Genomic DNA, 72,089 nt, shown 5'->3' with positions numbered 1-72,089 from the left:
GCATATTAGGCTGAGGTTAGTCAAAACTCTAATTTCCTGAAATAATCTCCACTCCAAACATTATTCAAAATGCTTATCATATTGACCGGAAGATGCATCTACTGTTGTACAATTTCCAAAACTTTCTTCTTAATCTTTGTATAGAATTAAAATAGAAAAATTTGTAGCAATGGGTGTGATGATTGGAACGATGCCATTATAAGCCCTTCTGTTTACACACCAGCTAAAGTATCTCTGAAGAGATTTGACTAAATGACAGGATATTTCTCAACTGACTACTGTCATTTTATACAAATTTCTAATTCTCTGGCACAATGTAAGCTTGGCTTAGTGGTAGCATTCACAATTCTGAGTTAGAAAGCTGTGGGTTCAAGCCTGACTTCAGGACTCGAGCATATAATCTAGACTGACACATCCGTGCAGTCCTTAGGGAGTACTACATTGTCAGAGGAGCAGTCTTTTGCATGAGATGTTAAACCGAGGCCCCATCTGCCTTTTCAGATGGATGTTAAAGATCCTATGGCAGTATTCTTAAAAAAAAAAGCAGGATCTTCTCCCACTGTCCTGGCCAACATTCATCCCTCAACATTACTAAAAACTTATGTGTTTGACGGACCTTGTTTTTTGAAATCTGGCTGCTGTGTTTGCCTACAAAACAACAGTTATTTCACTTCAGAACTAATTCATTGGCTGTGAAGTCCTGACAATGTTAAAGGTGCTATATAAATACAAGTTCTTCCTTTCATTGCAACATTCAGTTTTCATAGAATCATATAAGACAGAAGGAGGCCATTCTTTGAAAGATCCATCCAATTAGTCCCACTCCCCTACTCTTTCCCCATAGCCCTGCAAATTTCTCCTTTTCAAGTATATATCCGATTCCATTTTTAAAGTTACTGTTGAAGCTGTTTCCTGTTGAAGCTGAACCACCCTTTCAGGTAGTGCATTCCGAATTGTAATAACTCGTTGCATTTAAAAAAAATCTCCTCATTTCCCCTCTGGATTTTTTGCCAATTATCCACAGATTAGTGTGTCCTCTGGTTACTGTCCCTAATGCCAGCGGAAACAGTTTCTCCCCAGCTACTCTGTCAAAACCCCTCATAATTTTCAACACCTCTATTAAATCTCCCATTAACCTTTCCTGCTCTAAGGAGAACAATCGCAGCTTCTCTAGTCTCTCCACATAACTGAAATCCCTCATTCCTGGTCTCATTCTGGTATATCTCCTCCACACCCTCTCCAAGCCCTCGCCATACTTCCTAAAATGTGGTGCCCAGAACACTCTTGCTGAGGCCTAACCAGTGATTTATGATGGTTAACCATAACTTCCTTGCTTTTGTACTCTATGCCTCTATTTATAAAGCCAAGGATCCAATATGCCTTTTTTAAAGAGCCGTTTAAGAGTGTAACATTTGAAAGTTACAGAAGACATGTCAATCCTATGATAGCCTATGGGTTGGCTGATTGCAGAAAAAGTGATTGCTGCCAACCTCAAATCTAAAATGCTTTGAGTATTCATTTTTTTTATACACTGGGTTGTGTATTTGTATGCATATTCTTTCATTGGCAATATTCTTTGTAACAGTATTAAGCGCTGTTAAATCTGGCCTGACAATGGACCTCAGAATCAGGCTTAGAAATCACCTCTTTGTATTACATTATATTTCCATTTCTAACACTCCTCGTATCCTTTGACAGAAAGATTGTCATTTACTGGTGCCACGTAACACACACCTTGAGGATAGTTCCTTTTATACTGTTTTCTCGAGGAGATTGACTCACCTGAATCCAAATTGTTCTAACTCAGCCAAAGTTTATATCTAAACAAACATCCAATTTGTATTGTTTTGGCTTCCCCCTTTGGATTCAGTGCATATCTCTATTGAATGGCCCCAACTCTTTCCTCAGTTGCGTTATGACTTGCTGACAGCCCAATTTCCCTCATAAAAACATCGGAACAGGAGGAGGCCATTCAGCCCCTCGAGCCTGTTCCACCATTCAATTAGATCATGGCTGATCTGTATCTTAACTCCATCTACCTGCCTTGGTTCCATAACCCTTAATACCCTCAAGCAAAGATTTGTCATCTCAGGATAGATTTCTTTTTTTTCAAATGTTGCATTTATTTCTGTAAACATTTAGGCTATCATGACCTAATGTAATAGATTAGAATGGATGTGTATCAATGTGCAGCAGCCTTTCCACCGTCTACAAGGCACAAGTCAGGAGTGTGATGGAATACTCTCCACTTGCCTGGATGAGTGCAGCTCCAACAACACTCAAGAAGCTCGACACCATCCAGGACAAAGCAGCCCACTTGATTGGCACCCCATCCACCACCCTAAACATTCACTCCCTTCACCACCGCGCACCGTGGCTGCAGTGTGCACCATCCACAGGATGCACTGCAGCAACTTCTTCGACAGCATCTCCCAAACCCACGACCTCTACCACCTAGAAGGACAAGGGCAGCAGGCACATGGGAACAACACCACCTGCACGTTCCCCTTCAAGTCACACACCTTGGGAATATATCGCCATTCCTTCAACAACGCTGGGAGAAATTCCTGGAACTCCCTACCTAACAGCACTGTGGGAGAACCTTCACCACACGGACTGCAGCGGTTCAAGAAGGCAGCTCACCACCACCTTCTCAAGGGCAATTAGGGACGGGCAATAAATGCTGGCCTTGCCAGCAATGCCCACATCCCATGAACGAACAAAAAAAAAATGCAAGGTTTGACAGTGCAGTATTCCCTCAGTACTGCACTGTCAGCATAGATTATATGGTCAAGTCTCTGGTGTGGGGCTTGAACCCACAACCTTCTGACTCGGAGGCAAGCGTGCTACCACTGAGCCAAGGCTGACATAAATATTCCTTTTGATTTGTCTGTTAACAAGTTCATTTATGAACCATCAATAACCAATAAGATTTACATCATATATGAAGCATTCTGAGATTCATAAAAGTTTGGCTGAAACATTGTGGAAAATAAAAACATAACCCACTCATCAGTCTTATTACTGTTGGTTTTTTACTTAGCGAGAGCTGTACATGATGTGAAAGATCAGTAACCTTCCTCATACACACAACCCTCCAATATCACCCCATTACCAACAAAGGGTATAAAGTAGGCTATCATAGGATCAACGGACGTTAAATTGGGCCATGTAGCACCTGTTGCTACAACCCTACGCGGCCTCTCGAACATCCAAGATGGCGTCTTGGCTGCGGGCGCACGTTTCCAGCATGACGTGCACCAGACGCCATCTTGGTAGAGGAGTTAGCGCAGGCGCAAATACCGAATGTCGAAAGCATGTAAAGTAAGGAGAAAATGGATACAATCAGTGTGCAACACTGATTTAAAGTGATAGGCACCATTTTGGCACTAAACGCTCAACTCAACGCACAGTCTAAACCACGGCAATCCGAACATGTCAAAGAGTGCCTGGAGGACCCTTACCAGCGCTATTTAAAGGGACTATGCAGGATTTACAGGCTGAGTTATTGCTTCTGGCTGCCGATACATTTGTAACTGTTTTTTGAGGTCTTCTATACTTGAATACTAGGACTAGGGGACATAGCCTAACATTTAGAGCCAGGATGTGCAGGAGTGAAGTTAGAAAACGTTTCTACGCTCAAAGGGTGGGAGAAGTTTGGAACGCTCTTCTGCAAACAGCAGACTCAATTGTGAATTCTAAATCTGAGATTGATAGATTTCTGTGAACCAAGGGTATTAAGGGATTTGGGGCTAAAGTGGGTATATGGAGTTAGGTCACAGATCAACCATGATCTCATTGAATGGCGGAACAGGATTGAGGGGCTAAATGCCACTGCCACCTGCTGTCTCCTGTTATGCGCCACCTTCTCCTGCAAGAAAGTGGGACGTGTGTCTGGGTGATGTGCCTGTCATGTTGAATAGCTGCCAGTGTGTGTGGCCTGTGAGTTGTGCATGGTCAGCTTGCAACAGTGGTAATGTGTAAGGGTGAGTGGAAGCATCTGAATGGAAGAGTTGAGTACTGATGATATGTGGGTGATGGGGGGTGTAGGGTGTGGAACAGTTGATATGGCTAGTGGTGCAGTTGGTAGGAGATGACACTTGACAGTTGACCTTACTCACCTTGACCACTCGTGTCAAAGCATTGAACTTCTTCCTGCACTGCATCCATATTCGTGGTGCTGTGTGCCTGGCATTGACTTTGTCCCCCACTGCCTCCCACTGCTTTTTGGTCATATGTCTGGATGGCCTCTGGCCACCCACCCACCCCCATCCCCCAGCAGATATAGGATGTCCTTCCTTCTGTCCATTTCTTGCACCAAGGCCTCTAATGCATCAGCAGAGAACCTTGGTGCATGCACTCTCGCAGGCCTGGTACCAACTCAGATCGGCAGATTGGTGAGGTCTGGCGTGCAGATTGGAGGATGTGGGATTTAGTAGTGCGCAACCTTTATTCAATGCTTTAACATAACTCATCAGTGTGTAAACATAGGGACAGGACCTGCATCTGTGTTTTACGTGTGCGATGTCTGATCTCTGTTCAGATTCCATGCAGACAGCAGACTATTATTTTTAGCAAATAACAGGTACCGGCTACCATTAAGAGATTTGAAGAGACATCCTCCCTTTAAGAGATTGGGGCTCCCCCTGCTGGTGGAAAGTGTGAATTGCATTGAATCGACGTGCAAGGCCTGGATTTCAACGCAGACTGACGGTGAGTACTGAGGCAGGACGAAGTTCCCCCCCGTCCTGCCTGCGCAGGGGCCATTGGACGTGGATTAATAGCAGATCACACTGCCTACGCTCAATAATAGGCCCTATCCAACTTTTCCCCCAACATGTCTTCAATAATGTGATAAACTTAATGTTCACATGCCTCATCGTAATCATTGATATAAAAATATTTATGTCTTTGGGATCTAGACAGTGTTTAAGACTGTACACTGAGGTAAGCAACAGAATGTTGATTAAAGACTTCTGAAAGAAACACATGATCATTACAACACTGCTGTAAATTAAAATATTGTCTACTGATCTAACAACTTATGATGAAGTATACCACAATTTTACAACAGAATTATGAACAGTCTTCAACAAAGGAATTTTCACAATACGCAAAGCGTCTTCACTGCAGTCAGTTCAAAATAGTACTGGACCAACTCTATAGCTGTACTGCCAGACAGCTGGACTCATAACTCGCAGATCTGAGACTGAATCCCACATTCTCGACTGACATCTATACCTGGGTTCCTGGTGGGTGAGCATTTCAGTAGCAGTCAGGTTGTTTAGAGGAGGGATATGAAGAAAGAAGGAATGAAAAGGGAATCCATTCAAGTGCAGGCCCTTTCTTGACATTATTGATGTTAGATAGTTTCACATTAGATCAATAGTGTGCATGTCTTGTACCATTGCAAACTGATTTTCACGTTGCAGTAATGCAGGATGAAACTGCAGCTGAACTGCTGTCAGTTTATGTTGGGAATGAGACATTGGGAGAGGTAGTTGGGTGCCATCTTTTTAAATTTCAAAATATACTTTATTTCGTAACATTTAAGGATACACACAGTTCAATGTAAATATCACAATTCCAAAGCAATTCAAAACAATACAATACAGATCATCCACAACACAATCCCAATATTACAATTCAAACACAGTACATATTTTATAATACATGGTGAAAAATACAAGGTGGGATGGCCTTACACGGTGGCCTTTCCAACATAGAGCCTTTGCGTAGGCCGTATCCCGCAGCACGTGCTCCTGAACCCTGGTGTGTGCCAGTCAGCAACACTCGGTCGTGGACAGCTCCTTCAGCTGGAAGACCAGCAGGTTTCGGGCAGACCAAAGGAACTCCTTCACCGAGTTGATGGTCTTCCCGCAGCAGTAGATATCTGTCTCGGTGTGCGTCCCGAGGAACAGCCCGTAGAGCTCGGAGTCCTGTGTTACCGAGCTGTTGGGGATGAATCGAGATACCAACGCATCTCTCTCCACACCTTCTGCATGAAGGGGCAGTCCACCAGGAGATGGATGATGGTCTTGACCCCGCTGCAGCCTCGAGGGCATCTCGCGGTGGCGTTGAAATGCCGTGCATGCAGAAAAGACAGCACACTAAGGGCCCTTCTCACCACTATTCAAGCTACACCCTGGTGTATCGCTTATCCGGCGACGATATGTTCTGCCAAATGGCTTTGACCGTCTGGTCAGGGAACTGCCCAATTGGATCCACCCACTACTTTCCCTGCAGGACCCCAGAACATTCCATGCTGACCACTGTCTGATGGCCTTGTGGTCGAAAGGGTTCCTCTTCAGGAACTTCTCCACCTGGGACAGGTGGTGGGATACGGTCCAGCTGGACAGGACCGGGGCATACCGGGGTTCTACAAAATTCTGAGGCAGCCATACACAATGGTGGCCATCAGGATCATGGCGGCATTGAGGATGCCCTTCCTCCTCCCTTTTGTCTGGGGCCTTGTACGTGATGAACCTACATGTGCAGTCCATCTTGGACCTCCAGACAAAGTGGAAGATGGCTCAGGTGACGGCGGAGCGGCGGGGAATGGGCCAGACCTTGGCCACGTAGAGCAACACCATGAGTACCTCACAACTTATCACCAGTTTCCTGTCAGCCATGGAGAGGGAGCGCCCTCTCCCCCCAACATACCAAGCTTCTGGAGATCCACTCCTCCCGATTCTTGGTTCAGGCCTGGGGCCCCCACCAGATCCCCAGCACCTTCAGATAGTTGGTCCTAATGGTGAAGGGGACAAAGGATCAAGTCTCCCACATGCCAAAGGACATGGGCTCGAATTAACTGCGGTTTACTCTGGCTCCTGAGGCCAGCTCAAACTGGTCGCAGATGCCCATCAGTCTGTGGACTGACTGTTGATTGGAACAAAAGGCAGTGACATCATGCATGTACAGGAAGGCCTTAACCTGAGAGGCTCCACTTCCTGGGATCGTTACCCCCCCTTATACCTGCGTCCTTCCTGATGGATGCGGCAAATGGCTCAATACAACACACGAACAAGACCACCAGCGAGAGGACAGCCCTGCCTGACTCCAGATCTGATCGGAAAGCTCTCCAACTCCCACCCGTTGATTAGGACTGTGCTACGGATGTCTGCGCAGAGCAGTCGGATCCAAATGTGGATTCCCTCACCAAACCCATTTTGGAGAGCATATCTATCATGTACATGTGGGATATTCTGTTGAAGGCCTTCTGCTGGTCCAAACTGATGATGCAGGGGTCCAAACTGATGATGCAGGTGTCCACCTCCTGTCCTGCATGTAGGCAATCGTATCCCTCAGTAGTGCAAGGCCAGCAGAGATCTTCCTGCAAGGTACAGCATGGGTCTGATCAGGGTGGATCACCAGCTCCAGGGCAGACTTGAGCCTGTTGGCGATGACCTTAGACAGAATCTTGTAGTCGACATTTAGCGAGGAAATTAGATTTCTTCCCTCTCTCCCTTCCGCTTGTAGATGAGGGTGATGATGCCTTTCCTCATGGACTCTGACATGCTGCCTGCCAGAAGCATATCCCCGTACACTTTCAGCAGGTCTGGGCCTATCCAGTCCCACAGAGCCAAGTGCAACTCAACCGGTAAGCTATCGCTTCCAGGAGTTCTACTCTTCTCAAAGGACCAGACAGCCTTTGTCAGCTCGTTCAAAGTCAGTGGCCTATCCATGCTCTCCCACTTGCTTTCCTTTACTTTTTTCTTATTTCAAAATATAATTATTCATAAAATTTGTAAAGGTACAAACAATGCAATTCAAGTCATGCTTCAAACAATAAAGTACAGGTCATTCAATTTGCAATGGTACATACAGTACAATTCAACGGCCCCAGTACAATCAATACAGTTACACACCATGCATTGTACATACAGTTCATGGTGTACAATACAAGGTGGGTGGCCTTACACGGTGGTCTTTCCCCATAGAGCTTTGTGCAGGTCGCACCTGGCCTCAGTGCGTCCCGCAGCACGTACTCCTGCACCTTGGATTGTGCCAGTCAGCAACCCTCGGTCATGGACAGCTCCTTCAGCTGGAAGACCAGCAGGTTTCGGATGGACCAAAGAGCCTCCTTCAACGAGCTGATGGTCTTCCAGCCACGGGTGATATCTGACTCGGTGTGCATCCCGGGGAACAGTCCGTAGAGCACAGCTTTGTACCATTTGAAGCCAACTTTATTAAGTTTTAAAATTAAGTTTAAAAAGAGCCAGGTGGTCCACTGACCATCTTTAACTTTCTAATGTTTGAGAGGAGATAACAGTTAGAGGTGAGCAACACATCTTTTCAGTTTAAATCTAATCGTGCTGTACTCCGTGTTTTGGTACCTTGTTTAAAAATGCAAACATTAAGCCCAAGATTTTCCCTATAATGCAAGTTGCCAATTTCACTATGTATCAAGTAGTTGGGAAGCACATTCAAATTCCAGTATACAGAATGGTTCATGTAACAGCAGGTGACGAGAAGGTCATACATAGGAGCCTAGTGATTCACTGGAGTGATAGGGAAAATGGCCAAATATTAGTCTTGATAAATGGAAAAAATCAAATTGGGAATTCAGAGTGAAAGGACTAGTTTTCATTTCCAGAGGTACAAACGAAAGACGGTAAGAATTAAACTGAAGAATGGGTGCAGAAGTGCAACCTACGTGATGTGAGTAGCTACTTTGAATCTTTAGAAGTGCCAGAAGATTTGTCTGGAAAAATAACTCACATATAGATCAGAGCAGCAATAAGCCCCAAGCTGTAATGGTACTCAGAGTGTCTCGAAATCTGACTCTAAAACTGAATCCATGCCATTAGCAACATCTGATGCTGCTGTTATAAAGTTTAATGTTAAGGATTCGAGTGACAGACGAGGGCTTCGGCATACTGAAAAAATGGAGGACCATACCATGTAAATGCACTTCATAATGTTAGTAGAAGTTATTTAGGGAGTGCTTTTAAATGTGCAAGAAGACTGATCACTCAGATGAATATAAGCATGATTACTAATTCTGTTAAATCTGATTTATGTTCAGCATTGGGTTGGAATGAAAAAAAAGGAAGCATAAATTGTAGTCTGTGTGAAGGTTTCAAACTGGAAAAGTTGGGGCCAAACATTCATAGTCCTTCCGGCACACACTTACTGTAACTCTGGTGGAAATGTGCTCAAAGGGCAGCAAATTAGACTAGGACCCAGTTAAGCTGGGTCTTTAAGTTGGAGTTTCTTGAAGCTTTTGTAAGGGGCAAAGCCCAACCCAAACATGACCATCAGAGTAGGAGGGGGTGGGTTGGGGACTCCCTATGACAGGAGTTTCCACATCTCCACCCTCAAAGGGACCTGATATCGGCAGTACTATGCCTGGGCCTGATAAGGTCAGGTGCTCCAGGCCACCGAATGGGCAGAAGTGTGGTCCAGCTGGAGGTTCAGGCCAGGGTAGTGGAAAAAGGTTTTCTTTAAAAGAAAATTCTTTTGAATTATTTCAACAATGCCTCCTTACAAAGAGGCCTCAGGAGGCACATTGTAATTTATTCTATGAGGAACTTCAATGTGCTTCCAGCTGCAATCCTTTTGGAACCCGTAATTTGTATCCTTTGGTGGTGCAGAAACCTGCCAGTGGTATTAAATCTAAGAGACCTCCCTCTGACGCTACAAACTGCCCCAAAATCAGTGATAGAGGTCCAGCTTAGGGGCATCCCAACACTTAGAAAGGCATGCGCCCGCCCACAAATTTTTGGACTAATGGTGTTTAAATATGTAAATGAGTTTAGCATTTCTATTTTGGAGAACAAAAGGGTATTTTTTTTGCTTATGCATTCCTGGCTCGGAGCCTTGCCTACCGGAGTGCACATTGGGAAATTGATTGCATAGATAGAGGATTGGCTAACTGACAGAAAACAAAGAGTCGGGATAAAAGGGTCATTTTCAAAATGGCAATCTGTAACTAGTGGGGTGCCGCAGGGCTCAGTGCTGGGGCCTCAACTATTTACAATATATTTCAATGACTTGGATGAAGGAACAGAATGTCTTGTGGCCACATTTGCTGACGATACAAAGATAGGGGGAAAAGCAAGTTGCGATGAGGACACAAAGTGTCTGCAAAGGGATATTGACAGGTTAACTGAATGGCCAAAAATTTGGCAGATGGAATATAATGTGGGAAAATGTGAAGTCGTCCACTTTGGGAGGAAAAATAAAAAAGCAAAATATTATTTGAATGAAGAAATACTACAAAATGCTGCAGTATAGAGGGATCTGGATGTCCTTCTGCATGAAACACAAAAAGTCAACATACAGGTGCAGCAGGTAATCCGGAAGGCAAATGGAATATTGGCCTTTATTTCTAGGGGGATGGAGTATAAAAGCAGGGAAGTCATGCTACAAATGTACAGGGTTATGGTGAGACCACACCTGGAGTACTGCATACAGTTCTGGTGCCCTTATTTAAGGAAGGACATACTTGCATTGGAGGCAGTTCAGAGAAAGTTCACTGGGTTGATTCCGGGTATGGAAGGGTTGTCTTGTGAGGAAAGATTGAACAGGTTGGGTCTATACTCATCAGAGTCTACAAGAATGAGAGGAGATCTTATTGAAACATACAAGATTCTGAGGGGACTCGCTCGGGTAGATACTGAGAGGATGTTACCCCTCATGGGGGAATCTAAAACTAGGGGGCAGAGTCTCAGAATAAGGAGTCACCCGTTTAAGATGGAAATGAGGAGGAATTTCTTCTCCCAGAGGGTCGTGAATCTTTGGAATTCTTTACCCCAAAAAGCGGTGGAGGCTGAGTCATTGAATACATTCAAGGCTGAGTTAGACAAATTTTTGATCAGCAAGAGAGTCAAAGGATATGGGGAAAAGACGGGAAAGTGGAGTTGAGGTAAAAATCAGATCAGCCATGATCTCATTGAATGGCGGAGCAGGCTCGAGGGGCCGAATGGCCTACTCCTACTCCTATGGCCCATGATTGTCCATCCACTAAATTTATTTTATTTCAAAATATACTTTATTTCATAAAATTTAAGGATACACACAGTTCAATGTAAATATCACAATTCCAAAGCAATTCACAACAACACAATACAGATTGGACACAATACGATCCCAATATTACAATTTAAACACAGTACATACCTTATAGTACATGGTGAAAAATGCAAGGTGGGATGGCCTTACACAGTGGCCTTTCCCTATAGAGCCTTTGCGTAGGCCGCATCTCACTTCAGTGGGTCCCGCAGCACGTACTCCTGGACCTTGGAGTGTGCCAGTCAGCCACACTCGGTTGTGGGCAGCTCCTTCAGCTCGAAGACCAGCGGGTTTCAAGCGGACCAAAGGGCCTCCTTCACCGAGTTTATGATCTTAAAGAAGCAGGTGATATCTGTCTAGGTGTGCATCCCGAGGAGCATCCCGAGGAACAGCCCGTAAAGTCAGCGTCCTGTGTTACCAAGCTGTTGGGGATGAATTGGACAGATACAAATGCATCTCTCTCCACACCTTCTGCGCGAAGGGGTAGTCCATCAGTGGACGACGGTCTCATCCCTGCTGCAGCCTGCGGGCTGTCAGCAATTGTGTGGTGTTTAATTCTTACAATAAAAACCCAGCCTCTAGCCTGATAGAACAGTTTGTTAAGTGACAGCTGGCAAGAGCTGGTTCCATTTCTCTCTCTCAAAGATATTATAATTTGTTCAGACTGTTGAACCTTGTACCTTCAGCAGTGAGGGAGTCATGGAAGGAAAGATGAGGCAGATTATTCAATGTCTGTAGCTTTTGATCTGCTGAATAAAAGCCTTTTCTTCCCCCTAACATTCTGTTTATTCAGTAACAGTAACTAGGTCAACTCAATTAAATCACCTCAGTGGGAAATAAAAGTTGTTTCTAACCACACTCGACTTACTTCTGTGGCTTACTGAAAGAAAAAGAATTCATTAAGGAAGGAAAGGTAACAAATGCAGAAATGCACTGCAGAGTATCCATAAGAACTGACCAGATGCATAGTGAAAAGTCAAAGTGCCTAATCCCCCTGTGACATTGAATTATTATGGATTCACATTGTACCCCAGTAATTCTCAAGTGCCTTCTAGAGGCCGGTTACTAAGTGATGTTGATAAATGCCTGGGAGGATGTTGCCTGTCGTTCCACTCATTGGAAAATATGATGAATTATGGGGAGACCTAAAATGGAGGATAGAAAAATAACTCATGAGAAAGTGGGGATGGAATGCTGTTGCCATAATATTGTGATTAAATCACCCCCAAAGATTGTTCCTTATACTACTGAAACAATACAAACACTATGAAATTGCTTTGAGGAACAGAAAATGCCTGAACAGGTTGAGACTTTTCCAAAGTGCCTGCAAGTAATATCTTAGTGCAAGGTGCTAAAAGCAAAATATTTCAGTGACAACACAGAGTGTACTTTCTGCAACTCTCTCTGTATTGCAGTTGCTGTTCAGTACCGGCGCAAAAAGAATGACATAATTTGTACATGTAGCGGTCTGTCAAAATTTGTTAATAAATATAATTACAACAGAAAAAAGCTGCATTGCATTCCATTCATGTTACAGACTGCCCATACCAAACAGATGTGTAAAAAATCCAGTTAGCAGTGCAAACTGATACAAGTTAATGGTGTTCAGGAGATATTCGGATCAGGCCTGTACAGGCTTGTGCTAATGAAGCAATAGAATTGTGAAGTTATGGGATCTTTTGCAAGTTTTCAATTGTAGAACTCAGTAAACCCACACTACTATGTTTTTTTATATATACACAACTACCTCTGTTGTAACAGATACTACTTTGCTTCCCAAGCCTCTACTAAAATAATTCTGATGAAACAAATATTGTTTCTTATTCATATAATTCTCCAGGGTTGACCTGCTCAAGTTGAGGTTGGACTGATCCGCACTTTGCAGCTTTAAATAACTGCAGATGAGGACATATGGTATTTCTATTCGAACCATCAGCATGGTGAATCTGACTCCATTTTAAACTCTGCACACAAAAATAGTTATTGTTTGATCCATGAAATTTGTATTAAAATATGTTGAAGTTTTCTTATTAATCATGATTTGTTAATAATGTTTAATTTCCCAGCTGTACCCCTACCATTTGAGAATTACTATTGGTAATGTTTTCACAGTCACTTCATTTATACCCTATCTTTTCAGACCTGACCCATCTTTGAACTCTCTTGCCTGGATTTTGCACTGTCTAGTAGTGTTATCATCCAATTTTGCAAGTGTTCACCTTGTCATTTTGCACATGGCTGTGCTGGTCTCCACTTCTTGCTAGTGTCAACCCCTGAAGGTCAGCTTGGATCCATTGGTGTCAGTTTTTGCCTTCATGTCAGAACTTCATGGATCCAAATCCAACTATAGGACTTGAGCACGTAACCTAGGCTGGTGCTTCAGTGCAATATTGAGGGGGTGCTGCATTTTTAGGTGGTATTATTTGAATGAGATATTAAACGGAGGTCTCCATCAGCCTGTCACAATGATTCAAATAGGAAATTAAAGATCCAGTGGCATTATTCAAAGAAGAGTATGTTGTTCTCCTGGTGTCCTTGTCAACATTCCTTCCTCAACCAACACCACCAAAAATAGATGAACTAAAATTCATCTCATTGTTGTTTATGGGATCTTGCTGTGTGCAAAATGGCTGCTGTGTTTGCCTTCACAACAAGAATAATTCATTGTCTGGGAAGGCATTTCTGAGAGATGTGTTATATAAATTTAATTCTCTGTTTGGCCTTACCTACACAGCATAACCTTGCCTCATTCATATACTGTATACACATTCAAACTGCTTTGTAACGAATCTATAAAATTTGCCACAAATACTTCATGACATCCTCTTTAATACTAATCAAACTTGTATGAAGTCATGTCGAAGCTCTTTGAAGAGATTTTAAGGCTTTCTGGGTACAGCTGCAGATTGTGAAATTGATAAATGAGGATTACTATTCAGTTCATTCACTCACCGTCCTGCCAGAACCCATCCAACTTCAAACACTGCTTTGGCAAAAATATTTAAGCATAAATATAATGATGGCCCCAGTAGCCTTAATTCTACTGCATCAGTGTTCACACATTGCTGATGCCTTGATATGTGTGAAATCCCTCCTGGAAAATGATGTGTCAAGTCTAACTCATTCGTAGCTAAATGGTGTTGCATGCTTGCTTTAATGGACATGACTGCATAAAGAAAGAATTTTGCACATTTCAAGAAAGCAGGCGTGTGAAGACTGATGTAGGAGAATTATAATTATTGGGGGCCATAGTCGTTGTTTAAAGATGTGAGTTAACTTAATTATTGTTTTTGCTGTAACATCATGTCACCAGTTTTGCTACCACTGCTATCACAGTACTATTTGTATAGAATTGGTTGATACTCATACTAAAGGATAGATTTTCTGGGTCCCTGCCTGCTGCCAGTACATATCAGAACATTGTGGGAAATTATTTTCCAATATGCATTGATGGTGAATGAGAAATTTGAAAACCTACCCTTAAATGTTGACACTGACAGCACAAAAACAATGTGTCATGTGACTTGACAGTGAGTGTTAGTGAGCTGTTCACCAGAGGATGAAACGTGGGTCACTGAATTATGGCATGGAATGGGGACCCTGGATGATTTTTTTTCCATACCTAGCCCAGGGATACAGTGGCCAATTGTAGCCTCCCTATTGTCACTCTCGACAAAATCAGCTAATTCAGGACCAACCAGGGTTTGAACCTGGAACTTCCCTCACCTGTATAACTCAGTACCACACCAGGTGGTAGAGAATGCATCTCTGTGGTGCTTTGGACATGAGTCACTGTTGTTGTGCTCCTTTAATATACAATCCCAGACAACCTAATGAGAAAAAGAGCAGGTGCTGCTCTCATAGTAGTTCATACATTGAATTTGTTGGGAACAACTCAAAGTAGTGGCAGTTCCTACCATTGCCCTTTAGCATAGTTTTCACATTTTGATCCACATTTCATGATTCCAACCAGTTGGTTGTCATGTTTCACAGATACCCAGATTATGGATCACCAAACACAAGATTCAAACCTGAACTCTGAAGAATCTCGACTCTTTTTTCCCTCTCTCTATTCTTCCCTTGCCTCTTTTTCATTGGGCGCTCATTCCTCTGCTGGGATAAAACTCCATGGGTGTCCTCCAGTGACCATATAGATTATCATTGGGCTTGCTATCTACCTGTCTGCTAATGGGCACAGAGTTCCTGCATGGCCTTGGAATAAAAAAGTTTAAATCTCATAAACTAAATGACATGACACATTGATTCTGCACTATAAAATCTCTAACATTGCTTTTTGGTGACTAGCTATCAGAGTAGTTTCTGGTGTTCATTAACTGTTAGCGCCCTGACCTTTAGATAACTTGCTAACATAAGTAACATTAGGAAGCAGCCTCTTATAAAAATGCCTTTGTATTCTTTAACATAAACATCATTTCCTATTGCTGGTGCCTGCAGGAATTCAGTGAAGCAATGTACAACCAGGCTTCCTGCTCTCCAAATAAACAAATAAAAATCCTTCCCTCCAAGTCATATATGTCTATAAAATGATAAAATCTATTCCTATTTGCTTTCATGTCAGTAGATTTGCAAGGGCAATATGAATTACATTCTGCTTATTTACCTTTTCAAAAGGGGAAAAAGTTAATGGTCCCATCACACAAGTATGTAGAATGGTGAGAATCGAAATTTGAATCCTAGCCTTGATTGACTTTCAAACTGGGCACGTTTTGTTCACTCATATTGATATCCTCATGACTAGCAATGGAGTGTCCAGCTCAGAGGGAAATGAATTTGGCTCAAGGGCCAATCTTGATATGCAAAATAAGAATGAGTGCCAAATTCATATGCTATCAAAACTGGTCGAACTTGGGTCAAAATCAAGATACTTAGAAAAGCTCAAATTGGGCCCAATTTAGACCACTTTCAATTAAGATATATAAAATTACATAGAAATTACAAGTTAGAAACATGCCTTTCAACGTAACCAGTTCATGTTGGTGTTTATCCTCCACATGAGCAATAGTCCGAGTCCCTTGTGCGGATCCTGTTCTCGTATCCTTTTATCCTTCTTTCCTTCAGTCACTTGTTTATCCCTCTTTCCTTCAGCCACTTTAATGTTGACATGGTCTCTGCTTCAGTCACAACCCTCTGTGTAAAAAGGTTTCTCCTGTCCTCTGTCCAAAATCTCTTACATTTCATTTTATATTCTCCACTCTTCATAAATTTCAGCTCATCTGAAATTCTACCCCCATAACCTATCCCGCACCAAGTCCCATTCACCTATCACCCCTGTCTTCACTGACCTATATTGGCTCCCGGGCCCCCAACACTTCCAATTTAAAAATCTCATCCTGGTACCTAAATTGCTTCATAGCCTCACCTTTCCCTATTTCTGTAACTAGCTTCAGCCGTACAAGCCCCCCATCCCCACCAACTCTCAATTCCTCTGACTCTGGCCTCTTTAGTATCTCTCCCTCCCTTCACCATCTATTGTTGGCCATGCCTTGAGCTGCCTAGGCTCTTAGTCGGGAAGCAACCCATTGTTATATTATATGAGTTTCCATTGAATAAATGTTGCACACTGACAAAGCAGGAAAAAACCATTACTTAAATTCCAACAAAATACATTTTTAAAAATAGAAATATGAATAAAAAAACAGTCTTTACACTGCTGTAACTCTGAAACTCATACTGAAGTCACAAAGGATGAGTGCTGAATATGAAGCAAAAGTCCAATGATAAAGATGGGACAGCAATTGACTATGTGGGGGAGTAAATTTTTTTAATCCAATTTGGCTCATTCATTTTATGGACATGCACCTTTTAAAAATATTCTGACTGGTACGATACCATTTTTTAAAAGTCATGCCAAAATTTTGTTTGTGCTTTCTACGATAACATCAAGAAGGTATCATAACATTCAATGAAATATTTTTTTTCTCCCTCTGTTCTTTCACTAGGCACCTGTCTGAGTTCTCTGGTTGTCTAGTTGGAGGAATATGTCCATTTTCTCTTGAGGCATGTGTCTGAATTCCCTGGCAATGTGAGGGAAGTGTGTTTGACTTTGTTGGTGGTCTTGCGGAAATGTGCCTCAGCCCATGATTAGTTTTATTTTTGACATGACATTGAGGTTTGGAATTATTTTTTTACAATGGATAGTTGCCTGATATGAGAAAATACCAATATAAAGAAAGACTTGAAAAATTGGGGCCATTCATTAGAACAGAGGAGAGTAAGGGGTGATTTGATACAGATGTTAAAAATTATGAAGGGATGGGGAAAGGTAGATAGAAACAGACTGTTCCCAGTGATTGAGGGGACTAGAGCAAGGGAACATACAACAAGTTGCATTTAGGAAGTGCCTTTAACATAGGCAAATGTCCCAAGGCACTTCATAGTGGTGTAATAAAAAAATGGATGCCGAGCTAAAGAAGGAGATATTGGGAAGGGTGACCAAAAGCCAAGTCAAAGAAGAATCTTAAACGAGGAGGTGGAGAGCTGGAAGAGTTTAGGAAGGGAATTCCAGAGCATAGGGCCAAGGCAGCTGAAGGCATGGCCCACAAATGGTGGACGAAGGGAGGGGTTGATGCCCGAGAGGCCAGAGTCGGAGGAACGGAGAGTTCTGGGCGGTAGGGGTTTATAAGGCTGGAGAAGGTTACAGAGATAGGGAGGAGTGAAGCCATGAAGAGATTTAAACACAAGGATGAAAATTTTAAATTGGAGGCATTGGGGGCCGACATCTAATGTAGGTCAGCGAGGAGAGGGGTGATGGGTGAATGCAGGATGGGATACAAACAGTAGAGTTTTGGATGAGCTGAAGTTTATGGAGCATGGAGAATGGGAAGCCAGCCAGGAGAGCATTTGAATAGTCGGGTCTGGAGGTGACAAAGACATGCATGAGGGTTTCAGCAGCAGTTGGACTGAGGCAGGAGCAGAGACAGGCATTTTTACAGAGGTGGAATTAGGTGGTCTTTGTGGTGGAAAGGATATAAAGTCAAATAAGATGCTGAGGTTGCAAACAATCAGATTCAAACTAAGATAGAGACTGGGGAGAAGAGTGGCAAAGGGACAGAGTTTGTGGTGGGAGCCAAAGATGATGGCTTCGGTCTTTCCAATATTTAACTGGAGGAAATTGTAGTTTATCCAAGATATCGAACAAGCAGCCTGACAACACAAAGGCAGTGGAGGAGTCAGGAGACTTGGTGGAGAGGTAGAGCTGGGTGTCATCAGCACACATGTGGAAGCTGACCCCATACCTTCAAGGTATTCTAACTGTAGTCTGACCACTACCTTTTACTAATTTATCATTGCCATTACTGATTTGCATTAGAGGCAGGGTACATTTGTTGATCTAAAGACAGATACAATGCACGCGCCCATATTTCACATTTGAACAAATTGGTTAATGTTCTGAACATGCTGAGGTTCTGATATTCTGCTGTTTTTTGTGCTCAGTGGAATCGCACACTCTTCTCTGAAATAGTGCAAATACTTTCTCAGGTTTCTATTTGTTGGCATTTTGAAGTCACTTGTTAATTTATCAGATCCAAATTTAAACTTTCCAACATATAAATATGTTCCAAATCCTTTAGCTACAGTGTCAATTTCTAGTCTTGTTTCAGAAAATCAGACATTACAAACACAGGACAGACTGAGAACATTTATGGACTAGAAGGAAGAAAAACAGCTTAGCTGTGTACATAAATAAAGGCAGCAATAAAGTTCCACAAACTTTGCCACATAAAATAATGATGTGTTATTGTTGGGGAGTTCACTGAAAAGAGAAATAAATGTAAAATGTCTGCATGGTTTTTAAATTTGAGCGAGTTAAAGAATTTTACTCTTCAGAGGCCCATCATAGTATACTTTGTGTGAGAAAGTGTCATCCGGAAAGTCCCTTCAGTATATCTTTCAAATTCTCACAAGTAGTGGAGTTCATATTAAGGCTCACCATCAAAAAGTTTGAGATCCCGAGTATCATGCAAGCTGCAAACTTTATTTTCCATGTAAGTATATTACCTGCTGTTCTCAAGCAAACTGGTCTAATGGATAATTAGATAAACATTACTGCACTTAACTGAACTAGATGAAGATAATTTCCAACATTTGAATTGAATGGACTGAGGTGGCTTTCAAAGTCAGAAATGTGCAACTTTGGAAAATTCTGAAATAATTTGTCAAAAGTGTCAAAACTGACACTAGCTCAAACTGTAAGCTGCAGCAGGTATATTATCTACTGCAGCATAATCTTTCCTGATAGCCAATAGTACAATTTTTGGAATTGGCTGTTTCAGAATCTGAATCTGCCATAAAAATTTCCAAAACCGTGACAGTACACCCTTGAACGTGTAGTCACCTCCCAAATCCGTGCCCATCTTTCCACAATTTCATGTTTGATCCTCTCCGCTCAGGTTTCACCACTGGAACCGGGCCTAATCAAAGTCACAAAAAACATACTCTGGGATTGTGACCATGGTGCACTATCCTCATCCTTCTCGACCTTTCTACAACCGTTGACGCAGTTGACCATGCCATCCTCCTACAATGCTTCTCCTCCGTTGTCCAGTGGAGTGGGACTGCCCTCGCCTGATTCCACCGTACCTATTCAGTCATAGCCAGAAAATCTCCTGCTATAGCTTCTCTTCTACCTCCCCCCGCCCTCGCCCTCTGGAGTCCTCCAAGGAGTTATCCTTGGCCCCCTCCTATTTCTCATTTACATGTTGCATCTTGGTAACACCATCCAAAGACATGACGTCACATGTACGCTGACCCAGCTGCACCTCACCACCACCTCACTCGACCCTTACCCTCTCTGTTGTCAGCCTGCTTGTCAAACATCCAGTCCAAATGAGCCAAAATTTCCTCCAATTGAAAATTGGGGGCCTCTACCACTAACTTCATTCCATCACCACCAATTCCATTCCTCTGCCCAGCCACTGTCTCAGGCTGAACCAGGTGGTTTGCAACCTTGACATTCGATTTGACCTTAATCTTCCGACCTCATTTCCTATCCGTCACGAAGGCCACCTACTTCCATATCCATAATCTTGCCCATCTCTGCCCCTGCCTCAGCCCATCTGCTGTTGAATCCCTCATCCCTGCTTTTGTTACCTCCAGTCTCAACTATTCCAATGGCTGGCCACCCACATTCCAGCCTCCCGAAACGAGCTCATCCAAAACTCTGCTGCCAGTGTCCTTACCTGCATCAAATCCTGCTTACTCATCACCGCTTTGCTCGCTGACCTACAATGGCTCCCGGTTTATCCAATGTTTCAAATTCAAAATTCGCATCCTCATGCTAAAATCCCTCCATGGCCTCACCCCTCCCTGTCTCTGTAACCTCCTCCAACCCTACAACCCTCTGACAACTCTGCGTTCCTCCAACTCTGGCCTCTCACACATTCCTCACTGCCTTCGCACCACTATTGGCAGCCGTGGCCTGAGCCGTCTTGACTCTAAGCTCTGGAGTTCCCTCCCTAAACCTTTCCGCCTCTCCACCTTTCCCTCCTCCTTTAAGATTTCTGATTGCAATTCCTGTGAAGTGCCTTGGGACGTTTTCCTATGTTAAAGGCACTGTTTAAATGCAAGTTGTTGCAATTTAATACATATACAATGTTTTAAATCAATAAACATGATAGTTTGAATAAGAATCCAAAGTCATTCTTACAATTTGTTCTGTGATTTGTTTCAATCCAACTTGGAGCAAACCCATGAGGCCAGAAAAATGAATTGAGGGATAATATAACTTGCACTTGCAACTACACATTGCTTTGTTTTCCAGGATTTGAGCACATTAAATTAAGTTCACTCCCCAGTGTAATACTAAGGGATATTTTTAGAGGTGTTATCCTTCAGATCTGACATTGAACTGAGGCCCCAACTGCCTGGTGATTGTCATTCTAGGTGGATGTTAAAGATTCCATGGCACTATTGCATTACAGGGGATCTCCCAGTGCCCTGGTCAACATTCTTCCCTCAATCAACAGCACTAAAAACAGATTAATTGGTCATTCGTCTCATTGCTATTTGTGGGACCTTGCTGTATGCAAAATGCCTCCTGCATTTGCCTATAAAACAACAGTATGTGCATTTCACAGTAATTAGTTGTTTGTCCTGTGAGATGTGATAAGCTGCTTTATGAATGAAAATTCTATCTTTCTTTTTGAAAATGTTTAACACTTGTAGTCATTTTTTGAATACATCAGGTTGTCATATGGCCCTGCTAAATCAGCTCTTGGTTCCCATTTCATGTCACTAAGCTATTTAAACTGATGCATCCTTCAGTAAGTTTTAGGGTTCTATTTTATTACTGGTAGTCATTGCAAAACCAAGGTTTGAGTTGATAATCAATTGCTATCTGTGAGGCATAAGCTGTTACTTTATTGTTGCGGGTATGCTTTGTAGGTAAACAAGTCTTGGAATTCACAACACTACAGTTTTATGAATAACTTAGTACTTTAGTTGCAGTCTGAGTGGAACCGTCAATCTTCATATATAAGCAGACCATCTTGTGTTCATATTGATGTTAGAAAATACAAGATAGGAAATGAGGAAACACCGGCCATTTAGCTAAACCCAGAAAAACATTTGTTCTGGTCACCATCTGTACACAGGGCCAGCTCAGAGCACCTGTGAATCCTGCAGTTATGAGGAGGCCCTGATTCCATGCAGCATTAGCCATATGCAACTCTGATTTATCTTTTTAATCTCTCTTAATTCTTAAATGCGCACAATTAATTGTTCAGGAACCCAGGAAGCAGCTGAGAAATACAGGGATCTGATCAGTGCAGGATACCAGATAGCAGAGAAACAACTTGTAATGTGATGGCTCAGGGAATTATACAATGTGAGTGCTGATGGAATTGGGAGAGAAACCTGGAGGAAAAGGCAGTAGTTGGATATCACTAAAGGAAAAGGACACAGCTTGGAGAGCCTAGGAATAACTGAAAAACATTAGGAATAGTCAGAGATTAATAGAGAAAGGAGCAGAGTAACAGATTCAGAAGATCAGAGTAACAGAGAGAAAGGGGAGAGTATCAGAAATAGAGGGAGAGTAACGGATAGAAATACAGTGAGAAAGTAAGCAAGCAAACAAGAAAGAAATAACTTGCATTTATATAGCACCTTTTCATGACCTCAGGACATCCCGAAGCACTTCACAGTCAATAAATTACTTTGGAACTGTAATCACTGTTGTTTTTTGGGCAAAATTGGCAGCCAATTTGTGTACAGCAAGGTCCCACAAACAGCAATGTGATAAATGTCCAAAAAATCTGTTTTTGGAGGTGTTGGTTGAGGGATAAATGTTGGCTAAGACATCAGGAGAGCTCCCCTCTTCCTCTTCTTTGAATAATACTCTGAGATCTTTTACATCCACCTGAGCAGATAGACGGGACCTCAGTTTAATGTCTCATCCAAAAGACAGCACCTCTGGCAGTGTGGCACTCTCTCAGTACTGCACTGAAATATCAGTCTAGAGTATTTACTCAAGTCTTCTAATGGGGTTTGAACCCACAACCTTCTGACTCAGGTGAAAGCGCTACACTGAACCAAACTGACAATGTGTGGGAGAATAACAGAATGTCGGAGGAAATGTTGAAATTTCCTCTTTGGTTGAGGAATGCTGTTTGCCTGCCTTTTTTGTTAAAATTTGCAAAAAAAAGAATTTCAGATCCATGGAGAAAGTGAGAGAGACGAATGCACAAAGAAAGGGGAATATTAACAGAGACCCAGAGAGCAAGTAATGGGAAGAGATATATCTGACTCCATGAAACCAGAATTGGGGAAATGTCCCTTACAGACCTCAGTCAGGTTGATAAACAAGGTAAACGGACCTCGTCTATAAACTCCTGCCGCATATGGTAATTTTCTCTTCAGCCTGGTGTCTAACACATGTGAAAACCAACACTGTGCTTAATAGCCTCTGAGCCAAGCTACTGAGAGATCAACGCAGATAGTATACCCAATCTGGAATCCACATGCATTCTTCCATTGGGGACACACCACACTTACCTAAGTGAGAATGCTTAAGTACAGCTTTGGAAAATCCAAGGCTTAGGACCAACAACTGTGTGTGTGCAAGGTTAATGTTAGAATGTAACCAGCTTGATATAACTAGACCTGTTCAGTAAGTCCAGGCCAGCCTAACAATGTAAATGAGGTAGAAAGGGGCACTTCCAGCCTGCTGCCTCACCGTCCTCTGATTTCACCCATGTGGTGCCCAAATGGAGCGGCATCCCAATAAAGCTGGAGGTGGAGCTTGTACTAGGCCCCTCCACAGACTGCATGATTTGCCAGTGTGCCAGTACAGCCCAGAGATGAATAGAGGCATAACATAAGGTTGGTAAAAATGTTACCTCCAGAACTACCTTTGGACCTTAGAGTCTTCTGACTGCTGCTGGAGAGCAGTGGCCAGAAGGCCTTGATGCTGGCGGCCAGCAGAATAATTCCTATTTCTGTCCCCAATCCCAGCGCAAAGGATGGACCTGTGCCAGGTAGGGCCAGGAAAGGAAAATTAGGTGCACTCCTCCCCTCACAGGTGCAGCACAGTTCCGTTCTGTTACACTTGGGTGCCCAGCGAGGGTCCAGAAAGGAAAATCAGTCCCAATGTATCTTGTATGCTAATAGAACTTATTGTTACTGAGAAAATTCGAACATGGCCATCACTCCTTTGCAACCCAATGGCTGTGCCCAAGCTAAAGTTGGCATCCATTAGGACCCCCAGATCCTGATATGAATCAAAAATTGGATCAAATGCTCCTTGTATCTTCCAATTATTGGATTGTCCTCTTTTGCTTTGAAAAGCCATGAGGTTGATTTTCCGTCTGCAATGTTCAGCCTATAAGGGAGCCCACCCGATTTTTCCATCCTCTATTCACTGTGTCCAGGTGATCCAATGCACCAGATGCAGGAACAGGAAAATTTACCCCATGGTCACAGTTTGTTCTACAGCAAGGAAAATTTATCATCAATGCTGAATTTTAAAAAAAATTCATCCTTGGGATGTGGGCGTCGCTGGCAAGGCCGGCATTTATTGTCCATCCCTAGTTGGCCTGACTGAGTAGGTTGCTAGGCTACTTCAAAGGGCAGTTAAGAGTCAACCACATTGGTGTGGAGTCCCATATCGGCCAGACTGCGTAAGGACAGTAGATTTCTTTCCCTAAGGTGAATCAGTTGGGTTTTTACAACAATCTTATAGCTTCTTGGTCATTTTTACTGATACCAGCTTTTAATTTCCAGATTTTTTGTTTACGCTGAATTCAAATTCACAAACTGCAATGATGGGATTATTTTTAAATTCATTCATGGCAAGGACAGCATTTATTGCCTATCCCTAATTGCCCTTGAGAAGGTGGTGGTGAGCCGCCTTCTTGAACCGCTGCAGTCCATGTGGTGAAGGTTCTCCGACAGCGCTGTTAGGTAGGGAGTTCCAGGATTGTGACCCAGCGACGTTGAAGGAACGGCGATATATTTCCAAATCAGGATGTTGTGTGACTTGGAATGGAACGTGCAGGTGTTCCCATGTGCCTGCTGCCCTTGTCCTTCTAGGCAATAGAGGTCGCAGGCTTGGGAGGTATTGTCAAAGAAGTGTTGGCGAGTTGCTGCAGTGCATCTTATAGATGGTACACACTGCAGCCAGGGTGCACCAGTGGTGGAGAGAGTGAATGTTTAAGGTGGTGGATGGGGTGCCAATCAAGTGGGCTGCTTTGTCCTGGATGGAGCTGTATACATCCAGGCAAGTAGAGAGTATTCCATCATACTCCTGACTTGTGCCTTTGAACTCATGTTCTCTCAATGATTAGTCTAGGCCTCTGCATTACTAGTCCAGTAACATAATCACTACACTACCATACCCAATGATAACTCAGCTCCTTACTTAATACTGTATTCTGAAAGGTACTTCTGCAAAAAAACAAACCAGTTAATAATTTGGCACATGAGACCTTGATTATTTCATTATTTAAATATTCTCAGAACATCTAGTTCTTAGAAAATCTCACTGTATTAGGGTGAATGTTACCATGCCCTGTCTTCACACTATTCGCTCTGGATTTTTTATTTATTTGCAGCCAGGCAAAATGGCTGTTTAGCACATGCAAAATTTAGAGGAATCAAACATGACAGAAGTTTTCAGACACAATTCAAATGCTGACTTTACTGGCTAGTTTCCCCATGTGTAACTTAATTTCGATCTCCATTTTCTTACTGCTGGATGTGAGTTTTTGTGCAAAATTAATTTTGATTGCTGTTTCCAGGTTCCATTCATCTTGTCTCAATGTAGCTACCACACAAAAACACTGGCTGCTTTGTGTACCTTCCAAAGGCAATCCAGTAATGTACCTTTCTATTGGTTAAAACAGTGCCCCCCCCAGTGGGAGGGGCACAATCTGTACAAATCAATAAAACCCTTTGAGAATCGATTAGGAAAACCTGGTGAAGCAGCCCATGTGAAGGCTATTATTTTTCTCACCAAATTCACTCAGAGCAAATCCTTTCAGATACAGTCCTGTATAGTGAGGATATTGCATTACTGAACTTACATAAAGGGCAATGAGCAAATACAAGTTTGGAAGAGAGAGCATGTTTATGAGAAAGATTAACAGATGCAAAACAGGATGAGAAAGGGAAGGAGGATTATAACGATGGAGTAGGAGAAATAAAGAAATGAACATATGATTGAAAGGAAATAGCAAGACAAAATACAAGAAAAGCAAAGAGGTTGAGAGAAAAATGAATTGCATCACAGAAACAAACATTAGAAAGGATAAATCTCAAATTTGGATTGATACTTTCCTGTGTACACAGTTGTTCAGTTTATATAGAAGTGATTGGAAGCAGAGAATGTTGGCTATATTTTCCTCTAATTTCAAAAAAAGGAGTTGCATGCCTTTTATTGATTGTAATGACTCTCAATCAAAATGGCAGATGGATGCAATTTTGCTGTGGGCAGTTTCATATAACATGATTTTGCTAGTGCAAAGAATGGAAAATGATCCAATCATGACATCTGTAATGGTTATTATTTCACACTTCTCAAGCAGTCAATGGCCCACTGAACTGGTATAAATTACATAAATTGTGAATGCTGCTGTTGAATGCACAACGCTTTTGAGAAATGGATCAGTGGCAAATTCGTAAAGCCAGTTTCACTGACTTGCTCATAAAGGTCCTTCTCAACTGCATGATGGAGAAATAGGATGAGTTTTTTTAGTCAATCAGGCAATCCACAGCATGGTCTGGAGGCAAACAGCATGGCAATGCATTAACAATCATGTAAATTCAGTGTTGACTATTATGGGGAGCTGGAACAATGCCCAGAAAGACATTTCATGACTTGAAAAAAAAGCAACAAGGTGAGGTAAGAATATTCCTGTAAAACAGCACAGAACAGAACAATCATGGAGATGAATTAAATGGTGATTAAGTGTTACAAATATGTGCTAAAATGTTGTACAGAAATAGAGAAATAATAAGAGAGCATGTAGTGAGGAAAGTAATACAAGTAAAAATAGCTGGCTATTGTAAATTGCATTAAACATCCCACGATGACAAGGAGAAATTACTGCAGGAAGGAATTTTCATGGGGTAAATTGCCCTATCTTCACACTGCTCTTAGTTTTAAAAGTAAAACTCACAAATAGCAGGAAGCCAAGTGGTGCAGCAGGTGCTAGATCATCCCAGGAGAAACCTTTAACTGAACATAAAGTGAGAATCATGGCATTTATAGGAAATCGGACTCTCATAGGTGTGGGGATTGAGGATGTTGGACCAGGGCACAGACCAACTATTATGTGTCATATTAATCACCAGTTCTATGATTTACACCAACATGCCCATGTGCATAAGTGCTTAATAGGTCATGTAATGGCATTGCAATACGGGCATAAATGCACTTATGTACAGATAAGAATAGATTCACTGATCCTGCATTCCCAATGTGGAGCCATGTTCAAAGGAAGTAAGGGTTGGAGTTAGGGCAACAACACTGCAGCATTGATTCTCCGACCTATGCTCCCTTCAAGTGCGGACCCCCTCTGAGAGCATGAGATGAGTGAATTTACATTATAATGTCCGAATTGCTGTCTTCACACAGCAAGGAGAAGTAAGTGGTCTTTAGCGCACAGTGGCAGAGGAATAGTAACAGGGTACCAACTATCAGCATACACACTTGCATTTATCAGGAGCACAGATACGGATATTTCACAACAAATATATAGAGATGTAAATGAGGAAGCACAGGACACTGGTATGGAAGGGGTAACAGATGCATGATAAGTTCCAGTATGATGACTACCCTTCCTGAGTTGTCTGGGTTTACAATCTTTAGGGGGGTGATGTGGACATACAAAAAGGAGGATGAGAAAAGACCACCAGGCCCATCAAGCCAACCCAATTTAGTCAACAAGCCAGTCATTTTCTACATTGTTCGCCAACTCCCTAGCCACACAATCTCCTGAGAAAGGAAAAGAAAACTGAAAATTTCTACAGCCAATACAGGAAAAACTCTGGGAAATTTCTCTCTGTGACTCATTAATCCAATTAAGCAAGGCTCCAGGATTCCATGGTAGCCCATGACTCACAATCAACAAGCAGCTTAACTCTTTTAACTGCAAGTGTTCCCTATTAAAGGACTGCAACCACTCTATACTCACCACATGGTTTCTCATAGGTTTCTTGTGTATTATCTTCCTTCATTTATCATATGCCTCTCTCTGAAATGTCATTTTTGTTTTAATTATACATTTAAGAGGAAGCTAGATAAACATATGAGGGTTCTGCTGATAGGGTTAGATGAAGAGGGGTGGGAGGAGGCTTATGTGGAGCATTACAATGGCGTAGATCTGTTGGGTCGAATGGCCTGTTTCTGTGCTGTACATTCTATGTAATTCTATTTATGTATGGAACTCTAGTCTTTGACACACCCCTTTGCTCCTAGCCAGAAGGAAATTAACTGTACCTGACTCATCTTATATTCAAATATCTGTCACTGCAGAAAAGATCTTAAAGATGGATTCTGTTTACTACTAAGAGGATGTACATTTGTTTATGGTATTGAAAAGTTAATTGTAAAAGAACTCAAAATGTATGATTATGTAATGAATAGTGAATTAGATCATTTCTACACTACCTTCTGGACTAAAGTCCTGAAGGTGACTGGAGATTTTTTATCCCTTGAGCCCCAACCCATGTATGTTCGGCTGCTGCCTGTGGAACCATCGATCATGTCGTTCAAAAGCCCCTACAGGAACATGTGTGTAAGGTACCTGTGGGACAATGTCAATCTAAGCATGTGCTGCTTGGGCTGCACCTGCAGTTACTAAAGCAGCAGGAAGTGTGGACCCCCTTCCCGTAGGCACACAACCTATCCACCCTGGACCTCCCTGATACCATAAAAAGCCTGGGATTAACCAATGATTGGGAGACAGTAACACATAAGGGGATTATGTGCTGCCCAAAGCCAGGATCCATAAGATCTGTGACTCTTATATGTCTTGCTAAACCAAAGCCCCATACCAAGGATGGATAATGAATATGGCTACTCAAATGTACAGAGCTATGTATGGCCTTCATTATATCTATTTGTAGTAGCATATCATTTGTAATGTAGCATGGGTTGTATAAAGTACCATGGCCTGAAGATCTGAACAACTTTTTGTTTTGCACAAAAAAACCAATTGGACTAGCAGTAAATATTAAAGTGTAATTTGAAGAAAGAGGTGGGTTTATGTTCAAACATCCATCTCAATACCTAGATCAAATCTATCTAGCATAACATTACAGATATTTTTCAGAAGATTGTCTATCTCAAAACAATCTCTAAATATTCTAAGTTGCTGTATACTCAGTTGGTACTAAGTTAGGGAATTACAGGCAACATTGGGACTCTGGAACTGAAGGGGTGCCAATCTCAGTCGATTCAATCTAGAAAACTGTTGACTGAGGTTGTCACTGATGCGAGCTGAGGGCTGTCAGGTCTTCCACCTGACCTGAATTGCTGGGTCTCTTCTGGGCTGTAGTTCAATTATGTAAATCAGCATTTCCTCCACTGGATAGGATTTTTAAAAAAAAAATCTTTAGATGGGAAACACAAAAGGGAGAAGTACTTTTCATTTAATGTGTTTGACCTTAGAATATTATTCTGTTCTAAGGCCTACATGGGAAGTGTAGAATCCCAATTATTAGTGTGTGTGTTTTGTGATGCTCTGAATCTGTAGTGAAGCGTTTGATTACTCAACATTAACCTCTATTGCATAAGGACCCGCTTGGCTATAATTACCTCAGCCTCTGCCCCAAATACATTGGTCCTGATATTTACGGGGAGGGAACGGGAGCGCGGAGGTCCTGCTGAATTTAACGGCAGGACCTCATTATCATTTTTTAATTCCGTTTCCCGCCCGGTTGCCGGTCAGATTGACAGGCTGGGCGGGAAAACTAGCGGTAGAAGGCCGCAGCTGGGGACCAATGGGGACGACCACCGGCAATCGGCAAAGATGATGGTGGGGGGGTCGGAGCCCGGCAATCAGAAGAGAGGGAGGCAAAGATCGGGGGTTTGGAGGGGGGAGTGGGGGTCAGCTGATCGCAGCAGCGAGGAGAGGCCATGATTGGAAGAAGGGTCGAGGTGGGGGGGAAGCACTCCTGCTCCTCCTGGCTCACAAGCAGTGCTATAAAAACACTTACTTGCTTGATCCGACTGTTCCTGTCTCCATTTCGCTGCTGGGTTTCCCGAGCCCTTGGAAACCCGGCCGGGCTGCACTGTGGGAGCCTGATTTAAATATTATAATGAAGTGTCCCGCCTCTCGAGAGCGGGACACAGACACGGTCTGCAACTCGCCACTGTAAAAGTGGGGGCAGGCGCATAGCGATGGGTTGGAGCCCCGATTCTCGATTTGTAATTGTTAGCCCTCTCCCACCCATCATGGGGAGGTTAATAGCCACCCCAATGAAACTGTGTGTTGTAATAGAGCTATGAAAAACTATGAGTTGTATTTTTTGTGAAATTACAAAGGATTGGGCAATATGCTTGGGAAGCAACAGCATGCTTCTCGGCCTTTTGGCTAAGATCAAGTGTGTTCCTAATAGGGCTTTTTTGGATCTGAGCGGATTGGAACGCTGCCTGCGACCTCATGCGCTGGCAAAGTGCGGACTTTGCTGCGATTGGTCGATTCGTGTGCTGGCTCCGCCCATAAATTTGCATAGGGACCACCTCAATACTGCAATGGCAGTGAAGAGCTCCCGGGCACTCGGCCATGGTGTGCCAAACACCGTCAGGGTGACGGTAAAGACAGTTGAAAGCGTTACGACGATGGATCGTGTGTTTTTCGTCAGACGAGTTTTGGTCGAGTGCTGTGGATTCAAAGCAACGGACACCTTCTGCCTGCAGGATTTCCCTCGAAGCGGATACTTTGACGTCACCTTTAAGACCGTCGCTGGATGCCAGAAGCTTCTTCCGGTCTTCGAGGAGAAGGGGAGCGAAGGACCGCTGGCGATTCTCACTGCGGAGCCGCTCTTCACCCTCCCAACGCAGAGGAATCGGAAGCTGATTGTACACATGTACAACGCACACGTCCCGGTCGCCGATGTGCTGACGTTCCTCGCCAGATACGTCAACGGGGCGGAGAACAGCGTTGACGTCACCGACCAGTTCGGGATCTGGACCAGCAAGAGGGAGGTCACGGCAACGTTGAGAGTGGACGCCCACGGCAACATCCTTCACCGCCCCCCCCTCCATCTTCGCCATCGGAGGAAGTCGAGGGTACATCATGTACGTGGGGCAACCCAGAGTCTGTCGCACCTGCGGCAAATCCGGCCACGTGGCGGCCTCCTGCACTGCAACCGTCTGCAAGAACTGCAAGCAGGAAGGACACCAGACTAAGGACTGCAAGGAGAGCAAGCGCTGCAACCTGTGCGGGGAGGAAGGCCATCTCTACAGGGCCTGCCCCAAACGCAGCTTCAGCTACGCCCAGACGGCCAAAAGCAACACAGTGGAGGAGGAGGGGGCAACAAGCAAGGCTGCCCCAAAGAAGGCCAAGAGTCATCGTCCGGCCGCGACCTCCTCCAAGAAGTCCCTGGCCCAGGAAGACAAGGAACAAGGAAAGCGTCAAGCCGAAAACTGCCAGACCCCGACACCCAGCTCCGAGCCTCCCCACCAGACGACAGAGTCCATGGACGAGGAGGCAGCAGAGGGAGAATGGCAGCTGGTGAGCAAGAAGAACAGAAAGAGGAAGCCAGAGGAAAGGAAACGAGCTCCTGCCGACACTACACCAGGGATTAAAAGAGCACTCGAGTCGCAGTCGGACTGCAGCGACTACCCCGCGTCTGACGAGGAGGGACGACAGGAGCGAAGCAGTCAGACGTCCCACCGAAAGCGGCAAAACATCCAAGGTGACACCGACGCGATCAGCAGCCCCCATCGCCCGAACACTGGGAGCGACAACGCCTCCAGTACCCTCCAGCTCCGGGACGCTGGCAGCATCGTAGTGCCCAGCGCACACCAGCTCCGGGACACCATGAGCAGCACCGCAGAGAGCGAAGAACGGCTCCAGAAAAGTCGCATCCATTAACGTGCATAGCGTTAAATGCACTACGCGATGTGTGTCGACCTTGGACTACCTGGTCAAGGTCAAGAGCGACCTGCTGTTCTTACAGGAGTGCGGCCTGCCGCATCTCAGCAATTACCGGCAATGGTCGCAGCAGTGGGCCCACGGGCTGTCGATCTGGTCGGGAGGCAACGATTGCCGTGCCTCCGGCCTGGGGATTCTGCTGCGGGGAGGCAACTTCACCATCACCGAAGTAAAGGAGGTGGTGGGGGGTCGTCTCCTCGTAGCAGACGTAATGTACAAAAACGCTCCGCTCCGGCTGATCAACGTGTACGCCCTGGCTCTGAAGAGCAAGCGGCTGGCCGTCTTCCAGCAGCTCCCACTGTGCTGGCAGCGTCCAAGCCGGTCATTCTCGGCAGTGACTTCAACTGCATCATCGATGCGGCTGGACGATCCGGCAGAGCCAACAGCAAACTGGACACAACGTCCAAACTCCTGATGGAAGCGGTGAAAGACGCCAAGCTGTGCGACGTCTTCAGCAACCCTGCAGACGGAGCGGCGCGTCAATATACCTGGTCCAGACCAGACGGGTCCGTCCGTTCCAGGATAGACTTCCTGTTTGTGTCCCCGAAGCTCAAGGTCAGATCCACCAAGGTCACACCGGTGTTCTTCTCTGACCACTGCCTCCTCCTGGCCGACTGTCACCTACAGGACGATCAGAGAGTGGGCAGGGGGACATGGAAGCTGAACGTGAAACTGTTGACCCCAGGAAACATTGAGGAACTGACGAGGGATTACAAAGGTTGGAGAACCGTAAAGCCCCTCTTTGATTCCCCAGTGCACTGGTGGGAAGCCATCAAGGCGAACATCAAGAGGTTCTTCATCCTCAAAGGTGTTCAGAAGGCGAGAGAGAGGCAGAGGGAAACGTCCCGACTTCAGAAAAGCATGCAGAATCTTCTCCTGCTTCAGTCGATAGGGATCAATGTCGGGGAGGAACTCAGAGAGGTGAAGGACCAGCAAGCCTCGCTCTTTGCCTCCGAGGCCTCCAAGATCATCTTCTGGTCCAGAGTCCGCTCCGTGGAGCAGGACGAGACTTGCTCGCGCTTCTTCGTCCAAAAGGTGCACAGAGAGAGCTCTGTGATCAGCAGCCTGAAGGAAGAGGACGGCTCGGTCACGTCCTCGCAGCCCGACATACTGAGGATCTGCAAATCCTTTTATGCCGGACTGTACGACGCGAAGCCCACAGACAGCGCGGCCTCCCAGTCCTTCTTGTCGTCTATCACAGAGGTTCTAGACGACAGCAAGCGGGAGAGTCTGGATCACCTGTGAACTCTGGACGAACTGACAAAGGCCGTCCGTTCCTTCGAGAAGAGTAAGACTCCCGGAAGTGACGGCTCACCGGTGGAGTTGTACTCGGCTCTGTGGGACTGGATAGGCCCAGACCTGCTGGAAGTGTACGCGGGTATGCTTCTGGCAGGCAGCATGTCAGACTCCATGAGGAAAGGCATCATCACCCTCATCTACAAGCGGAAGGGGGAGAGGGAAGAAATCAAAAATTGGCGACCCATCTCACTACTTAACGTGGACTACAAAATTCTGTCCAAGGTCATCGCCAATCGGGTCAAGTCAGCCCTGGAGGTGGTGACCCACCCCGATCAGACCTGCACCGTACCCGGCAGGAAGATCTCTGATAGCCTAGCGCTACTCAGGGATACGATCGCCTACGTACAGGACAGGGGGGTGAACACCTGCCTGATCAGCCTGGACCAGGAGAAGGCCTTTGACAGAATATCCCACACGTACATGATGGATGTGCTCTCCAAAATGGGGTTTGGGGAGGGAATCTGCAATTGGATCCAACTGCTCTACACAAACATCAGTAGCGCAGTTTCAATCAACGGGTGGGAATCAGAAAGCTTTCCGATCAAATCTGGAGTCAGGCAGGGCTGTCCTCTCTCCTCCGTCTTGTTCGTGTGTTGCATCGAGCCCTTTGCTGAGTCCATCAGGAGGGATGCGGGCATAAGAGGGGTGATGATCCCAGGCAGCGGAGGTACTCAGGTCAAAGCCTCCCTGTACATGGACGACGTCGCCGTCTTTTGCTCGGATCAGCTCTCGGTCCGCAGATTGATGAGCATCTGCGACCAGTTCGAACTGGCCTCGGGGGCCAAGGTAAATCGCACCAAGAGCGGGGCCATGTTCTTTGGGAACTGGACCGACCGATCCTTTGTCCCCTTCACCGTCAGGTCAGATTACCTGAAGGTGCTGGGGATCTGGTTCGGGGGGGCCGGGGCATGCACCAAAAACTGGGAGGAGCGTATTTCCAAGGTGAAGCAGAAACTGGGACTGTGGGATCAATGATCCCTCTCGATTGTGGGCAAGAACCTGGTCATCAGGTGCGAGGTACTCTCGGTGTTGCTGTACGTGGCGCAGGTCTGGCCCATACCTCGCTCGTGCGCCGCGACAGTCACCCGAGCCATCTTCCGCTTTGTCTGGAGATCAAAAATGGACCGTGTCCGCAGGGTCACGATGTACAAATCTCCAGAGAAAGGGGGGAAAGGCGTGCCCAACGTGGCCCTCATCCTGATGGCCACCTTTGTGTGCGGCTGCATCAAGCTGTGCATAGACCCTCGGTACGCAAACACAAAGTGTCACTACGTGCTGAGGTTCTACCTGTCCCCGGTGTTGAGAAGGATGGGCCTGGCCACGCTGCCACGGAACGCTCCGTCCAGTTGGACCATTCCGCCCCACCTGTCCTTCGTGGAAAAGTTTGTGCAGAAAAACACCTTTGACCACAAGGCGATCAGCAAGTGGTCCGCACGTAACGTCCTCGAGACCCTGCGGGAAAAGAAGATGGTGGATCCTGTCGGTTGGTTCCCCGAGCAGACTGTCAATGTCATTTGGCAGAACGCCTCATCGCCAGAGCTTTCAAACAAGCACCAAGCCCTAGCTTGGCTGGTGGTGAGAAGGGCCCTTCCCGTCAGATCCTTCATGTACTCCCGGACTCTCAGCGCCACCACGCACTGTCCCCGAGGAGGCAGCGGTGGAGACAAGACCGTCACCCATCTCCTTCTGGAATGTGCCTTTGCAAAGAAGGTCTGGAGAGAGATGCAGTGGTATCTGTCCAGGTTCGTCCCGAGCAGTTCCGTAACACAGGATTCTGTGCTCTATGGGCTGTTCCCGGGGACGCACACTGAGACGGACATCAGCTGCTGCTGGAAGACCATCAACTCGGTGAAAGACGCCCTTTGGTCTGCCCGAAACCTGCTGGTCTTCCAGTGCAAGGAACTGTCCTCGACCGAGTGTTGCAGACTGGCATATTCCAAGGTCCAGGACTACGTGCTGAGGGACGCACTGAGGATGGGTGCGGCCGCCGCAAAGGCTCTGTGGGGAAAGGCAACCGTTTAGAGCCTTCCCGCCACTGTATACCGAGGGGCTGAAATAAGGGAAAAACCCCCTCGGGCAGAATGTAAAATTCTAATTGATATCATGTAACTGTAATGAATCTGTAATGAACCTGTAATGAATCTGTAACGTAACTGTTATCAATAATCTGTATTGAGTGTAATGCAATCAGGCACCCAAGAGTGTCATGAACTGTAATTATGTCCAATGTGTTCATTGAACTGTACTTGATGTAACCTGCAAATTGTATAATCTGTATTGTGTACGTTTGGAATGTGATATGACAACTGTATTGTATGTTTTGCTGCAAATTTTATGAATAAAGTATATTTTTTGAAAAAAAAACAGCATGTCCTGTTGCAACTTGTATGACCTGTATTGTATTGTTTGAATTGCATTTTATGTACTTTTACAAATTTTGTGAATAAAGTTTATTTTGAAATATAAAAAAGACAGCATGCCTGATGGTTTTGAGCTGTGGAGGAAGTGAAGTCACTGCCCTCTTGCAATCCCTACTGGATACTAAACGGATACTTACTGTAATCTGAAAGTAGTTGTGGGTTGCAGGGTCAGAGGCTCAGGGTTTTACCAGTTCAAATCTGTTTCTGAAAAGTGCTGCACTCTGTGGAGGAAGAATGGCCTGCAAAATTGGCGATGACTATTTTAAATAAACTGTTTGATTTCTACCACTGGATTTTAGCAGAATAGAAAAACAGGAAAAGTCCATTGGGATCTGTAAGACCAGAGTTCAGGATTATGCCGTTGAACTGTAGCTCTGTAAACTGGTGTGCCTATGTTGTCAGCTGTCAAGGGCGAATCAGGATTGCTGCTGACTATTGTAAATAAACTGTTTAATTTCTGCTACTATGTCTTATGTTCCACCTGAATCCAGGGAATGGGTAATGTTTAATCCCCAGAGATCCCCTATACAACTATTATTGCTATATGTTCATACTCTATTTAATCATGCATTATAAAAATAGGAGTTCTTATTAAGCAGGTCACATTCTCATTTCAACCATTTATAATGTGGATCAGCTGGATATAAATGAACTCGCCCTGCTTTGATCACCAAACTATTGGCATATATTGAGGTTGATTCAGTTTAACAAATAATAAAAGCTACAATCTACATTTTTGGTTTGGAGTATGAAGTGTGGATTATATTTGGAGCAATTCAAATCCAAAGATCTTTCCTATTGAATTAATCTTTGCTCAGTTCAATCTGTACGAATGGAGAACAGCGGAGCAAAATATAGGATTAAAGAATTTGAGATACTCAACAACAACATCAGCAAAAACTTGCATTTATATAGCGCCTTTAACATAGTAAAGCATCCCATGGTGCTTCACAGAAGCGTTATCAAACAAAATTTGACTCTGAGCCACATAATTAGGACAGGTGACCAAAAGCTTGGCCAAAGAGGTAGGTTTTAAGGAGCGTCTTAAAGGAGGAGAGAGAAGTAGAGAGGAGGAGAGGTTTAGAGAGGGAATTCCAGAGCTTAGGGCCTCGGCAGCAGAAGGCACGGCCGCTAATGGTAGAGCGATTAAAATCGGGAATGCGCAAGAGGCCAAAATTGGAAGAGCGCAGTGATCTCGGGAGGTTACAAAGATAGGAGGGGCAAGGCCATGAAGGGATTTGAAAACAAGGATCAGAACTTTAAAATCGAGGCATTGCCGGATCGGGAGCCATTGTAGGTCAGCGAGCACAGGGGCGATGGGAAAACAGGACTTGTTGCGAGTTCGGTACGGGCAGCAGATTTTGGATAAGCACAAGTTTATGGAGGATGGAAGATGGGAGGCCAGTCAGGAGAGCATTGGAATAGTCAATTCTAGAGGTAACAAAGGCATGGATGAGGGTATCAGCAGCAGATATGATGAGGCAAGGGCAGAGACGGGCGAAGTTAAGGAGGTGGAAGTAGGCTGTCTTGGTGATGAAGCAGATATGTGGTCGGAAGCTCATCTCAGATTCAAGTAGGACGCCAAGGTTGCGAATGGTCTGGTTCAGCCTCAGATAGTGGCCAGGGAGAGGGATGGAGTCAGTGGCTCAGGAATGGAGTTTGTGGCGGGGACCGAGGACAATGGCTTTGATCTTCCCAATATTTAGTTGGAGGAAATTTCTGCTCATCCAGTACTGGATGTCAGACAAGCAGTGTGACAAATCAGAGACAGTGGATGGGTCAAAAGAGGTGGTAGTGCGGTAGAGCTGGGTGTTGTCAGCATACATATGGACACTGACGTTATTGTTTTCGGATGATGGTGCCAAGGGACAGCACGTAGATGAGACATCGGAGGGGGCCAAGGATAGATCCCTGGGGGATTCCAGAGGTGACAGTGCAGGAGCTGGAAGAGAAGCCAATGTAGGTGCTTCTCTGGCTACGACTGGATGGATAAGAATGGAACCACCTGGTTGGGACATTAGAATTTGTTTGGAACTAGCAGGTTTCCCCATGCTTGTTCTTGACTGGGACGCTAGACAGATAGTTCTGTAGCGTGATCAACACACAAAGTTATGGGGCAGAGCTTCTACCCTAAACAAAATCTTTTGAGGACCAAACTTATTGAGGAGGCTAATTCAGGCTCCCACAAGTTTTGACTTGTCACAAAGACTTAAGTTATTCTATTTGATATACAGTATACCAATAGAATAAGTAATGAGATAATTGTATATTAAAAATGCAGCTGAATGTTCAAAAATGAGGGCATCAACCTTGAAATGAGGGTAAGCTGGAAGGTATACAGTATTGCCAGCATCACCAGTATCATGTGACTATATGTATCCCTCCTGGGGATGTACCTATTATCCCAGCTACAATTTTAATACCCACTGTGTTTGCTGAAGCTTATAGAATTTAAGCAAACTAGTATTTTTCATATTTATATTTGAAGAGGAGAATTAGTTTTAACTTGTTACCCATTGAGCCATAACTGACATTGCTAAGATGCAGTTAGCTCATGTTACACCAGAGATTTGCCAGAAGTTCAATAAAAGTGTCACTCACTCAGCTGCAGGTGATTAAATTTCTCTTAACACTGAGCATTGGTCATATTGAAGACATTAAAGGGAGACGGAAATATTTCTGTCCCTTAGTAACCTTTCAGCCGGCCTTTCTCAGATCCACTGAGACTAAATACAAGGTGACAGAGTTTGAAGCGGGGCAGTGTAAACTGTACAGGGGCCAGTGATTAAAAACATGTGTCCAACAATAGTCTTATTCTTAGACTTACAATTAACCTTTTAAGCAACTAAATAGCAGCTTGTGTGGCTCTTAAAAGCTTTTTGCTGCTTGTAAACGATAAAGCAGAAACAGCTGTTAAATTGTAATGAAGAAAGTGCTTACAAATTGTTGGAATTTTACAAGGTACTTCTTGTTTTCAGCTTACTTTGGATTTGCGGAGTTCAATCGCCACAAAAAGGACACAGTCAATTCGACTTATGCAACCTAAGTATTTTTGGCTGTGTGGATAGACAATTCCCCACGTGGGAAAAGTGTTGCCTTTCAGAAGCTTCTGCCTTTTTTCTCCAGACTCTTTAAGCTTAGGGTTTGAGCTGTGAGTAAGATGTACATCATTGGTTGAAATTTTATTCTGTGAGCGTGATGATTATTTTCGATAATTCACTCAAATGATTTAAAAAATAACAATTCACACATCTGTCTTATCACTTAGCTGGAGAAACTGCGTGCAGCATTCCACAAGCGATTCGCAGTCTAAAATTCTGTGAAGGAATGTGTAACCTAGGGCAGGGCTTTTGAATGTACTGGGTCTTGTAGACCAGTGGAAGAACACCCACAATCAGCAGTGCAGGTGAACTATCAACTGTTGCTCACTATGTGCTGCTTCTCTCTTCTTAAAGCAGTGACTAGGCCTGACTTCACTCACTATTACCACATGCCTGACTTGCCCTTTGAACACTATCCACTTCACAGACTTCAGAACGAAGAAAGGATTTTCGTCAATACATCTGAAAAAAATAATAACTTCTAAGGTTTAAACATAAACTCTATGCTTGAGCTTATATTTTACACACAGAAAATTCATCCAATACCTAGCTCCCGAGTACTAATTTGTTATTGTTTCAGTACAAACAGGTTTCAAAGGGAGGGTGAACCACTCTGGTTGGAATTTTCTGTGTAGCCATTTGAAATCAACATTCTGAAGTAAAATTTATGTTTTATTTCTCTACCCCCATTGCATAAATAAACTTCAAATATACATACTGCTTTTCCAGCACCCTGTCCCACACTGAGTCCTGTTCAGCCACCATCTCTGCTCTTTTCCAATCTCCTTCTCCCAGCGTATTAAATTGAAAATCCTCATTCTCCTCTTTGTCCCCACAGCCTTGCTCCTCCCTATGTCTGCATTCTCCTTCAGCGCGATGTGTCAGCATGTGCCCTCTGTTCTCCCAACTCTGGTACTCTGTGCATCCCCTCCCTTTTTTCCATCTCTAGCAGTAGCAGTTTCAGCCATATTTGCTCTACACTCTGGAACTCTCTCCTAAACCCCTGCGTCTTGCTACCTCTCTTCCCACCTTCAAAAACTTCTTCAAAACCTATCACTTCAACCATGCCTTCAGTCACATCCCCTAACTCCTCTTCTATTAATCCTTGGCATCCATTTTAACTCCTTTGTTAATGCCAGGATATTGTCGACATTTTCCTTTCATTAGCTGAAGGACTTGGGGACAATTTTAGCATTTCTACTGCCACCCAGCTTCGCACGCATTGAATCTGTTCTGGGATTATCTGGTTTATCTGGCACACGCTAGCTTTACCGACTGAATCATTTCTTTATTTTGGGGGCCTTATCAAATACATGGTGAATATGTGCATTTTGAGTGGTTCAGAAACATATTAGAGTTTTGCATATAAAATGATTACTTCTTTTCAGTAAAAAAGCTCCTGACCTCTATTATCAGGCAATATCGATACTGGGCTCCAAAACCACACATGTATATTATCCAACTTTTCAGATCAGAACTTCAGTCTAATGTTCTCAAGCTGGGCACAGAACTAATTGATAAACATAAATGTAGACTACTTAACAATTAAAACAGATTAGGAAAATTCAGATCTGAAATATCAGTCTTAAACTTTAAAAATAAATTCTCCATCCTGTTGGAATTTGGTTTCACAGGCACTAGCCATCCTTCAGTACTGTGTCCAACTGGCCACTCATCTTGTGTGAGCCTAGACAATGAGGATGGCAGTCTGTTTGGGTGTCACAGCCAAACTGACACTCATACTTGTGCACTTTCCAACAGGAATCACTGGATAGTGATCAGGAGCGGCTGGTGTTTCTTTTCACTTCCACCTGGGAAATCTTTAAATTTTGAAGCAACTCCAATTTCAGATGTACCAGCCCTGTTTATTGTGAGATTGTGAATGTGCCCAAATAGTAAGTTGCACCTGTTGCTCCACTTTACTATTGAGCTTCAAGAAATTTGCACAGACATTGTATGAGTACACAATTTGCACTGTTCAATATTAACAACAACAACAACATTTATATAACACCTTTAACAAAGTAAAATGCCCCAAGGCTCTTCACAGGAGCATTATTGGACACAAAAAATTGAAACCGAGCCAAAGAAGGAAACATTAGGACGGGTGACCAAAAGCTTGGTCAAAGAGGTAGGTTCACTGAGGGTTTGGCTCGAATGTTACATTGGGGAAGAATCAAGCACCTGTGAAGAATGGAACCTCTCACTCAATGTTGTCATTTTTTTTTAAGTTTACTTAAATAGTTTGAATTGAGATAAAGTATTATTAGACTCTTGTCCCATAAGAGACACAAGTTCTTGTTTGGGAAAAACCAACTATTGAGACATACAGATCAGGATACTATACGGTTTGATCTCTTTGGTGCTGAGTCACCTAATCCCAGCCAGGATAAAGGCTCACATTTGAAGAATAGCCTCTTGGGAGAGATACCAGATGGATGCTAGCATTTATAGAACCAAACTCCAGTCTGAGTCATTGCCTTCAAGCAAGGAGGGGAGAAAAATGGAAAATTTAAGGGGGGGGATACATTTTTAAAGTAAATTTAAGTAAGTAGTTGGTATTGTTAAGTTGGTAATGGTAATGTTATTTATTATCTGGCGGTATCAACATTGCCATCTAATCCATTGACTAAATCAATATTGAAATATAATTGTTGGCTGACTTGAAAGGGCATGGCAGCAAATTTAGGAGGGCGAATGCTACGGCATTCACCTCATGCAAACATCATTAACAAAACTTTAGACTGTATCAAAACAAGACCGCTATTCAGTGCAAAATGGAGTAAAATCAGCTCCTCTGCCCTTCATCTCAAATGGATGACCCACACTTCACAGTGTACATATCACTACTGTATGAATTGCTCTTGTATTCACCTTGGTTGTTGAGAGAGATCACCTCTCCCTTTGAGGATACCTTATATTTATGCCACATGCTTGCAATAACATAGAATGGCTGGTTTGCGAACTGAATTGAAGCCAGCAATGCACATATGTTTTCTGATTCGACTAATTGTTCAAAACCAATAACCATCACCCCACTGAACATTACACAGCCAGTTTTATTTATTTTTTGAAAGTCACTATAAGTGTCACGCACAGGCTGATTTAGTGTGATAATCAAAGATTGTAATAGCACCCCCGTGATTAATACCAGCCCTTTATTTATGAGCTACAATCCCAGCATGGCAGCTTGAGATAAATTAACACCCCTGAAGTATGTTAAAACAAACATTATGGGACTGCATTATTATAATATATGGCACCAATATATATTAATTCACTGCCTAATAAGATATTAATGGTCGATGTATTATGTGAACTAAATTTGTTTGTATTGTTCATGGGTGCTTCCTAGTTCCTTATATTTATCTTTCCAGAAGAACTCAGTTCTTTAGTATGTGTTTGTAACTCTAAACTGGGATGTTGATAAACTACATTTTTCAGAAAATAGAGTAAAGAAGGAAAGAGCATTAGTGGCTGTCTCTCTGTGAAAGAACATACAGAGCACTCTCAGTGAAGATAAATTTTTTAAAAAATGCTTACAAAATTGCAATAAAATGCCAAAAAAAATGACTGTTCCCTGCTGCGCCTGAAAATCTGGTTGTAATTTGAAAAGAGCCTCTGAGCAAACACAGTTGCAGGAAACGTGCGCAGCAAGCTCTGTAACATGGGGGTGCGACCATTATTATGGGCAGAGATGCAATCGGGCGGAGATATCAATAGATGATCGTAAAACATTGAGGAGACTTGGGCATATTGTCATTAAGCGCTTAACTCATTTAAACCCAAAATTCCGCGATCGTTTCGGCTGCGTAATTGATTTGCGCCCCGATTGCACATGTCTTGGGCGCAAATACGCAGGAAATTCCAGGCCATCATATAGTCTAGTGAGAACCCTTAGAGCTTTATTATTTGTGCTGTTTCTGTACATATTAGTTTTATTCCAGGCCTCCAACTGTTTAGAAAATATAGCATAATATTTTTGCCAAATAAAGCTGATCCTACACATTTTGTTTTTTTACTACATTTATATATTTTAAGTCATAAACACAAGGATTTCTTATAAACTAGTGTCCACATTTTTTTTCAGTTCCAGAAAATGTTTTAAAATTGGTTTCTCCATCAAGCATTTTCATTGGTTGAAAAGATGCAATGGACAATCCAGACAGCTGGCAGTGGAGGTTTAGAGGAAGGAAGAGCAAAGACTGTCCTGTCAGGCACAAAGGTATCATTTCATTCCCAAATATAGTGATGCCAGTGATATTGAGGCAGCCATTGGGACAGTCCAGCAACCAGAACTCATGATTTGTGACTTTCAAACAACTGTGGATCTACAACTGTTTGTCTCCTGCTCCAGTGCTATGGAATTAACCAACTATATAAGTGGATGGATTTAATGGCATCAGGAGCCCATGGTGTTAGTGCATTGCTTCCTCCTGCCTGGCTACAATCACTACCACAGGCCCTGCTCAATTTGCCAAGTCACACATTCATCTCTTCCTTTACTCTTCTGGTACTTTCTCCTCTTTAGAGCACCTCACCTTGTTCCACCCCACTCACCTCTCCTCTAAAATCCTTATTGTGTACTACTCTCAAGTCCGAAGTTTCTCCCCAAGATATCCTCCCTCAGCCTTTGCATGAGCAACTCCTCATCCTGTGATTTCAATCTCCAGCTCAGCTTCCCTTGCCCTCTTTCCTCTGAAGTCATCACATCTTGTCCATGAGACCCACCTCCTCCTCTCTTGATCCCATTCCCATTAAACTGCTGACCAATTTCCCTTCCTGGTACCCATGCTGGCTGGCATTGTTAATGGTTCCCTCGCCTTAGGTACTATCCCCTCCCTTTCGAAACATCACCCTCTACTCAAAACCACCCTCAGCCCCTCTATCCTTGCAAACTACCATCCCCTCTCCAACCTTTCTTTTTTCTCCAAAGTCCTTGAATGTCTTGTCACCTCCCAAATTCATGCCCATCTTTCCCACAACTCCCTGTTTAAATCTCTCCAATCAGGTTTCTGTCACAATTTACATCCTCTTTGACTGTGACTATGGTGTATTATTCTTCCTCATCTTCCCTGCAGCCTTTGACATGGTCAACCACACCTTCCTTTTCCAACATCTGTCCTCCATTGTCTAGGTCAATGCAGTTGCCCTCCCTTGGTTCCACTGTTACCTATCTGATTGTAGCCAGCCATAGCTTCTCTTCGTGGCCCCACGTAATTACCACTAGATCTATCCTTGGCCCCTCCTCTTCCTCATCATGCTGCTCCTTGGCAACATCGTCCACACATATGAGATCATTTACCTCATGCACGCTACCTCTGCACCACCTCTCTCAACCCCCCGCCCCTCCCCGCCATTTGCTTCTGTGTTGTCAGACTGCTTGTCTAACATCCAGTCTTGGATGAGCTACAATTTCCTTCAGTTAAACATTGATAAGACTGAAGTTATCATCTTTGATTCCTGCCACTGATTCCATCCCCTCTCCATGCTCTATCTGAGGCTGAATTGGACCATCACAATCTCACCATCATATTCGATCCTGAGTTGAGCTTTCAGTCCCATATGCTCTCCATCACAAAGACTGCCAACTTCCACCTCCATAACATTACCCACCTCTGCCGCTACCTCAGCCCATCTTCTGCTGAAAGCCTCATCCATGGCTTTGTCACCTCCAGACTTGACTATTCTCCTGGTGGGCTTCCATTCTCCACTCTCTAAACTTCAGCTCATCCAGAACTCTGCAACCCCTATCCTATCCCGTACCAAGTCCCATACACATTGGCTCTTGGTCCCCCAGTGATCAATTTAAAATTCTTATCCTCATGTTTAAGTTCCTTCATGTCCTCACCCCTCCATATCTCTAACTTTCTCCAGCCCCACAAGCCTTCGCCCTCCAGAACGCGTTCGTCCAACCGTACACCTCACCCCCCACTCACCCCATCCCCGGAAAATTCTCCCTTCATCCGACACTGGCCTCTAGTACATCAGCCCCTCCCTTCACCCCATCATTAATGACGGTGCCTTCAGACGCTTCGGCCCCATAATCTAGAATTCTCTCTCTAAAGCCCTCTGTCTCTCTTCTTCCTTCTCCCCCTTTAAGACAATCCTTAAAACACATCTCTTGGACCAAGCTTTTGGTCACCCCTTCTAATATCTCTTTGACTCAGTGCCAATTTTTTTTGATCGCTTTGATACATATGTCTATGTTAAAGGCACTGTATAAATGCAAGTTGTTTTTGTGGCAGTTACTTCTTATTGAAGCAATCCTGTAATATCAGCGCTACATAAAGAAGGCTGTAATAGAATCTGACTGTTCCTTTAACCTATACCCACCGGTATGTGACTATCACAACAAATAAAAACAATGATGAGCTCCTTATTGAGCCATTTTATTTTCTCTAAGTGCCAGTGTGACAGGTAAGATAACTGCATTTCAAATGTCAAACTCGATTATAGAGATTCTTAAATTTGTGTACAATGATTAATTAGCAGTGTGGAATGTTACCTTCTTTTCAATATAAGGTGTATCCTCATACCAATGAGTAACCAGCTGGCATTCCCAGGTTGATTTATACTGCTTCCAAATTCGGGTATTTTTGTTCCATTCACCATGTGCCCTTTATCATGTCGCCTCCCTTATTAATCGCCTATAATGACCTTGTGGTCATATAAACAAAGCCTAAGATTCTGCTAATAACTTATTCTTCAAAGGTGAGAAGATATCATTCATACCACAGATGGGCCTTGATTTCCTATGCCTATCTGTGCTGTCAGCCAATGAATAAAGTTTGCCTCGGTTTTTAATAATTTACTTTCTTCTTTTTTTACTGGTAATGTCACTGAATTCAAGTGAGTTACTTTAGCACTGAGATGCATTTTTTCACCCTGTGGTAATTGAAATGCTTAAACCTTAAATAATAATTTCAGTTGGGAACAAAGGTATAAAATGCAAATTGCTTGCAAGAGGAACTAAATGAAGCAGTCTTTGGTGAGTCACAGGTCTGTGAATCCAGACCAGATCTCAGACTTGATTGTCCTCCCTCTTTGTATAATAGACTAATTTATAACCCGCTAACGAAATCACAGGAACGTGAGATTTTATAAACTGGTGTTTCCTGAAAATGAAGTTTCATGAACAGTAACAAAACACTTGCAGGCAATACAACACATGTGCCTGGAATAATGATCCTTTAACATTTCTCAAACAGCTAAAGACACACTTAAAATTTTGTCTTTGTTACTGCAGATATGCAATGCACAATCTTGTGGATGATATGGAAAAAAGTGAGCAGAATTGATGGGGGGAGGGGCGAGTGGCATCCAAATATATTAAGTAGGCACCTAGTGTAGCAGTAGGTCACTGAGTCAATGCAGCCTCCATTACTTGGATGACTTGACTGGAAATCCAGTCAAAGCTGAGTGACTTCATGAACAGCACGTAGGTAAGGTTTGAATATTTCTGTCAAACATCAGCACACAACATATATGGGCATGAAGAAAAGTAGTAGTGGTTAAATGTGATACATGTAAAAGCACTGTTCTGGTGCCAGAGTTAGCAGCAATTCAAGCATAGACATCTGAGTACCGCTTTACTGACATGTCACCAGTCGCTATAAGACCAGTTGAAGGGCCAATAAGAAAGACTCCCATGGTTACCACACATCCAGCAGCCTATTTGGGACTCAGGAGCATACAAGTCCTGAAAATTATTAGAAGGGCAAAGTTTGCAGCCTTTTAAAATGTCAGGTGTCATCGACAGTGACTGTACATTCACATGTTCAATTACAATAACACCTTTAGGAAATGATATCTTCATATAGTGCCATGGAAAATGACACAATGAACAAAAATTTCTACTCTTCAATGTGACTACTTTGGAAACAAATGCTCCAAGATTGTCAGGGCAAATGATATCCTGCAGGAAATGCCAAAGATATGGGCAAAATTCACCATCTTTTGTCTTTGAAAAGAACATTGGATCTAGTGGAATTTGCTTTCAGATTCAATTTTCTTGTTCTTGGTGATTCTATAAATGGCTTGTGTAGTTTTCAAAACTGTCATATTGGAGAAAATGGTTGCCACCTTCCCTGCCGAGTGTACCCTCCTGTCTTGCATCCCCACATGGTGGGTTTTGCTCTCCTTAACTTGACTGTTGTGCAGGAACTGACTTGCCTGAGCATAATGTACGTTTGCACATACAAACATCGTGCTTGTGTGTCTGTGTTTTAAAAAAAAAATTAACTTGTTTTTCTTCACCTATTCTGTGAATAGGAGACATGGTAGTTAAAGGAAAATCTATTGCAAACCAATGGAAAGGGGGTAGCCACGTTTTTAGGCATGTGAAATGAAGATTTTCACCCATTCACCAATGAACCCCTACACTCTTGAGTTGATTTGGAGCCCAGACCAAGGTCTTGGCTGTTCTTGGTTACCTAAAAGACCAAGGACATTGGCAGAGTTTGAGTGGTTTAATATCCCAAATGACATTGAGTTAAGCTAAATTATGATGAAAATCCCAAACATTTTTGAAGTGAGCTATCACTTAATTGCCAAAGAAGCTAGCACCATGAACAGACAGCCTGTCCCAGCTAGATGACTATGCAAAGAAATATAGCCACAGGCCATCATAGAAATCGAGACTGTTCTGGCCAAGCATGGAGATGATACATACATCACTGAAACATATAACTTGGATAAATGCTCTCTGGACCATCGCAGAAATTAACACACTGATATTTAACCAATAGATCACCATGAAATATAAAATCACCTACCCATCATCTGTTTCAAACTGCAAATATCACAACCTCAGAAATCAGGGTATGCATTCAATATAAACATCCTTCTTGCACCATTAACAAGAGGCATTGTGTAAATAGACTAGCCAAAGAGAGAAAATCTCGAACTATGTACTTCTATGTTGTACTATTTTGTTGAAGATACGGGCACTTCTCCAGCTAAATCATGTAAACTAGGCCAAAAATTAACAATTTAGGATAAGTCCAACTAATCCAATTGGATCAACCAAGCTTTCGAACATGGTTTAGGATTCTTCCCTGCCAAGTTTTAAAATACTCCACACCACACTATCCATTCTGGAGTTCATTAGTGAGACTCACTGAAGATATGGGAATAACTGAGTGTTACTGTTCTTTACAACATGTAACAAGCCCCTTTTTCAGAATAAAATGCTAGATTAAACCTCTCATGAATTCCATTTCAAAGTGGAATTTGTAATGTGATTTTCTGTGTTACACAAAATCTCAGCCTTCTGCCCATGACACCAGTGTCACTGTAATGTAAATGTCATCCCACGGTTTGGCCAGAGATTTTTTTTAATGTAGATTTTATATCCCAGACAACTGGGACACAACTGTAGTGTTTGAAGTTGGTGTATTGTTATTGTTGCTCTATGCCTGTGTGATGTGAGGTCGGTAGCAGAGTAAATTCTCCAATCAGGTTACAGCAGTCAACATGCCAGACTAAAACTCGAGCTGCATGTGTAAATAGAGTGCTATATCTTTACAGTGGATCAATTGGACACAACAGTTACTGCCACAACAAAACCATATTAAATCATTAACCTGGAAAACCGTGCTCTCGAATATCCTCGTACTCAGTCCCATCTCAAAGATCTAATGGCAACCAGCTGCTAGAAAAATCTGCGGGTCTTTCAAGAGTAACAGTGGATTGTTTATGTTATTTATAATTTTGTGTAATAGTGATTTACTGTGGCGGTATAATGTTTAAACACTATTACACAAAACTTACCTGAATTTCTAATGGGTATTCTCTCAGCTTTTTCCAGACCATAAAGCAGCTGGGCTGACAGCTCATAGGTGAACGTATTGGGGAAGACCTTGATAAGACCTACTTAATAGAAAAACTGACACTTTATACTAGTTTCTAGACAAATGTACTAGTTGAAGCCTAAACCTGCACCTACTTTAGGAACAAACCTATTGTTTCCTTCTGAATTTTGGCTAGAAATCTAAAATTAAATCTTAGAACGCTGGGAGCCATGTTGTTGGTATTTTGCTTGAAGAAAGCAAAATTTATTGATTGAAGCATCAGAAAAACAAAAATAGAAGATGCAGCAGAGTAGGACACAGACATTATGTTATAGTTGCATATTATCACTATGATGGTATAATCTCTGCAACTTTAAGGAAAGGTAATTTTTCTTTCAAAGGAAGATAGTGATAAGTAGTTTCAGCGCAGGGAATACAGTTTAAATTTTGCAGTTCAAATTTAAAAACAATTTGGTGGCCTTTGCCCAAATGTTAATCTTGATTCTAGTGCCATAAACATTTGGGGGTAGAGTTTCCGCGAAATTGTGTTGCTTTTATCACCGCAATCCGCCCGAACCAGCGCAAAAGATCGCAGAAAATCAAGCGTAAGTTACGTCAAGCGTAAATCGAGTTTCCGTGATCTTTAACATTGCTTCAAAGATCATTGCACTGAAGCCGGCCCCCGATCGAAATAATGAGGATGGTGAGTTTCAGCCGATTGCGCCCGTTTGCGGCTGTTCGAGGAGGATCTTCAAATTAAGCTCGCTTTCTTAGGGGCACAAACAATAGTAGGCACATTTTAAATGTTTTCACATATTAAAAAATATTTAATTTACCAAGAAACCGAACAGTGTACACCAATGGTTCAGTATGCTTTTTAAAGTCATTTTCAGTGATTTAGAATCAGGTTAATCACAGATGGAGGACGAGACACTCTTATTAAAAATGCTTATTTTTGGTGATAAACCCATTTTCAGCTGCATTAATGAAACTGCACCAAGTTACCACTCTTAAATACATCAATGAATATATTTTTTAAAAAATGATTACATTCTATCACGCTGACCAATGCATTTTAGCGGAAACTTGAACTGTAACCTAACCGGTGCAATTTCAAGAGCAATATGCGCCCAAAGAGGAAACTCTACCCCCAAGGGTACTGCTAGGCAAATTTGGAACTTAACTTGCTTTGATTTATTCAGTTAGCAGGGCTAGTGATGATACACTGCTGCAGTCTCTGGGCCACCTCCCTCACTGACACACAGTCAACAAAACCCAAAGATGCCAAGTTAGATAAATGTAAATAGTCATGCCATAAAACTTAATGACAGCAGATAAAAACCACATTATGTACTAAAACTGTACTAAACTTGGAATTTTCTTGTAGGTCCTGCCTGAACGATGCTTTTATCTATGCAATAAAATTCTGACTTTCAGAATGTCCAGAGAGTATTTTACTGACAGTCTAAACCTGATAAAGCAGTGTCATTCAGGGATGTAAGAGTTAGAACATTTTCAAAGCACATTATTTTGATGGCCTGTGAAAGAAAATTGACTTGAATTTTGACAATTTTGAATATGGAAATTAATATTTCAGTCGATGCAATATTATTTTTGCCGCATCACCTATTGTAAATACTTTAGTTTGAATGATATGCCCAATTTTTTTCTATTTATAAACTTCTGTTCATTAGTGATGTTAGAACAGGAGAATGTATTTGAGAGGTCTTGTTCACAGTTCAAAGTGCCCATGTTAAGTTTTCCTTTGCCCTTTGAACTGTTTGCTCAAATGTTATCTGTGCATTGACAGCTGCTTTAAAAAAAATCAAAGAGGCAGAAACAAAATTCAGCATAAGCAGACTCCTGTCCTTGTCAGATACGAGTAGGGACAAAGATGTAGGTGTGTTTGTGTTTATATGATGTAGCAGGGAAAAAAACTTTGTGAGCAAGGCACACTAATTGTAAGATCCCTGCCTGCAGGCCATCCTCCTGTGTGCAGCGTAATGTGTGATTTATTGATGGGCTGCACTCTCCCCTCCTCAATACTCTTTGTGGGAAACTGGAGGGCTACATTTGTTTTACACAGAGGCTGTCAGAAACATTTGGATACATCTGTCTGTCTGTCCCCCCCTCTCTCACGCCCGTGCACAGCCCTACCTTCTGTGAGAATTTCTGTCCTGGGCAGGAAACATCTGGTCCATCTACGACAGCAGAACCCAGCACCAAGATTAAGAACTCGCCACTTGGGGAAGCACAGGTGCAAGATCCATGTCCAATAACCAATGTGAGGTGTTAATGCGGCAAACATAAGGCACTGGTGATGCACTTACATCTCCTGGCTAATTTACAACATGGCATTGGACTACAGGTGGACAGGAGTTCCCATTGTTGGATTTTTAAAACTTAAAACAAAATTGCAACATTGGGAGAAAGAAGTGGGTTAAATTGATTAACCCCCGGGCGCAGGGATCGCAGTGCACGATTAATCTGCTCCCGGTCATTGTGATGCAGGCAGCACGTAACATTCGTGCTGCCTGATGATTTCAATGATTGCTGCGTGCAGCCTGCACGACCTGCGTTTTTGAATGGCTGCACGCATCAGCAGGGGGCCCCAATATCGGGAGTGGCTAGCATCACTTAAAGGCAGCCTGCATCTCTTAGAGGGGCGGTGCACTGTGGCTGCAGGAAGTGATGGCAGTCAATGGTGAAGTGAATCTGTGCTGCAATACAGTGAAGCATGGTGATGATGGGAACAACATAGTGAAGCATGGTGATGATGGGAACTCTGGAATTTTTAATGAACAACAACTTGGCTGCTCAAAGTTTGCGGGACTCTTATATATTCTAAATGTAAGATACGGGTTTGAATGGAGATCAGAAATCTCACAAGTAAAACACAGATGCAGGTTTCATCCTTATGTTTAAAACCTGTTGTTGCATTTTAAAATATTGAATAAAGGTTTCTCAAAACTACATCCCATGTCCTCCAATCTGCACACCAGACCCGGCCAATCTGCCGATCTGAGTTTACATCTAAGTTTATACCAGGCCTGCTAGAGAGCGTGCACCAAGATTCTCGGATGATGCACTACAGGTCTTGGTGGAAGAAGGGGACAGAAGGAGGGGCATCCTATATCCACAGGGGAGGCAGGAGGCCTTCCAGACATATGCTTACGAGGCAGTGGGAGGCAGTAGCGGACAAGGTCAATGCCAGGAGCATAGCACCACGAATATGGATGCAGAGCAGGAAGAAGTTCAATAATTGACACAAGTGGTCAAGTAAGTTCAACTGTCAAGTGGTATATCTTACCAACTGCACCATTAGCCTCATCCACTGCTCCATGCTCTACACCCCACACCCCCACAACACATCACCCACCTACCAACAAACTCTTTCAATCAGTACACAATTCTTCCAATCAGATGCCTCATCTCACCTTCACACTTTACCACTATTGCAAGCCGCACACTCACAACTCACAGGTCACACACATGGCAGCTATTCAACCATGACAGCCGCATCACCCAAACATCTTGCAGGACACTCACGGACACACTTGCCGTTTTCTTGCAGGAGAAGGTGTCACATAACAGGAGGCAGCAAGTGGCAGTGGATTCATGGAACATGAACCTGCTGTCCTCTCTCAGGATGACAGCATTCCTATCCCACCCCTGCCACTCCACCAGTGCCCTTGATGTTGCCTGTCAGCTAGCCAGCCCACTCCCTGTAGAGTATTACAACTTTATTCAGGTATAGGAAACCTCCAAAAACAGGTACAAATGCAACAACAGCCAGAACAAATAATCCAGCAGCTAACCAGTAACTCTTGCACGATTGCTTTAAATAGCACTGGTGGGGATCGTTTAAGAACTGTTCAGCTGTGCGAGGCTAAGAGGGAGTTGGCTGGAGTGTGGAGTTCCAAAATTTGCGCGTGCGCAAACGCCTTTACTAATATGGCGTCCTGCGCACATCACGCCGGAAGTGTGTGCGCGCGCATCTCAGGCGCCATTTTCAGCACTTAGGTGTCAGTGTAGCACCTACAAAATGAGTGCTACGCAGCCCAATTTAGCCCCCGAAGTGTCAACACTCATTCCCAACCTTGATCTTGATTCACTACCTCAGGTAGTAATTTCCACTTTGAGCATCATTTATATTTACAATCGCATGGTTTGATAATGTGTTTGCAATAGGTAGGAAACAGTTCCTTGGGAGAAATAGGCTAACATAATTTTAAAAGAATGAAATTTATCCCATTAGCAGCTAACGAGATAAACAATTCCATATTATTTCCCCCAAAACATGGAAGAAAATTGCTATGCATCAACTGCAAATAGAAAAAAATATTACTCCAAATGCTAGTGTTATACAAGGAAAGTAAATCAAGTTGATTGAAATCTGGACTGATTTCCCTCTGGAAATGGGCCTTTAAAAGTTAATTTGAAAAATTTCAGTGAGCTCGTTTTTTAAATAGTCTCCAACCTTCTCTGAAGACCTTGACTGGAAGCAGCTCAGTTGAAAGATCTGCTCAGGTCCTTGGCACCAGTATGAATGGCAGCCAAACCTCTCAATAGTAAAAGGGGGAACATATGGCAGGTGAGTGCAAAAGACAAGGCTGAAGCGTTTGCAACCATCTTCAGCCAGAAGTGCCGAGTGGATGATCCATCTCAGCCTCCTCCCGATATCCCCACCATCACAGAAGCCAGCGTTCAGCCAATTCGATTCACTCCATGTGATATCAAGAAACGACTGAGTGCACTGGATACAACAAAGGCTATGGGCCCTGACAACATCCCGGCCGTAATGCTGAAGACTTGTGCTCCAGAACTAGCTGCGCCTCTAGCCAAGCTGTTCCAGTACAGCTACAACACTGGGATCTACCCGACAATGTGGAAAATTGCCCAGGAATGTCCTGTCCACAAAAAGCAGGACAAATCCAATCCGGCAAATTACTGCCCCATCAGCCTACTCTCAATCATCAGCAAAGTGATGGAAGGTGTCGTTGACAGTGCTAGCAAGCAGCACTTACTCACCAATAACCTGCTCACCGATGCTCAGTTTGGGTTCCACCAGGATCACTCGGCTCCAGACCTCATTACAGCCTTGGTCCAAACATGGACAAAAGAGCTGAATTCCAGAGGTGAGGTGAGAGTGACTGCCTTTGACATCAAGGCAGCATTTGACCGAGTGTGGCACCAATGAGCCCCAGTAAAATTGAAATCAATGGGAATCAGGGGGAAAAATCTCCAGTAGCTGGAGTCATACCTAGCACAAAGGAAGATGGTAGTCATTGTTGGAGGCCAATCACCTCAGCCCCAGGACATTGCTGCAGGAGTTCCTCAGGGCAGTGTCCTAGGCCCAACCATCTTCAGCTGCTTCATCAATGACCTTCCCTCCATCATAAGGTCAGAAATGGGAATGTTCGCTGATGATTGCACAGTGTTCAGTTCCATTCACAACCCCTCAAATAATGAAGCAGTCCGAGCCTGCATGCAGCAAGACCTGGACAACATCCAGGCTTAGGCTCATAAGTGGCAAGTACCATTCGCCACAGACAAGTGCCAGGCAATGACCATCTCCAACAAGAGAGGGTCTAACCACCTCCCCTTGACATTCAACGGCATTACCATCGCCGAATCCCCCACCATCAACATCCTGGTCGTCACCATTGACCAGAAACTTAACTGGACCAGCCATAAAAATACTGTGGCTACAAGAGCAGATCAGAGGCTGGGTATTCTCCTGAGTGACTCACCTCCTGACTCCCCAAAGCCTTTCCACCATCTACATGGCACAAGTCAGGGGTGTGATGGAATACTCTCCACTTGCCTGGATGAGTGCAGCTCCAACAACACTCAAGAAGCTCGACACCATCCAGGACAAAGCAGTCCGCTTGATTGGCACCCCATCCATCACCCTAAACATTCATTCCCTCCACCACCAGCGCACTGTGGCTGCAGTGTGTACCATCCACAGGATGCACTGCAGCAACTCGCCAAGGCTTCTTCGACCTCTACCACATAGAAGGACAAGGGCAGCAGGCACATGGGAACAACACCACCTGCACGTTTCCCTCCAAGTCACACACCATCCCGACTTGGAAATATATCGCCGTTCCTTCATCGTCGCTGGGTCAAAATCCTGGAACTCCCTTCCTAACAGCACTGTGGGAGAACCTTCACCACACGGACTGCAGCAGCTCAAGAAGGCTGCTCACCACCACCTTCTCCAGGGCAATTAGGGTTGGGCAATAAATGCTGGCCTCGCCAGCGACGTCCAGATCCCATGAACGAATAAATAAAAATACATTGCAATGTTTCACATCTGGGAAAAGCCGTAATAATTTTCTGTATGAATGAAGGACTCTATAATGGACATTGCAATGTGCAAATTCATTTCAGGGTCCACCTTTAAAGATGTTCTAGAATGGAATTTCCAAACAACAATGAATGAGTTACATGCAGCCCACAAATTTTTGCAATCCAGTCCAAGAAGCCCTTCGTAACTCAGTCCTATTCATGCTCATATTTCTTAATCGCTGGTTTGTTTGAATTTCGTGGGCTTGGAGGTTCTCACCGATGTCAGTGGGTAAATCATAAGTCAGAACACCAAGATCTGTCGATATCAGCAACTTGAGATACAGGCAAATTGATGGGAACATGGATTTGAACTTTATGGATCTGACTTTAAGCTGGACTGCCCAGCATAAACGAGGCGGTAGTGACCTGAAAATGGGGCTGGATCACTTTCCGCCCCATTTACACTGAAGCTCCTGCCACTGCCATCTTGGAAGGGGAATACTGATGAGCAGCCAGAGCGCCCACCCATTTGTAGTGGTAAGCCCTTTTAGTATGCAAATCGGGGTCCTATGATGTGCAAAGGGCCCCGCTTGCAATTTTGAGATAGAATGGGAAGAACGTGCACTGTGCTCATTTGCCCCAGGCGGTAGTTTCAAAAAGTGGCCCCAAATCTTTTTTGATTTTATCTTTGTGGGGTCAAGAGGAGGAGGCCCCATGAGAATATTGTGGGCCACTGCCGCACTGAGGTTGCCCCCATTCCTCCTCTCCTCTGCGCTCGGCTCCTGCTCCGATCCGATATGTCTGCCGGTTGACTCGGTGTCCACTCTGGCCAGAATTCTTCCAGTGGCCAACCAGCGAGCTGCAGCCAGACACCCATTCAGGGGGTGTGGCCCGCCGGGGCCATGATAACGAGGTGTTAGCCTCAAAATGGCTCAGGACTCACTGTTGGTTCCACGGGTGGGTGGCCAATTGATCGGCTGCCGAAAGGCCAAAATCTACCCCTTCTTGTGTTCTTTAGATTTGTGGTTGGGATCAGATCAGCCATGATCTTATTGAATGGCGGAGCAGGCTCGAGGGGCCGATTGGCCTACTCCTGCTCCAATTTCTTATGTTCTTATGTTCTTATATGGTCCAAGTGGTTCCATGGTCTGCACCAGAGTGGCCTCCAAATACAAAAAGCTTGAACATGTCGACTGTGATCTGTTGCATGATAATTAACTCCAGTTATAATTATTCTCACCTGTTTCTGGGCTGTGCACTTAACACTTACCAAATAAACTGCAACCTTTTATGAGGGTTGTTTTCATTTGAGAGCATACTGTTCTCTCGTTGTAGTGAACATAAAAATAATACGCTTTGTAATTTATTAATAGGAAAGGGCGCACGGTAATCTGGAACACACCTCATTCAGAGTGCATATGGGAATCAACACCTCCACGCTCCATTCACACTGGCAAATTGGATCCAATGCGCAGAGATGAAGTCATCCTTTGGATGGATGATTCTGTTCAGACTGCATATAACTTGAAAGTGGGCCAAATGGCAGTACTCTGCGACATTGATGCTAATCATTACTGGGTTGGAACTCAGTGATGTGCTGCTATACAGTTTTGAAATCTAATATCTAATTTTTGACTTCTAAAGCAACATCTCCTTCTCTTAAGAAATAGTTTTGTAATGAAATGTGCTGCACTTATTTGCTTTTTGGGCCACTGTCAGTTTTTAAGCAAAAAAAAAGTATCAGGTCAGTAATGGGTTTCTTTTTAATCCTTTTCACTGGCCAGTGGCTAAGTGGTCAGGGGTGTACTGAGTCCCTACCGGTTACAGTGGCTTCTAAACCTGAACCAGCTGGCAGAAGATTAATTTATTAACAGAGATTTAGCTCTGACTGTTAAATAAATTGCACTGTTACAGTAAATGTTAAATAGTTCAAGTGATAAAGGACATGCAGTCCCGAATGAAGATCTGAAAAACACGGTCAATTGGATGCCTTTTTTCTTCTGCTCCATGTGAATGTTCATATTGGAGTCAGTGCGAGAGTCCTTCACTTACAAAGAAAATGGTCTCCTACCTTTCCCCTGTGAAGTTGCTGAAGGGTTCTTGGGGGTTTTGTGGGGGGGTGGGAGGTGGGGGGATAGCTATTGTGTGACTGCACGCAACTCCACAATCACACCATACAACACATACACATTTTGTTGTTGCAATATTGTAATTATTTAGAGAAAATGTGCATCTGTGGAAAAAAAAGGCATTTTATCAGTGGGGCCTACCTGATAAGAATCCTTGTTTACAAATCAATATTCGAGTTCACAGTGCAATAACACGCACTCCGCAAATTAGTAGAAAATCCTCAATACTGATTGATTTGTTAGCACAAGGATTTACCATGTAGTTCAGTTGTGATTTCCACATACACTTTCCTTCTGGTTTCAGTCTGTTGTCTCCTATCACACTGCGTTCATAGTTAAGTGCCTTGGTTACAATCTTGACAAACAGCAGAACCCATTATTTAAAAATTTGTTTCAGAAACGTGTTGAACACCCAAGATTGGGGTTCTTACTTTGTCATGGAATTCATGGATACCATGAATTTGTGACCTCTCTTGGATGTTCCTTTCACTGATACAATTTTTCCTATAAAGATCAAGAGCCAGAAAATAATAGCATCTTTTCCCTTGATTGCTGGTAACGTGCATCTGAAATATCTAATTTTAATCTGAAAGTTCTGACTTTAAGCATGGCTGCTGAGAAATGTCATGTAGCTTGCAAGATTCCTAAGGCAACAAAATCAACTGATTCACCAGTTCCACAGAAAAACACACTCCCACCCTAGGTATTCTCCCAAATACCACCCTCTCAGCACATTGTGAGTTGAGTATGTCTGGCAGTCTAGTGTCAGAATGTGCATCCACTTTACTTGGTGATCTATTGGAAGAGGAGCATCCAGTGCCTATTATTTTAATATGCCTCAAGTTTCTTTGGCAGCTTTAGTGACTGATGCAGGACAGGATACATGTTTCTGATAACCACTAGTAATATAAGTGTAAATATACATCTCCATCACTGAGTGGTATATTTGGAGGGGAGTAAATTGAGGGTATCTATTCCCTGGCAGCCTAGGGACGCACACACACAAGCTGACAGGTTCTGGAAAATTTCTTTGAATTTCCCATTAAAAAGCCACAATTTCTGAACATCTCAATGACACTAAATTTTCAACCCAATGAATATTTATACCCATCTTTGCTCCCTCAAGTACACTGGACACATTCTTGAGTGTATTTGGTGCACAACTAGTTTAGCCATCTTACACAAGATCTGGCTGGACCACATCAAATGTTATCGGGTCTCACTCTGCTCTGCCAAAACCACTCATCACTGCAAGATCATTCTGGAGATCACAGATAAATCCCAGATCTTTTTCTCTACTACCACCTATCTCCTTAAACCCCTCTCCCCTAACCCAGCACCCTCACCTCCAACAACAAGTGCGTGGAGCTCATGGACTTCTTTGTCACTGCAGTTGAGACCATCCTTTCAACTGCTTCTATGTTCCAATCTTCCTATGTTCTGCTGCTTCCCTCCCTTCCCTTTGCCCACCAAGCCAAACCTCCCCCTGTAATTCCCTCTGCTCTAGTCCTGAACCTACATCTCTCTCTCTGGTTTCTCTCCAATCTCCCCTCATGCACTCTCTGAGTTCATCTCATCTGTGAGATCCACCTCTTGTAGTCTTGATCCCATTCCCACTAGACTGCTGACCACCTAACTTCCCTTCCCGGCCCCCATGCTAGTTGACATTGAAAATGGTTTCCTCTTCTCAGGTACTGTCCCCCTCCCTTTCAAAACTGTCATTATCACCTCCCTCCTCAAAATCTACCCTCAATCCCTCTGTCCTTGCAAATTACTACCCCAACTCTAATCTTCCTTCCCTCTCCAAAGTCTTTAAACATTTTGTTACCTCCCAAGTCTGTGCCCATCATTCCTGGAACTCCCTGTTTGAGTCTTTCCAACCAAGTTTCTGCCCCAATCTAAGCACTGAAATTGCCATAACCAAAGTCATAAGCAACATCTTCTGTGATTGTGACCAGGGTGTATTATTCCTCCTCAACCTATCTGCACCCTTTGACACAGTCGACTACACCATTCTCCTCCAACTCCTGTCCTTCATTGTCCAGCTCAGTGGGTCGGCCCTTGCTTGGTTCCAATTGTAGCCAAAGCATCTCCAACAATGGCTCCTCCTCCCACCCACACACCGTTACCTCCAGAGTCCCCCGAGGATCTAGTGATGGCCCTTTCGACTTCCTCATCTACATGTTGCCCCTTAGCAACATCATCTTCAGATATGGCGTCAACTTCCACATGTACACTGATGACACCCGGCTTTCCCTCTCCACCACCTCTCTCAACCTCTCCACTGCCTCTGGGTTGTCAGACTAATTGTCCGACATGCAGTCTTGGACAAGTTGCAATTTCCTCAAGCTAAACATTAGGAAGAATGAAGCCACCGATTCCATCCCCCTCTCCACACTGCCTCAAGCAGGAGCAGACTGTCCACAACCTCGGCATCCGATTCAACACTGAGCTGAGCTTCTGAGGCCATATCCTTCACATCACAAAGAAGGCCTATTTCCACCTCCATAACATTGTCCTCCTCCACCTCTACTTCAACCCATCTGTTACCAAAGCCCTCACACATTCCTTTGTCACCTCCAGGGTCGACTATTCCAATCATCTTCTGGATGGCCTCTCATTCTTCACCCTCCATAAGCTTCAATTCATCTAGAACTCTGCTGTCTGTGTCCTACCCCGCACCAAGTCCAGCTCACCCATCAACTCTGTGCTTGCTGGCTGACATTGGTTCCTGGTCCTGCGACACCTCCAAATTAGAATTTTCATCCTTGTGTTCAAATCCATTCATGGACTCACCTCTCCACATCTCTGTCATCTCCTTCAGCCCCACAACTTCCAGAACTGTTCATTTTCTGACCGTGGCCTCTTGTGCATCTGCCCTTTCCTTCTACCTACCATAGACAGCCATGCTTACGGTCATCACACTCTGGAATTCCCCTCCTAGTATCTTCTTCTTTGACTCACCATCCATTTTTTGATTACACCCCTGGGAAGCGCCTTAAGATGTTTCTAAAGTGAGAGGCACTGTATAAGTTTTCAATCACTCTCTGATCCACTTCAAGATGGTATTCCCTTTAACAATTTACCAGCAAAAACCTCTTCCAATGGAGAGCCAGTGAAATAGGTGCATATTTTGGCACTACACTGCCAAGCATACCCCTCAACTCGAAGTCCCTATCTCTGGCCTTCCCCCCTCCTGCTTGTCTCTTCCACCCCCCCTCCCCAACCAAGCTCTGATCTCCGGCCTTCCCCACCCCCCCTCCCGATTGTCTCACATCCCCCCCCCACCACACCCAATCCCCGATTTCTGGCCTTCCCCCCTTCCTGATTGCTGGGGACTGTCCTCAAGGATCCCTGGCTGTGGCCTCATGCCATTGGTTTTCCTGGCTGTCAATTTGGCCGACTGCCGGGCAGGAAATGGAAGAAGAAAATTATAATGAGGTCCTGCCGCTAAATTCAGCAGGACCTCTGCATCCCTGGCCTCGACACATTCCCCGGCAATTTTTGCCCTCCCTCGCACCCTCCCCACCTCCCCATAAATAACAGGACCATTAGTTCAGTGAGTGAGTGGTAAATCTATGGAACAGGCTCCCTCTGGAGATGGTAGAAGCTGAAAATGTTGTTTCATTCAAATGCAAATTAGATAGATTTCTTTCAGAAAACAATATCTTGGGATACAGTATATAAGTAATTTCAGACATGGCATACGATAAGTGTAACATGCTTAGGAGGAATAGGTGACTTTGGACCTATGGTTCCCAAAGCTCCCCACTACTGGGGGTTTTCCTCACCTCATGTCTGAGATTATTGTAGATTAATTGATGGAGATTGATTGCCATGATTAGTCAACAACTCTATTGTATAATGAGACTACCACGTTGGTGGAAGGCGAACTAGATGGACCTTGGTCTTTTTTCATCAAGCAATTCCTATGTTCCTATTTAAGAGCCAGATGAATTAGAGTTTGCCAGTTTCGATTCCTCAACGGCAGAACACCTTATTTCCTTTAAGGAGCGCCGTCTACAGGCCTGACAAAATTCACCCAGCTGAGGTAATCGAGTTTGACAGGTAGGCCTGGGAATTGAACTTACGACCACTTCAGCTACCAGGCCACCCAAATCTGAGAGCTCTGTTCTTCATTATCTAAATCCTGGATAAGGAACCAAGCACCCTGTTTACAAGAGGAAATCAAATTCAATTTGAATCTGCTCAATCCAGTCTCTTGAACATTTACCTCACCTCTGCCCTTTGCACTGGACAATACAAAACAATCTGTGAGACATATGCATTATCATATCAGGCAAAAACTGGACACCAGTTGGGTATTTGCATACAAGCCTCATTCAAACCCATTTGCTTCAAAGTCATTTTTGAATTAGCAGGAGCCAAAGGTTTTACTCTGATTAGACTTCAGAGGAAATTAATTTGCACTATTTACACTGTGGCTTTTAATTCAATACAGCTGCAAAGTCGGAACAAATTGGAAAGTGCAGATGTAGTGTAAAGAGTTGATTATTCATACGTCTAGGAAGCTTAAGAGGTCCATTGAGTTAATCACTGATAGGGCTAAATGGCTCCACTTCATAATACCAATTGACATAATTGTGAATTAATACCTACTTTATTTACATGAAACTAACTGCCATAATCCTCTTTCTTGACCTTTTGTAAATCTACATTGAAATCTATAACATGAGAAGATTATGCCACCATTTCTAATTCATTTCAGTCATTTTCTCTTAATTTACATTTGATGACTGTCGTCAGTTTACTGATGCTAATTGGAGACCAGATGGAGTTAATGGGTTGACTCATTTTGAAGATATTACATTGACAAATGCATTGCTTGAGAAGGTATTTGACAGTGAAGCCACACTGGTATATTCAAGAAATCAAAAACAAGTATACCTGCACATGGCAGATTTAAAAGAAACATAAGAAATCGAATGTTCATTCTTTCTGATTGTTTCATGCTTTATTTCTGTAGACCTGTATCGTTCTCACAGCACATTCCAGTACAGTAGAGAGTCAGATATTCACTGCCAGATGGTGTAATGTCAGGGGTGCAAAATTACGTTATGATGGTATTCACTAGGTTAAGAGACAGATTATGACGTACAAAAGCATTTTAGATTTGTGCTAGGGCTCCAGGGAACAGCACTTAAGTGTAAACCTGTGAACTCTGAGTGCTGCTCTCCCTTTTTACTGTACCTGTGTGCTGCCAGTCCCTGTTGGAGGGTCAATAGGAAGAGACCCAGATTTTCCTTGCCTCTAATGGCTTCTCTGGGGATCCATGAAAAGCCATCGGAGACATGGACTTCACCTCCTTTATATTATCGTGTGCTGTTGGTGGCTAGAATACTATCAACATAACAGTGCTTGAAATCCACAATAGCTTTTCAATCCAAAACCATAATAGCATTAACTAATGAGTTATTTAAGCAGATTTCAAGGTGCAAACAAGCAATTCTTGGGAATAATTCATGATGATTCTTATTGATTGCCACTGCATTGCTTGAGCTGAATATGCGGGTAAACGGAAAGTGTGTACTTACACTGATAACCTGTGTGTGTCAGACCCTACTAAAACATTTGGAGTTCCAATAAATGCCTCTGGCAAGGTTAAGTCAATCAAAAGTAATGCTGATGGGTCATATTGGCTTAGACATCAGGCAATGTAATCAGAATCTTGACGAGGACTAAGCTAAGTAAAAGCATAAGAAGCCTATTCAATGCTCAGTTTTGGCAAGGGTGATTCGAACCAGGACATCAATTCATGTCGTTTATCAAAGGTCAAAGGCTTAATGATCAGGACTCCAAAGGACAGGGATAACAAGTGATAAAAGTCAGAGGAAAATGGCTGAACAACAATACAAACCTAGAAATTACTCACGGCCGTATTAGCAGACGAATATTTAACACAGTCGCCCATAACTCATCATAATTCCTGCTAATTAACAATTTACCCTCTAAGTGGTAATGTCCTCTTTTCTGCTGAACTTGTCAAGTTCCCTTTTAAAGGGCTGCAGTGAATTTATACCAACCACATGCTCTTGTTTTCTGTTTCAGAGGGCGATAACTCGCTGTAAAAAGAAATACTTCCTGGCATCTAACCTAACTCTTTGTGAACAGACTTTATGTGCATGCCCTCTGCTTTTACCACCCCTGTCCATCTCAGGTAACCTATCTAATCGGACTGATTCGAATTCGTTCATCATTTTAAAACCTCAATCATTTCTGCTGTAAGCCAGTGTTTCTCCAAAGTAAATAGCTGCAACTCTTAGAGCCTACCCTTCTAACTAAGTGCCCTAAGGTTAGGTTTTACTCCGGTCACCTTCCTGTACACATTCTCCACAATCTTGATACCTTTCACCTTGTATTTGACTAAAGCTGGACACAATACTCCAAAAGCAGACATAAAAAAGCATTATTTAACCTAATTACACTCGCTTTGTTTTACACTCTGGCCCTGCAATACAATTATTAATTTACTTTAAATGGGTTAATGACTCTGCTAAAATAGCGGAGAAAGGAATGTTAAACAAACATCTTAAGGGCTCATCTGTTAATATCATCAACAACAACTTGTAGGCTATGGTGAGGGCAAGAAACATATGCATCTGGGACAGTGTTTGAGGCATGCACCCCTTCCCATACAACAGGATGGAGCAGGGGGACAAATACAGAACCACAGTGCCACTAAGTCAAGTCCCAAAGCAAACTCAAGATCAACTATGAATACCAGAACTAGCGCAATTCATTCCCTCCTCATCACAATAAATCAGAAAGGGAGACCATATTTTTTACATTTAACTGTGAAAAACAAAGGGAGTACATAATTCTGTCCAGTTGAGCCACATTCCATAATCACTTCTTCCTTCTAAAGTGAGATAGCATCACTGCCGGTCTCCAAAGAACTGGAAGGTACCAGTGTACCACTGACAAAAGGTCGAGTAAATGTCTCATTCTGGAGTACAGGAAGACCCACGACACAATGAGTAAGTTGGGTACAAAAGAAATGATCTTGATTTTCTGTAAGATCATAGTCCAATGAGACTGGACTAAAGGACAAGTGTGCCCATACTTTAATAGCAACAACTTGTTCTGTATTTGTATGATGTACCTTAACGGCAAAATAACTGATTTCAGAATAAACAGTGAGCAGAAATATTGCAGGATATTTGTAAGCCCTCACCCTCTTTTAATAAGACACTTCTAATAGTAAATTCACCTGTCATCTTTCTCATACACAGGCAAGAACATAAGAACATAAGAAATAGGAGCAGGAGTAGGCCAATCGGCCCCTCGAGCCTGCTCCGCCATTCAATAAGATCATGGCTGATCTGATCCTAACCTCAAATCTAAATTCATGTCCAATTTCCTGCCCGCTCCCCGTAACCCCTAATTCCCTAATTCCCTTTACTTCTAGGAAACTGTCGATTTCTGTTTTAAATTTATTTAATGATGTAGCTTCCACAGCTTCCTGGGGCAGCAAATTCCACAGACCTACTACCCTCTGAGTGAAGAAGTTTCTCCTCATCTCAGTTTTGAAAGAGCAGCCCCTTATTCTAAGATTATGCCCCCTAGTTCTAGTTTCACCCATCCTTGGGAACATCCTCACCGCATCCACCCGATCAAGCCCCTTCACAATCTTATATGTTTCAATAAGATCGCCTCTCATTCTTCTGAACTCCAATGAGTAGAGTCCCAATCTACTCAACCTCTCCTCATATGTCCACCCCCTCATCCCCGGGATTAACCGAGTGAACCTTCTTTGTACTGCCTCGAGAGCAAGTATGTCTTTTCTTAAGTATGGACACCAAAACTGTATGCAGTATTCCAGGTGCGGTCTCACCAATACCTTATATAACTGCAGCAATACCTCCCTGTGCAAAGCACAGTTGTCATCATAAGGCGGCAGGACTTCGGGTCCTGCTTACTTATGGTACAATTTATGCCATGGGCTTTCAATGTAGCACACACCTCACTATCACATACAAAATACTTGTTTGTCTCCTAAGGTGCACTTTAATGAGATTTGGTAGCTTAAACCATTCATGTGATTTCATGCAGAATGAGAATATTGCTGAATGTGCTCAGGCATGAAACAATCTATTCAATAATTATATAGTTTTCAAATGTTTTGAGAGTGCCCTCCTTGGAATTTTAACTGACTGTAGTTTCCGACAGCACCTCTCACTGTCTTGTAGGCACCACAATTTTCTGTACGCCTCCACTTCTCATGACAGTAAGAGAGGATGTTTTACAGCATTGTCAGGTTTAATTCTCTCTGGGAGCACGCTGGCTAATGTGTTTGCATAAAATTCCTTTGTGTACTATTTCAACTGAGCCATTAAAGAGTTTATTGTGAACAGGTTAATGACTGCATTAAAATAACATGCAAAAGAATTTTACACAAAGTCATTAACCAGTGCACTGCCAGAGACAATTACACCCCTATGCTTCTAAACAAGGGTTACTCTGAGATTCTGTGACAAAAAATAACAACTTTATTTATCAGTTTAATATTGTATTATTACAACAGTATAGAACATCATACCATTTCATATATTTGACAATATTTCATCGTGTTTGTTGCAGACCTATGAAATACTTGTTTCTGAGATTTCAGAGGAGGTTTATTTGTTTTTATCCTTTGGACTATAGAAAGGTCCAATTTATACTATGAATTGTACTATCATCAGTTTTAAATCCATACTTTTTCTCAAAATAAGCTGTTTCCAAAGACAGTTTGATTAGATATAGCAGCAAAGTAGCAGTGATTGTGATAAATGGCAGCCCAGATTCACAAAGGAATGAAGGGAGCTCTCACTGCTCACTATCTCCACCATGTGGTTACATAATGAACTGCTTCAAACTCCCAGCTGGAATGGAAAAAAATGTGCACATAACCATGCAATAGTGAACCGAAGAATTGCACACATATTGTACAGGAAACAACTTGCAATCATCAACACAGCTTGTCTTGTTATAAAATATCAGCTCTATTGTAAAGCAGGATGAATCCAAATCCAGATCAAAGTCTGAATTCTGCTTTTCTAAACTATAAGAATTTGGGGGTAAAGTGGGGTCAGTAAATGTACTTAAAGGTATGTATGTGGTGACTGCTATTTCTTGCTTGCAAGGAAAATATTCCTACTGACAAAGATTCCGAATGTGAGGCTATGTTCTTACTGAGCAACTCCAGTTCCATTGCAAAAAATGTGTCTATTTTTGTATTGATGCTTCATCCTAGGATGCATTCAGATTTGGATATGGATGCAGATCTGAATCTGAAATTTGCATTAAAACACAGTGTGTGGGTGAAAAACCTGTCAGGAGATTAGATTCTGCATTGAATCAACCATGAAAATGGATACATTCCCAACCAAACACAAAATGGATATGAAGGCACCAACCTACAAGTGTTGCATGAAATTTGGATATGTACAAACACACACACACACACACACACACACACACCCTCACCCTCGAAAACCCCATCCCCACCTTTCAAGGGGTTACTGTCTTCCGGCTGGCAGCACCTGCCTTGGTGCAAAGTTACTGCATGACAAACAAAATAATATTGTGCATCATGCACCAATATACACCCAGTGATTACTTTTTTTTTAAAGGGACAGATACATTGAATTCTGGTTTGAATTAGGCTAAATTCATATATTTCAGAATAAATCTAAATCAGCGTGAGTCAGTCCCATTTATATTTCCACATTCAATTCAGCTCGCATTCCAGTTCATGCACTCAAAACTACAAAGTAACTGATATATGGCATGGTATATGGATTTAGCCAGGATATTGTGGATACATCCAGTAGCTTTGAGTGCATTATGCATGTTATGCTCTAAAAGTGTCAGCTTAGCTTTGTTGAAAGCCTCTGAGTCAGAAGGTTGTGGGTTCAAGCCCCACTCCAAGACTTGAGCACATAATCTAAACTGACGCTTCAGTGCAGCGCAGAGAGAGTTCTGTGTTGTCAGAGTTGCTATCTTTCGGATGAAATATTAAACCATCTGCTAATTCAAGTGGACTTAAAAGATCCCATGGCACTGCCTGAAGAAGCATAGGGAATTCTCCCAGGTGTCCTGACCAATATTACACCCTTGACCAACACCACCAAAATAGATTAACTGTTCATTCATTTCATTTGCAGTTTGTGGGACCTTATTATGCACAATTGGTTGCTAGATTTGCTCACACAACACTGACTACACTTCAAAAGACATTCAGTCGTTGTAAAGCACATTTGATGTCCCGAGGATATGAAAAGAGTCATATAAATGAAGCTCGTTTCTTTCTTCATGATTTGGAGCACTTGAAGCATTTTTCTGATGTATAAAATTCTCATTGGTCTCAATAATGAGGAATTAGGAAATGACTGCCAACCAACACAATTTTACTGACAAACTCTTGGCAAAGTTGTTCTCTCTGATCCCTGTTCCATTTGTTGAGGACAAATTCACTGATCCAGCAGGCGCCCCCCCTCCACAACTCCCCCGCCAGCAAGGGGAGCCACACAAAGGAACAGCAAGTCTGAGAATCAAGGCTACAGTGCGGTACCCTTATCTCCGGCTCACACTTCCTTCGGGCATGGCTCCCCGCTGGGAGCGTAGGATCGACGGATTCTCCCTTCTGTGTGAAGCAAAGCCTCCTGGCACCAGTCCTACATTTTCTACTTTGAACTTGCATTTATTACTAATTAGGATAGTTATTTGGTGATTTAATTACAGGGGAAAGCAAATCAATTTGAATGAGTTTTTGTTAAATGCTTATATAAGGACATTTATTCTGAATTTGTTGCTAACAGTTAATGTTAGTGGTTGTTGATATTGTCTTGCATGGACAAGTTTGGTTATGAGTGCATTTTTGTCTTTTGCAACCTGTTGCATTTAATTGGATCCCACTGGATTCCCGTTTCTTCTGGTTAAGAGGACACTGAGAACAGTGCTGATGAAGGAAATTTCAATTTTGTGCCACCAGGTGGATAAAAGGAGCATTGCACTAACTGGCACTTTCCATGAGTCACTTGTTTTGTTGAAAATTTGGAGATTTCCTCAACTTTGTCATTGTCAGTATACGTGAGCTGTTGGACAATGCCTGTCTCTCTATGAAATTAATCTCTATAGAAATGAAATGATCAGAATGATTAATTTTAGTGGAAACCAGGTACAGCCCACTTTTGTGTCATTCACAGCCCCAAAGATAATTGCCAATAATAGTTGGCAAGTGGCAGAAGTAAAAATGTGCAGAATCTGATCATTCAAAAACAGGATTTTAGTATGGCAACAAGAAGCTGCCTTAAGAAACCACCACAAATACCAGTTAATGAGAAGGTAATTTCAATGGGGCAGTCAAAGCTCAAAGTTCTGACTATGGCTATCAGCCTCTCAAATTTTGCTGTTGTGGTGTATAGTGGCCGGCCTCCCACCTTGCACCCTCCTTAAACTTGAGCTCACCCAAAAATCTGTAGCATGTATCCTAACTCGTACCAAATCCCGTTCTCCCATCACCCCTGTGCTCACTGACCTACATTGGCTCCCGGTCCAGCGACGCCTCGATTTTAAAATTCTCATCCTTGTTTTCAAATCTCTTTATGGCCTCGCTCCTCCCTATCTCTGTCACCTCCTCCAGCCCTACAACCCTCCGAGATCTCTGTGCTCCTCCAATTCTGGCTTCTTGCGCATCCCCGATTTTCATCACCCCGTCGTTGACCGCCTAAGTCCTAAGCTCTGGAATTCCCTCCCTAACCCTCTCCACCTCCCAACCTCTCTCTCCTCCTTTAAGACACTCCTTAAAACCTACCTCTTTGACCAAGCTTTTGGTCACCTGTCCTAATATCTCCTTATGTGGCTCGGTGTCAAATTTGGTTTGATAATGCTCCTGTGAAGTGCCTGGAGACGTTTTATTACATTAAAGGTGCTATGTAAATGCAAGTTGTTGTTGTTAACCCCTTGATGGATTACTGCCTTATAATTACTCTCAGATATCCAGTATCTTCGTATCAGCCCAAATTTACATTGGATTGTGCTTGCCGGTGCTCTCCAGCTCTAACTCCAAAGGAGTATGCTGGGTCGTTAGGCGCCCGCTGGTGCCTTTGCCTCTATGGACACATCTCAGACACCTGCCAGCCTCACATTGCAAGAAACTTCAGTGCTTGCTGCCACCCTGGGCAAGGGCAGGGGCAGGGAGAGGGTGTCTAGTTCTCTCCACCCCAGGTAAACAATTTTGTCACCCTTTTGTAAAAATATATTTTTTAAAATCTAACTTTGCCTTCAGAAACTCACGTGCACCCTCCTGGAGACTGGTACACCTCATCTCACTGAACATAGCTGCCTCCAATCTTACAGCAGGCCCCGCTGAGGTTAGGGAAGTGGGAACTCCCAGTGTAAAGAGTACCCACCTGCGGCTCTGGCCCCTTTGCACGACTGGCCTTGCAAGGGGCAGGCAGAAACCCCGTGTAGTCTGGGACCTGGCATATCTGAGTCCCAGTCTATATCCAGGCCCTTCCTCCTTGAGCTGCAGTGGGTGTTCACCAGAAGGGCTGAACAATTTTGGCCCATCATCCGTACACTTTTATAGTAGGTGTATGATATCCGTGCGCTCCTAAAATGTAATAACCCCCTTAAAGATAGTACTTTGGAACATGGCATCTATCCTGTAAAGCTTTGTGCAATGGAATGGTAGGACCTGAGTTCAGGCCCACAATTCCTCACACAGGGACTTCTCAATGTCAGCTGGTTCAGTAAAGAATGTGGTAGACAAATGCCAGGTGAGTCCCCCACAGGGCGGGAGTGGAAACCAGAGAGCCAGTCTCATTCACTTCCTAGTAGCTCGTTACAGAGGGATACTGGCAGAGATTGAGCAGGTTACCCACCTGCCCTCTGGTTCTTGTCCATGAAGAGTAAATGTGAAAATTGGAAATACCAAATAGTCGATATGAGAGTTGTGACAATACTGCTCTGTTGTGACAACATCACGGAATAGATTTCCTCCTATCTCTGTGTATTGGTGATATCATAAAGATGGCAGGAACACGTCCTCTGATCACTGTTTCTTGTGAAATTGTAAACCCGTTCTTTTGGAATGCTTTTATGATTTTGCCAGAAACAGCAAGCATAGTGAATCTTAAACATAGTGGGAATTTTTTTCTATCACATAACAACCAGAAGAAGCCATCTCCTCACATCATTTCAATGCAATTTTTGAATGTCTTTGGCTTAGTTTGCTTTTTATTGATCATATCATATTCTATAAAAAAATCAGTGATAAAGAGGGTCCAAGCTAAACAAAATTTACTCTCATGTAGGGTTAAGTTGTATTGTAGATTCTCTATCAGTTATAACCTTCTCACATATTCCCAATCATTGATATTATCTCTGTATTTTACACTAAACAATTTATTTACTAGATCTACTGAGGAAAATAAGTATAATGATCTATATCTCTATCACTTGTGCTATTTATGTAATCTGAGAGCTTTATAGTCGTTTCATCTTTGTAACAGTGTCTGTATCATACAACCACCCTAAACACATGCACTGTGTAACAGTTAGAGAAGTAACAAAACATTTAATGTATATAATAATCACAATTACATATAGTTGGCAGTAAGTCTAGGTCTGTTTGTGTCAGCTGTGGCTCAGTTGGTAGCACTTTTGCCTCTGAGTCACAAGGTTGTGGGTTCAAGCCCCACTCCAGAGACTTGAGCACATAATCTTGGCTGACACTAGTAGTGCAGTATTGAACGAGTGCTGCACTGTCAGAGGTGCAGTGTTTCGGATGAAACGTGAAACCAAGGCCACGTCTGCCCTCTCAGGTGGACGCAAAAGATCCCATGGCACTATTTGAAGAAGAGCAGAGGAGTTCTACCCGGTGTCCTGGCCACTATTTACCCCTCAACCAACATCACTGAAACAAACTATTTGGTCATTGATGTTTGTGGGATCTTGCTGTGCACAAATTGGCTGCTACATTTTCTACTTTACATCAGTGACTACACTTCAAGAGTACTTCATTGCTGTAAAGCACGTAGGGACGTCCTGAGGTTGTGAAAGGTGCTATATAAATGCAAGTTCTTTCTTTTTATTATTTTATCTTAATGGTGCTGACAGTTAGCTGCTCTAACTTTGTTCACTCAATTCATAATATCATCAAAACTGCTCAATTGCACTTCAGTTCTGTAACTCAAAGTCAACTAGCCATTATCCTGCATGTACGTACTATGATTTTGTGTCACATTAAGTGCATCTCTTGCATGTTTCCCAAGGTAATGTTGCTGTGGGTGAAGTCATGTGGCTCGATGCTTTCTGGCAATCCAGAAATGTCACAGGAAAAAATCAAGACCCTTGACAGGAGAACAGCTGGGAAAACACAGTATATGTTTCCTAACTGGGGAAAAAAAAAGGAGTCTAACTTTTTGTTTCTTTGCTTTATTGTTCCCTTGGCACTTCCAACACCTGCTAATCAAATCTCCATTTTAATGCAAGGTCCTGCAGCTCTACTGGGAACAAGAGTACAGTGTATGAGATTATACCAAGAATACTTCACACTACAATCCCACAAGAGTTTGCAATGCACAGCCTGAAAATGTTAGAAACAGCACCAGGACCAAACGGAATGGGGAGTTTGGCATTTTTAATGAATTTTTTAAATTGTTCATCAGATACTTTTACTGACTAGTAATCAATGTATTACGGTTTAGTAATATTTTTACTAAGTAATGGAGATCGTTTTAAAAATGCATTCAATTCTGCCGAAATCATTTCCTTTGTTCCAGAGAACAGCAAATGCGTGTAGCTTCAGGCTGCTGCTGAGGTTAATGTTATGATAACAGACAGATGGCATGATACAATCGAAAGCCTTTCATTCGGCCACCTCATCCTTTTATGAACATTCATTTTGTCAATTTTTCACATTCTAGTATTTCATGGTTGTCAGGCACTTTAGTATCTATAATCTGGCAGCAATAAATTATGGAGAAATGGGAAATGTAAACTAGGAGCCAAGTAAACAGGTTTCAACTAACAGGAACGAACCAGTGCTTCAACAATAACATTTTATTTCATAGTTTTTATATTTAATGTTGATTTATTTACTGAAGACACTTAGACTGTAAACCCCAGTTTGAGAATGATTCTTGCCATTAATACTCTTCATAAAAATCAAACTGTTGGAAAGAATTAGAATCAAATTTAACCTCCCTTTATAATGAAAAGCAGAATGGTCAGAAAGGAAATGCTGCCTCAGTTATAAATAGAATGGTGGACAATGACTCAATTGGAGACATATGATTTCATCTTGTTACCAGGCTAATCTGCCAATATTTTTTATAGTTTTAAGGAATCAAGGATTAACAGTACAAAAACTTGATGAAGTTGATACTGCGGTAGATATTGT

This window comes from Heptranchias perlo, chromosome 23 (genome assembly GCF_035084215.1).
Source record: "Heptranchias perlo isolate sHepPer1 chromosome 23, sHepPer1.hap1, whole genome shotgun sequence".
Classification (NCBI taxonomy): Eukaryota; Metazoa; Chordata; class Chondrichthyes; order Hexanchiformes; family Hexanchidae; genus Heptranchias; species Heptranchias perlo.
The sequence above is the reverse complement of the archived record's forward strand: the minus strand, read 5'-3'. Positions refer to the sequence as shown.